The sequence below is a fragment of the Lampetra fluviatilis genome, chromosome 7 (assembly GCF_964198595.1).
Source record: "Lampetra fluviatilis chromosome 7, kcLamFluv1.1, whole genome shotgun sequence".
NCBI lineage: Eukaryota > Metazoa > Chordata > Hyperoartia > Petromyzontiformes > Petromyzontidae > Lampetra > Lampetra fluviatilis.
The window spans coordinates 4,218,213-4,289,827 of record NC_136281.1 but is presented as its reverse complement, the minus strand read 5'-3'; the positions used below and the strand labels follow the sequence as shown (position 1 = coordinate 4,289,827).

General features: G+C 52.7%; 1 protein-coding gene across 4 annotated transcripts; it reads left to right on the top strand.

Moving 5' to 3' along the window:
• Positions 1–35,510: 35,510 nt before the first annotated feature.
• On the top strand, positions 35,511–70,025 carry LOC144933455 (RNA-binding protein Nova-1-like). Of its 4 annotated transcripts, XM_078858214.1 has the most exons (5): positions 35,511–35,769; positions 40,532–40,675; positions 52,959–53,125; positions 65,172–66,215; positions 67,019–70,025. In XM_078858214.1, exons 1-5 carry the CDS (start codon positions 35,550–35,552, stop codon positions 67,022–67,024), a joined length of 1,581 nt encoding a protein of 526 aa, XP_078714340.1. In that variant the 5' UTR covers positions 35,511–35,549; the 3' UTR covers positions 67,025–70,025. The 4 variants fall into 4 exon arrangements, with proteins under 4 accessions (XP_078714340.1, XP_078714339.1, XP_078714341.1 ...); XM_078858213.1 differs by lacking the exon at positions 67,019–70,025 and having other exon boundaries at positions 65,172–66,327; XM_078858215.1 differs by lacking the exons at positions 35,511–35,769; positions 67,019–70,025 and adding an exon at positions 36,378–36,509 and having other exon boundaries at positions 65,172–66,986.
• The last annotated feature ends 1,590 nt before the right edge of the window (positions 70,026–71,615 follow it).

Genomic DNA, 71,615 nt, shown 5'->3' with positions numbered 1-71,615 from the left:
TACGAAGACAAAAAATACAAATTATAACCCATTTAATGCGAGGCTGGGATGTAAATCGTGCGCGAGATGATTACGTATGCATTACACGTCCGTGTGTGTGTGTGCATTTTTTTATTTGACCAGGTAAGGCCCACTGAGCTGTAAAGCTCTTTTTTTCAGAAGCCTTGCCACAAACGATAGCTCAACGAAGTGGCTTATTACATGGACATTTATAGCAGCCAAATACTCTAAACGCTTGATGTTGATTTTAAATTTGGAGGACCCGGAGAAAATCCACACGACCACGGGGAGAACATGCAAACTCCAAATATAAAGGCGTTGTCGTTGGGATCGAACCTCCGACCTCCTGTATACCAGGCAAGGGAGCTCACATCTCGCCCGCATCATCGGTATTATACGTAAATAATGTTTATCTCAATTGACGATTGAATTTGTGCGTAGTTAACGATCCCCCATAGAGCCTTAATAAGACTTTGAAGCAAGTGCTATTAGCGAGCACCTATTAAGGCCATCACGGTGGTGGGTGGCAAACACCACGTCCCGGTCGCTTTTTCCCAGGTAATCATTTGAGGCTGAGTCTACCTAGGGAAGGTCCAGGACTGGTTCACATGTTTGTCGCTGGTGTTGGCCGTGAGCGGGATTCGAACTGGGGGTTCCCCGGGTTTGTATCGCAACGCAATGACTGCTACACCATTGCTGCCCGTATCACGTTCACAGACAAAGACACCCCGTGTAGCCTGAACAGACTTGTTGGGGCAAATGCTGTTAGCGAGCACCTATGAAGGCCGGCACGGCAACACGAGGGGGGTAGGTGGCCATTACCCGGCCCGGCAGCCTTTATCTCCCCAGTGGCGATGTTTCCACACCGCTCCAAGTACTAATTTGAGGCTGAGTCGACCTAGTTGGAGGTCCAGGACCGGCACAGATGATAATAATAATAATCGTCACCAGTGTTGGCCTTGAGCGGGAATCGAACTCGGGTGGGCCAGGTTGGGAGCGCAGCGCGCGTAACCGCTACACCACCGCTCCGCACGACGTTCGCACGACGTTCGCACGACGTTCGCACGACGTTCGCACGACGTTCGCACGACGTTCGCACGACGTTCGCACGACGTTCGCACGACGTTCGCACGACGTTCGCACGACGTTCGCACGACGTTCGCACGACGTTCGCACGACGTTCGCACGCGCGCACTCGCTCCGACATAAATCCCTCGCTCCCAGTCATCCCAATCTGGCACGCACGTGACCCGCATACGTACGATGTAACTCCTTACACGGCTGCGTTATTCGTCGGCTGCGTTGAGCCCGGATGCTGTTGCTTTGCTCTCTCGTACTCGGCCGTTGAGACTCTGCGCCTTGTGCATGTGTAATGTAGTAACTCCACGGGAGACGACTTCACGGGTAACACACTCTTTATTTTATCAAACTTGGTTACAGGTGACTAACACCTACTTTGTATCTCGGGTGACAAACACCCACTTCGCTACTTGGCGACTAACGCCCACTGAGTTACTCGGATGACCAACATCCACTTAGTACTCGGGTGACAAACACCCACTTAGCTACTTGGCGACTAACGCCCACTGAGTTACTCGGATGACCAACATCCACTTAGTACTCGGGTGACAAACACCCACTTAGCTACTTGGCGACTAACGCCCACTGAGCTACTCGGATGACCCACATCCTCTTAGCTACTTGGCGACTAACGCCACTGAGCTACTCGGATGACCAACATCCACTTAGTACTCGGGTGACAAACACCCACTTAGCTACTTGGCGACTAACGCCCACTGAGCTACTCGGATGACCAACATCCACTTAGCTACTCGGCGACTAACGCCACTGAGCTACTCGGCTTCACTAGGTCTTCAGCTCCGTCTTCGGGTCTTCAACTGGGTAACTCTCCCCGAGTGCTCTCGCGCGTCCCCCTTCATACCCCACCTGCGGACGTCGCTGCGAGCACCCACTCATTCGACCAATCACCGGGTGCTGGCTACGATCCTCTTTTCCCACATCTCATCGTGCCTCACCACTCACTCCGCGCCGCCTCGTCATCTGTCACTCCCGGCGCGCGCGTCCACACCACGCCCACAACGCGTGCCCAACCCCGCACCCCGCGCCGCCCCGTGATCCATCACTGTCACAGTCGGCGCACGTCAATACCACCACTACATCACCCCCTACCACATAGCTCGCAGCCGCCCCGGCTGCTACAAAAATTACAAACCCTCCCTGTGTGCCCCGTAACACAACACAACAACAAGAACAACAACTAAGCTAACAACACAACACGACGCGAACACCACCATCCGCAACCCTCAACCAATGCCACCGCGACAACAGAACAACATATACAAACCGGCGAGTGACAATAGCAATGTGTATACAAAAAAAAATAAATGGAAAAATTTTTTTTTTCTTTCGACTCGTGCAGTGTCCCCTTTTCTTCCGAGCGTCCCTACAACGGGACATTATCCCGGCAGAGGGGAACACCGGGCGAGCTCGGTGTAGAGCACAAAAAAAAAAAACCCGTCCTCATGAAAATTGTTGAGACCTAGCCCGAGTCCGCCTTGCCGGTCCGTCGTACGGCACCAGACGCGGTTGAACGTCCGGTGGTGCCGGCGGTTCAGGAAGACATCGGCCAGGCATCGAGGACTCGTGCGTGCCCCGGGGTTCAGGCTCTCGATGGTCAGCAGCCGTCAAGCCCGAGGCACCTGGGGGTGGGTCAGGTGGAGACACGTGAGGATCAGCCTGCGACACCTCCCTCCCCGAGTCGACGGTCACATCACACGCCCGGTCGTCACGGCACAGAACGGGGTCACACGGTGCCGCATAGGGCTTCAGTCGGGAGGGGTGCACATACCAACGGCGTTTCCCCCATTTAATCTGTATACTCTGGGGCCGTGCAACCCGCACAATTTCCACCGGTCCCCTCCAAGGTCTCAACAACTTGGGGGACGTAGCCAACGGTGCATGTGGACAATGCAGCCAGGCCTTATCGCCTGGTTTCCAATCATGCGTATGCACCCTCCGCTCATGCAATTTCTCGTTTGCAATTTGCCGCGACCGCGAATTCAACCTTGCCCCCTCCCGCGCTTCAGTCAATTTGGCGATATTAAATTTGATGTGGTCTGCCAATTTAGATTTTGCACGTGGCTGGGAAATCCCCAGTTGGACGTCCATGGCCGGATCGGCCTCCCGCCCATACATAAGAAAAAATGGGGAAAACCCTGTCGCCGCATGAGGGGCCATTCGATAGGCCGCGAGTACCCCCGGCACCTGTAAGTCCCAATCAACCTGATCGTCGCAGACCTGTTGGCACAACATAGACGTAATCGTTCTGTTCAGACGCTCAACCATCCCGTCAGTCTGCGGGTGGTAGGGGGAAGTACGCACTTTCTTTGTACCCAACAGGTCGCACACCTCGCGCAACAAAACGCTCGAAAAATTCTTCCCTTGATCCGTCAGCAAGCGTTCGGGGGCGCCCTTGTCCAACACATAACCCTGGACAAAGGCGTCCGCCACCGCCGCAGCCGACTGGTTGGCGAGCGGCCATGCCATAGGCCATCGGGTGAAGTATTCCACGCCAACCAGCAGGAACCTATTTCCCCTTGGTGTAACCGGAAAGGGCCCCAAGATGTCCAACGCTACCAATTCGTTTATACGCGAAACCTGAATGGATTGCAGCGGTGGATTAGCCGCCAATGGTGGCGGTTTCCTTTTGGCGCACTCTACGCATCCCTTAAGAATATTCGCCACGTCGTTACCCATCCCCGGCCAATAATAGTCTCGCTGGATTAGGGCGAGCGTTTTGTGAAAACCCAGATGCATGAGCCGTTCATGAGCTGCCAGAACAATCCTACCCCGCATAGCAACAGGCACCACGAGCACGTGACGCCGGGACATGTTGTCCCACCTCATCAACAGGCCCTGTCTGCACACCCAGGAACCGACCCGCGCCTCCCCTTGTTCGGGAGCGCCAACTTTCCGACGCAGCGTAAGTAGGGAGCTGTCGGACATCTGGAGGCGGCCCCACTCAATGAGGGGCAACGACAACAGCGAATCCCTCCCCGTGGGGGCGTCCTCTCCCGGGGTGTCAGTGGCGGCGAGCGCAACTCCCGGGGCGCCGGCGACCGGGGGTTTGCACCGCGCTGATCCCAACAAACATGTGCAGTCCGTGCACGGCGGCAACCGCGACAAGGCGTCCGCGTTTGAGTGCCGCAACCCTTTTCGGTAAATCGTCGTGAATTGGTAGTCTTGAAGGACCTCCAACCATCGGGACAATTGGCCCGATGGCTGCGCCACGCGCATAGCATATTGTAGAGCCGCATGGTCCGTCCGGACCGTAAAATGACGGCCGTAAAGATACGGCCTGAATTGCTGTGTAAAAAACACAATGGCTAACAATTCACGACGAGTTACGCAATAGCGTTGTTCTGCGGGGGAAAGAACCCTACTACCGTAGGCGACCACCCGTTCAACCCCCCCGACCAACTGTGAGAGCACCCCCCCGATACCCGTATTGCTGGCGTCCGTGTCAAGCAAAAACGGTTGTGTGAAATCGGGGTAACACAAGGGGGGAGCCTGCACCAAAGCGTCACGGAGGGAGCAGAACGCATCCTCCTCCTCTGCCCCCCAGTGAAACCTCACACCCTTAGCCGTCAAAGCGTGCAGGGGCTTGGCTATGGTGGCAAATTGCTTGACAAAACGACGGTAATAGGAGGCAAAACCAATGAAACTACGAACCTCCGTGACCGAGGTTGGCGTTGGCCATGAGCTGACGCAATGCGTCTTAGCAGGGTCCGTCGAGATCCCTGAACGACTCACGATATGGCCCAAATACCTGACAGATTCCCGAAGCAGAAAACATTTAGCCGGTTTAAATTTTAGCTTAGCGGAACGCATCCTGAGGAACACCGCTCTCAGTCGCTGGAGGTGCTCCTCGAAAGTCCGACTAAAGACGATAATATCGTCAAGATAAATCAAACAGGTATCCCATTGGAGGCCTGACAAAACCAATTCCATGAGTCTCTGGAACGTGGCGGGGGCGGAATGTAAGCCCATGGGCAAACGGTTGAATTCAAAAAGGCCCCCAGGTGTGCGGAAAGCAGTTTTAGGTTTAGACTCGTTATCGAGTGGCAATTGCCAAAATCCAGAAAGCAGATCGAGTGTGGAAAAAAACTGCGCTCCCGCCAAGGCATCCAGCGACTCATCCATCCTGGGGAGCGGATACGCATCCGCCATCGAGATTTTGTTTAAGCGGCGGAAATCGACACAAAACCGCAAGGACCCGTCCTGTTTCTTTACTAGGACAATAGGAGCACCCCACGGACTAGAAGAGGGCGAAATGATATCGGCCGCCAACATATCATTAACCGCCGATTGCACATGTTCCTTCTCGGCCGGGCTGAGCCGGAAAGGATTCTGACGAATAGGGGCCGCGTCCCCTGTAGCTATGTGGTGGCGCAACAGGTCAGTGCAGCCGATATCGTACTTATGTTTGCTGAACACGTCAGCAAACTCGATGAGCAAACCCCTCAATGCTCCCAATTGCACCCCGGACAAGTTAGCAGAACCCGCACACAGCGAGTCCAACCACTCAGTCCCCTCATCACTTTGAGGATGCGACTCGACAGTAAAATCTGCTTGAGCCACGAGCCGTTCCTCAACGGGCAGCGGCGCGGCGTGAGCCAGCACCGTTCCCTGCGCAATTACGGCCGGCCGCGACCCCGTATTCAGGACCATTACGAACGGCTCACTGTCCCCTCTCACCATGGTTTGAGCAACCGCTAAGTCGAGGCCCTTACTGGCTCTGTTTGACGGCCCCAACAGCACCCCCTGTGCCTCCGCACCCACCTCGAGTGGCTTCCTGAACCGAAGGGGTACTAACATTTGCGATCCCGGGGGTACCCGTACAGTGTGAGTCGCCAGCGCCTGCACCGTCGCACAAACCGTGCGCACTTTGATAGGGCTTGACAAGAAGGCAACCCGCCGACCTGACGGAAGCTCTATGCAGGCCTGATCAATAAGAATTTTGATGGGCATTTTTGACAAAAAGTCCGTACCTAGCAAACAGGGAACGGCCAGCGATGATGATACAAAAATAGGGCCCGCTAATTTAATGTCCCCAATGCAAATAGTCGCCCGAATCTGGCCGATGATCCCCAGGGATCCCCCATTCGCCGCATAAAATGGCACATCTACCGGCAGAAGGGGTCTACTTTGGACGGGAAGGATGTTATAAATAAGGTCCGAGATGATGGTGGCCGACGCACCCGTGTCAACAAGCACCCGGACCTCAACCCCGTCAATGAACCCCGTTACCACGGACGACCCGGCTGACGCAGCCACGATCCTGTGGGCCAATTCGGACCACTCGACTGCTTGCGGGCCGCGTACGGACCCCCCCCGCCGAATTGAACCCCCGGCACCCAGCCGCGAACCCCCCACCGCGAAGCGGCGACCCGAATGTGCCGTGTTTGTGGACCGAACGTGTGAGGTGCCGCGACTTGCCGGGTTTTGTTGGGACGACTTGTGGCCCTGGTCGTCGTCCCGACGTGGTCCTGCGATGCGCGGACGCGGGGCCCGGCACCCGGCTGCGACGTGACCCCGAAGGCCGCAGTTGTAGCAGACGACGGACGTCGTAGGTTTCGGTTGCTCCAGCTTGCGGGGCGAACGTGTGGGCGAACGACCTCCCGTTCTCCACTCCCCCGGACACGGTGCAGCGAAGGCCCGCTCCTGCACCGCAGCTGGCTGAGGTTCGGCGATCGTGGCGGCCAGTGCCGCATTCCCCGGCCATTTGCAGACGACCCCCGGCCTGCGTTTGAGGACCTCGTACGCGTGAATGCTCGTGGCGATCGCCAGGGAGCAGATCTCCATCTCGTCTGCCACGTTGATGGGGACCCCCAACTCGTGGGCCAACACCAGCAGCTGCTCCGTCACCATGGCGTCCTTCCCCTCCTTATCCATGCGGGGAAAAGCCGCGTCCGCCAAGGCGAGCAGTGCCGTGCGGTAGGCTAGCGTCGTTTCCCCAGCCACCTTCCGCCGATCGTAGAACTGGTGGCGGCACGTGGAGGGCGGCCCGAACACCTTCGCCATCAGGTGTAGTGTGGCCTGGAGCGTAGAGCGGGACGACCTTGCAGCAGATGTGAAGGCTGCAAGCGCGTCGTCGTCAAGCATCGCTGGCAACGCACGCAGGGCAGTGGTGTCGGACCACCCCGACATCTCCTGATGAGCGAGGAACCTTCGTTGGAAGGCTCCCCAGTCGCCCCCATCCGCCTTGAACGCCGACAGCGCGGGCAATCTTTGCTGGAGGACCCGATCGTCGTCGACGTCGGAGAGATTTTCCCGCGCTCCGCTGGAGTTGTGTAAAATGTCGGCTCGGTTGTCAGGCGCAAAATGGAGGGCTCCGGCGCGCGCCGATGACGTGGGCTGCGCTGCGCGGAGGTGTCCGGCCACGTGGCGTCCGTCTTTCCCGCCAATCGGTGGCGGCCCCCCAAAAACGGCGGCAACTTCCAGGCTTTTGGCGCGAAGCGCCCTTTGGCGGGAATCCTCCACCGTCGCTTCCTCCACGACCCCCGCAGCCGTTTTTCCGCTCGCCGGAACGGAGATGTCGGCCAAGACAGCGGCGGCGGCGAGTAGCAACTCCGCCAAGCGGGCGTGCGCGTCCTGGAGGCCGGTGTCGGAGGCAAGCGGAGCGTCGGCCATCACCGCGAAGTGCTGCATCGGCGGCAACTCCTCGTCCTCTACTCCCGAGGTCGGTGTCCCCGGTACGCAGTCGTCATCCCGACCTCGCTCGTGGGTACGGGTAGTCTTCCTTGTGTCCATACTTCTTGAAGACAGGTTTACTTCTGACGCCAGTTGTAATGTAGTAACTCCACGGGAGACGACTTCACGGGTAACACACTCTTTATTTTATCAAACTTGGTTACAGGTGACTAACACCTACTTTGTATCTCGGGTGACAAACACCCACTTCGCTACTTGGCGACTAACGCCCACTGAGTTACTCGGATGACCAACATCCACTTAGTACTCGGGTGACAAACACCCACTTAGCTACTTGGCGACTAACGCCCACTGAGTTACTCGGATGACCAACATCCACTTAGTACTCGGGTGACAAACACCCACTTAGCTACTTGGCGACTAACGCCCACTGAGCTACTCGGATGACCCACATCCTCTTAGCTACTTGGCGACTAACGCCACTGAGCTACTCGGATGACCAACATCCACTTAGTACTCGGGTGACAAACACCCACTTAGCTACTTGGCGACTAACGCCCACTGAGCTACTCGGATGACCAACATCCACTTAGCTACTCGGCGACTAACGCCACTGAGCTACTCGGCTTCACTAGGTCTTCAGCTCCGTCTTCGGGTCTTCAACTGGGTAACTCTCCCCGAGTGCTCTCGCGCGTCCCCCTTCATACCCCACCTGCGGACGTCGCTGCGAGCACCCACTCATTCGACCAATCACCGGGTGCTGGCTACGATCCTCTTTTCCCACATCTCATCGTGCCTCACCACTCACTCCGCGCCGCCTCGTCATCTGTCACTCCCGGCGCGCGCGTCCACACCACGCCCACAACGCGTGCCCAACCCCGCACCCCGCGCCGCCCCGTGATCCATCACTGTCACAGTCGGCGCACGTCAATACCACCACTACACATGCATAGCTCTCGTGTACTGAGGCCAGGGTCGGCTGTCGTTTGAAACGCTCTGCTGTGTGTGTTCTGCCATCGGTGGTCTGAAGTGGGCATTGGGATTTTGGCCTCTATCGCAGCGCCGTTGGAATGGTGCCAGGCAGAGTTTCGGTGCGCGTTGTTGTCGTTATGTATTGGCCAGAGTTAAGTTTTCTTGTTGTTTCTGTGGTTCATCTTCAAACAAAAAACAGAAAATAAACCGCGTTTGATATCCGCCTTTGTTTGTGTTTGGAATCACCACCACTATCATCATGTGTGTATGCTGTATACATATCAACATATATAAATAATCTCACATTTGCATATTGCTAACAACGATGAAGAATAACGGAGGTTCTTATTTTGAGGGTGGCATTAAACAACCCTCCTAGCAACATACAAATGTTACAATGGCTACGAATAAATTACACATGCAATATCTCTGCGTTCGAGTGTGCACTGTTAATTAGGGAGACAAAGGCGGCCGGGCGTGGTGCTGGCCACCCACCCCCTCGTCTGCCGTTGCTGCCTTCATTATGTCCTCGCTCAACAGCACTTGCCCCAAACAGCCTGCGAAGGCCATACGGGTGATCTTGTTTATTGTTAACTAACAGCGATCATCATATATCACCGTGAATTGCAAGCTACGGCTCCTGTGCGATATTTCATGCAACGTGTCGTACCCACGGGCTGAGTGAGCATTGCGGTGGGGGGGGGGCAATAACACCCGACCCCTCCCCCCACGCCCCCCCCCCCCGCGTCTCGTTTCCCCCAAGGAGCCCGTTTGTCAGTCTCGACTGTTGAGCGCGCGCGCGTCTCCTGCACGAGGCAGCTGGCACAGCGCTGGAGCGAGCAGCTTGCAATCGGGGAGGTTGCGAGTTCAAATCTTGGTTGGGAGTTGACTCAAACCTTCAAATTTCTCCGGAGGTCGATAAACTCAGTACCACTTTGCGGGGAAGTCAACGGTGGTTGTCCGATGCATGGACTCCCCCCCCGCCACCGCCGCCATACGAATGTGGAATTTCCACCACCGGCGCAGGGTTGTAAACGCGAGTCAACCACCGTCTCAACGCGTATTTGAGCAGGAAATACATTTCGATTTAAAGCTTTCGTGACTGCAGGGATTCATCTTCTTGGTTCTTTTGGTAAAGTCACGTAGAAGGGAAATAATAAAATAATAAAAATAAAACATAATAAAATAATTCTCACGACGTTTCGGCCACAACGCAGGACGGCTGCTTGCGTTGTGGCCGAAACGTCGTGAGAATTATTTTATTATGTTTTATTTTTATTATTTTATTACTTCCCTTCTACGGGACTTTACCGAAAGAACCAAGAACAAGAAAAACATTTTACCTTTCACCACTTTGACATCCCCCCCCACCCTCACCGACCCCCCCCACCCCCCCCGTGGCGCGCCTCGCTCAGCGCCAGCAAATCTACTCCGGGGTGGGCGATGCTCCACATCGTCGCTCGCAGGTGACGTCCGCTGGACGTTGCGCCGATTGTTGATTGCCGGTGCACGCACGGCGGGTGCCATAGGGCAGGATATATATTATATTATTATAATATAAATGTATTATATTATTATTTTATGTTATTTTATAATGTTTTATTTTTATTATTTTATTATTTCCCTTCTACGTGACTTTACCGAAAGAACCAAGAAGATGAAGAAGAAGTCCTTGCTCCGTTCCGCGACTCACGCCACGCGCCCCCAGCTGTGTAGGCGGGCAGCACCCATTGCGCAACAGGGTTCCACGGTGACAATTAACGCAATTGCCGTTGTTGTCTCTTAGATTGCGCGAAACATTTCAGCGGTTCTGCCGGCATCGTCGGACCCCTGAAGGTGAGAGTTGTTACTCAAAATGCCCCAAATGGCATTTACGTTATTCAAAGTTCATAGTTCGATCTTTGGGATCCGAGAGTCAGCGCGCAGCTCGGTCGTGGCTATTTTCACTTTTTGTGGAATTCTCACCAAACTCTACAATGTAAGATTAACAAAGTATATATGTTTAAATAACCCCAACAAGAACAAGGATTTCCAGCTCTTGTGACTGAAACAAAGGCCAAAAAAACGTCCTTTCATCCCCCACCCCGTCGATAATCTTCGTTCTTATTGTGATGGTGTATTGGGAAAAAAGCCTCTCACTTCCCTGACAACAGATCATTTCATCCGGAGCGGTCGGGGCGGTGTTTATCGCCGTCGTGGTTCTTCCGCGATGAATCGTGCTCCTCCTATTCATATTCTTAGGTTTTTTTTCGGTAAAGTCACGTGGAATTTAGATTCTTAGGTTTTTTTTCGGTAAAGTCACGTGGGATTTCTCTCACTTGATACAGCCATCGTGCTGTAACTGTTCCCCCTGAAGACGGAAGCTTGTGTTGCCTCCGAAACGTCGTGATTTTTATTTTATTTTACTTTTATTCATTTTAAATTTTTACCTACGTGACTTTACCGAAAAAAACCTAAGAATATGAATCCTTGCAGTCACGAAAGCTTCAAATCTAGAATTAATACTCTGCTCCTATTCGTCACGATCGGAGTCCGCGACTCTCTGCTCTCCTCTCGTTAACACTTCCGTAGCGGGAAGGGTGCGCTGCCAGGAAGGGCTACGTCTTAACAAACATCTGGTAGTAATAATAATAGTAGGGAAATTCCCCCCCGTCCACTCGCCCCCCCACTAAGTCGTTTGGCAAGCATCAGCTTTCTTTGCTTTTATTACAAATCTGGTTGCTTTACAAAACCGAGAGGGTTCAGAGCAGTTAATATAGGCGAGCGGAGATTGCCTGAAACGTTTACGAAAAAAAAGTCAACATTAATTATATAATTAAGGGGTTTGTTTTCCACTGTTACGTATATATAATTAATTTCCCAGGGCTGTAGCACGGATTTCCAATCCATACCCAGCCCATGGATGAGACGAGAGAGCAAACGCAGTCGCGGTTAGCGCTACGCTTCGCTACGAACCTGGCGTCCCGAGTTCGATTCCCGCTCACGGCCAACACTGGTGACGATTATCTGAACCGGTCCTGGGCCTCCGCTAGGTCGATTCAGCCTCAAGTGAGTACCTAGAGCGGTGTGTAAACATCGCCATTGGGGAGACAAAGGCGGCCGGGGGTGGTCCTGGCCACTCACCACCCCCGTGTGCCGTTCTGGCCTTCATAGGTGCTCGCTTCCAACAGTCTGTTATCCGGGGGATCTTTGTTGATTGTTGTTGTGTGCGCAGTATCGAGACGGATTGTGACATCGTCGGGATTATCTTTGACCATAGATAGACCTGCCCTGGTCAGAAGAATCCAGAGCACGTGTCGTTGAGCAACGGTCTGCGGAAACGGCCCCCCTCCATCCTGCGCCGTGAGGTTGTTCTCCGAGTTTGTAGTAAGCGGTTGGTGTTGGTGACGCTCGCGGTAAACAAAACCCCAACACATGTCCACCGCGTAGAAGAGATTCGCAAGTGGGAGGTGCGGCGGGCGTGTTGTCAAGGATGCAGAGAGCAGCGGGGAGGGGAGGAGAGCGTGAGGGTGCCTTGGAGAGATAAGAGAGAGAGAGAGAGCGCGTTCAATGGACACGTGGAGGCGTGGATGTGGCCGAACCCAGCTGGCAGCTGAAGCCGCTTGTCCCTTGCGTGACATCATGAGTATACCTCGGGGATTTCAAGTGCAGCGCTTCTCAAACACACGGAGACAAAGGCACAGATCCCCCGTGTAGCCTTAACAGACTTTTGGGGCGAGTGCTCTTTGCGAGCACCTATCAAGGCCGGCACGGAACACGAGTTGGTGGGTACCCAGCACCGAGCCCGGCCGCCGTTGTCTCTCCAGTGGTGATTTTTACACATCGCTCTATGTACTCATTTGAGGCTGAGTCGACCTAGGGGTAGCCCAGTACTGGTTCAGATAATCGCCATGGGTGTTGGTCGCGAGCGGGAATCGAACTCGGGTGGCCGAGATTCGTAGCGCAGCGCGCTAACCTCTACACTACCGCTCCCCACACACTCAATCACAAACACGCAATCACACACACACGCGTGCACACGATCACACACACGCACAATCACACACACACGCGCACACACGATCACACACACGCACAATCACACACACACGCACACACACGCACAATCACACACACGCGCGCACACACGATCACACACACACGCACAATCACACACACACGATCACACACACACGATCACACACACACGCACAATCACACACGCACAATCACACACACACGATCACACACACACACGATCACACACACACGATCACACACACACACGCACAATCACACACACACGATCACACACACACGCACAATCACACACACACGATCACACACACACACGCACAATCACACACACACGATCACACACACACGCACAATCACACACACACGCACACTCACACACACGATGACACACACACGCACAATCACACACACACGCATAATCACACACACACGATCACACACACACGTACAATCACACACACGCACAATCACACACACACACGATCACACACACACACGATCACACATACGCGCGCACACACACACACGCACACACACACGCACAATCACACACACGGACACATGCACAATCACACACACGCGCGCACACACAATCCCGTGTTTCTTTTTGTGTCCACCCACGCTTGCGCCCCTTCTCCTCCCCCCCACAAATCTCACGTTGCCCTCTCCCCCAACCACGACACTCCCTCCCCCTTACCGCCCATCCGAGTAGCCCAACCAATAGCAGAATGCCCCACTTGACATGTTTATCATTCATAGCTAACATGCAACAGAGCTTATGGGCACGAGGGCCGGGGGAATCGCAGAGAGAGAGAGAAAGAAAAGTAATGATTGTACAGTACAGATGAGCTCATGTGTGCTGGGTCAGCATCGCTGCATCAGCTGCCAGGCCGGGCCCGGCTGAGCCGGTCCCGCGAGAGGCCTCAAGGGCGAGCCACGGGGTTATCTCCCTCCCCAACAGCATATCTGAAAATTCCCATCGAGCGCAGTGAGCTGTGGCTCGCCTCCGATTAACCAAGTGAGAAATCAAGAGGCCGGGATAGAGTTTCATTTGCAAGCCTGACCTGTCCGAGTCACCAACATGACAAACACAACGAGATGGAATACAACAATGAAGTCATGAGACATCGGAGCGTCATAAAACAATAAAGTTGAAATTAGATTAACCTCACCTGATCAAGATGCGTGCGTGCGTGTGTGTGCTTACAATGCACCACGCTCTGTCACGCTACTGCTGGATGAATGCCTCTCCACGCCGTGTTGATCATGGGGGTTGTTTTGACCCTTACTTCATCACGCTGGTCAGGGGAGGTTGGCTGAGGGGCGTCCATGAATGGCTCAGATGTCACTCGCCACTGATGTGAGCCACGGCACGGGAATTAAACTCAAGTCACCGGGTTCACATATGTGCGTCCTATCCAATGTGCCGCGGCTCCATCTCAATGTCAGCCGATCACTGGACCAAAACCCAACTAACCCGGATTAACAATATCATCTCAGCCTGTTGCCCGTGGTATCGATTCCCAAACCAGATCTAAAATATACTTTCAGCTCGTCGCCGGACCGAAACCGGATTAAAAAAACCCGATATAAAATAAGTCAACCTTTTACTCTCCACGCTTTGATGACAGATCTCCACTTCGGCCGGCATTACAGGTTATTCGTTTCGCGAGCGTCACCGTTACGACAAAAGTGACAGCCAACAATCGTGAGATGTGTGCACACCGCCTCTTACCGCTGACCCCGGATAACCCCCCCCCCGCCACGTGATGTCAAACGCGCACGTATTGCCACTCGCGCCCGCCACATCCTGATTAATAGGTAGGTGTTGCTTCTCGTTTTGCAGCGTGCCCTGATAATGAGTACGTAAACCGCACACGTGTGACGGGAAAGTGCGCGCGCGCGCGCGCGTGTGCGTATATCACGTGCGTTCGCTCGAGTCTCATTGCAAAGCAATTTTTTTGCCGCGGCGTTATTCCGTCAACGAATTTTAGCGAATCGGGCGAAACAAACATAACAGCGAGAAATGCCCGTAAGAAACTGTACACACTGTACGTAACACATTTTTTTTGTTTTTGTTGCTGTTGTTAATTCCCGGGGGGGTGGGGGGGGGTTAACTCCGTGGCCACGTAGCGCGGCCATGGTATAAAACTGTTAATTTTAAACAGATCCGTGCGTACGGGGGGGTGGGGGGGGTGATCCCGGTTATGCCCACGCGTTCCATCGTGTGGAGTTGTGGTTTTTTTTGTTCTCAGCGAAAGCGGTCGGTCCTCAAGAGACCGTGAGCGCACGTTTCCGCCGCGAAAGCCCCTCTCTCGCGAGCCACTTGCGAGCAACGCGGCGACGCACAGGAAATCGCCCCTTTATTTACCTCCCCAAGGCGTATCTTCATCACGCACCGCCGTGCGCTAATGCCCGATATACGTGAGCACTTAATTACCCGGGGCGCTGGCTGTGCGTGTACCGGGAGGTCGCCCGGAATGGTGGCGAAGGCGAGAGGGGGGTGGAGAGGGTCACACTGCCCGCTCTGGGAGTGAACCCCTTGACTTGTGCGACTAGAAATGGCAAACGGTGTTTGTTATCTATGTATGTGCACAAGTGCATGATGTTTCTTTATATTTCATTTTTTCGATGCTTGTAAAACATTTATTTGGTGTGGGGGGGGGGTAATTATTTAGACAGTCGCTTTATTCAGTGTTATTTTGGGGTAATATATTACTCTTGCACCTGCCTTCGGCACTTACACCGACCCCCCCCCCGATCACCCCCCCCCGACACCCCCCCCGCCGACACACCCCTACCCCACTCGCATTTCACGGCCTGGGCCTCCAAACGAGTCCCATTGTCTCGCCAGACTGGTCACCTGACTTTAAACAAAGGGGTTTGATTGATTTCGATTCGCATTTCCCGACGTCACCACGAATGCTAATCGCGTCCAGCTGTCCACCCCAAACGCGCCGTGAGCGGCATCATCTTTTGAGTCAGTTCATCGATGCGGTTGCCCGGATTGAAATTTAAAATGTACAGCAGGCATCGTCAGGGTCGGGATCGAAACCACGACCTCCTGTATATCGGGCGAGGTAGTTAACATCTCCAGGTCACCGTGGTGATGATGATGATGAGAGGGAGAGAGAGAGACATGCAAACTCCAAATGTACAGCAGGCATCGTCAGGGTCGGGATCGAAACCACGACCTCCTGTATACCGGGCGAGGTAGTTAACATAATTCGTCAGTTGGCACCGAGACGACGACGACGATGATGACGACAACGGGCGGTGACGACGGCGATGACCCCGCGCTTGCGTTTGGCGGAGGATGTAAATGCCGCATCGCTCGTTCCCATCGCGCCCCTTTCGATCCGTGGCCCAGCGAGAGACGGCGCACGTGACCCTCCTGCTAATTCTCACTGCGGCGCACAGAAGAGGGCCCACAAGGGAGGGGCAAAAAGTGTGGGGGGGGGGGGTTCGGGGGGGGAGGAATTGGAACACTCGGGGGAATCATTCGAGACTTTAGCCTGCTCCACCCACCCCCCCAGCCCGACACATGAAAGGGTCCCTGTGGGCAGGGGATAGGGGCCAATTTGACTCGGTTTTTTTTATATGAACGCATGATGCTTTACAGGCGGAATATAATCTATAGCGCACGGCAAACGGCTCAGAGGGGAGATACGTTGTTGGTAAATGTAAAATGTTGACGACAAAACATTTGCTGATGTGGAATTCGAGACGGGGGGGGGTCAAACCGGGGGGAAGTCGTCCGCCTCGTGTCCTCTCCCCTCGGCTGCACCGCGCCCTACTCCAAGTGCAAACAAACGACTTGAGCCCGTGGCCCCTCGTTTGCAGCGTCTCCTGCAAGCGTTCAACCGACCCCCTACCTCGTGTCATGTTCACGATAGCTACAGCGGCTCCGTGCGTTCGCCTCTGCGTTATGTCTGCTTCACATCTGCGTCATCATCTCAGCAAACCCCCCCCACCCCGCCCGCCCGCGCCAGCCACAGAGTGATATTAGACCTCACCTCACTTGTAAAATGCCGCTTGCTCCTGTTGCCAGTGGTTCCTCACCTTGACTGCAGCCTTGCACCCCTTTGGTTCTCGATCGTAAACAAATGTATAATGTTTAATTCATACATCGGTTTGATGAAACAAAGTAAGTTGCACTTAACGTGCCCCCCGTGCTTAATTTGCGCTTCGATGATTTACCTTCTAAAAACAATCCGGCCAAGTCTCGCTACCCCCCCCCAGAAAGGGCATCTCGCACCCCCAGTGGGTTGCGTGCACCCCAGGTTAATAAGAAGAAGATCTCCACACTGGGGGTGCGTGCGCACGCGCGCGCGCGACTCAAAGCCGCGTGTCGCCGCGTTGCTCCCACTAGCGACTTTCGCCGAGACTCTGTCGGTGGCGATGGCTTCTGTGTAACTCGCCCAACAAGGCGACATCGCGTCGACGTCACCGCTGGTTTGATTGAGAGATAAGGGATGGTATACTCTTAGGTTTTTGCGGTAATGTCACGTAGGTAAAAACAAAAACAAAAATTAATAAAAGTAAAATAAAAATCACGACGTTTTACCTACGTGACTTTACCGACAAAACCTAAGAGTATGAATCCTTGCAGTCACGAAAGCTTCAAACCTAGAAATAAGGGGATGGCGTCGGCGCGCGGCGGCGCATCTTGGGAGATCGTCAATGGAACTGAGGCGGCTCTCGACGAAGAGGTCGGAGGGGCGAATCAAAGCGCGCGGTGGATTCTGGGTCGGCGATGATGAGTGTTGAGGGATAGACGACTCTTGAAAATGAACCTTTTTGGGAACGGTTCGGCGCTCGGGTTTCGTAATTCCCCTTTCGCCTCCTTTGCTGGGCCCGAAACGTCTTCCTGTCACACGCACTAACGAGGTCGCCTTAGCCTGAGGATGCTGGTTGTTATCCCCGGCAGCAAAAACGTCGTACCATGCCGTATATTTCTGTGAGATGACTTTCCAACACGCCGGTGGTGTTGAGGCAGTGATACATTTGGCTACGTGTCATTTAGCTCGTGGGTTCGATGCCAACCCTGACGCCTGCTGTATATTTAGAGTTCGCGGCTTCTCCACGCGGTGGGCGCGTGGATTTTTTCTCCGGGTCTTCCGGTCTTTCCCTCCGCATTTAGAAACATGCGTTTAGAATGTTTGGCTGCTATACATGTCCAGATAATAAGCCATTTTCGTTGAACTATCATTTGTGGCCAGGTTGCTTAAAAAAAATAGATATACGGGGTGTTTGAAAAAGATGGACCCGATTTGAAATCGCTATATCTCTGCAACCACGAACCGCCCATGAATGAAACTCTTACCACTTGAAAGGGCGGGGCATAGAGAGGGCGGGGCCTAGAGAGGGCGGGGCATAGAGAGGGCGGGGCCTAGAGAGGGCGGGGCATAGAGAGGGCGGGGCCTAGAGAGGGCGGGGCATAGAGAGAGGGCGGGGCATAGAGAGGGCGGGGCATAGAGAGAGGGCGGGGCATAGAGTTTCAAAGGATTACTGCGAGATGCCTCTCCCAGCGCACAAACAGCCCCTAACCTCAGTCATTCGCAAGATGGTGACCCCGCAACACAAGGTGTTTTGCGTTCTGCAGTTCAGCAAGATTGAATCCGTAATTGCGGTGCAGCGTGCGTTTCAACGGCGCTTTGGCATTGATCCGTCAATGTCAAAGAGCATTCGTTGTTGGAACCGACAATTTGAGGAAACAGGGGGCGACCACGCACCTCAGAGGAAAACGTGAGAAGAGAGGCGTTTGGGACGAATTAAACCATCGTCTTGGTGTTGTCCGTACAGCAGGTGGAGGGCACATAGAGCATTTATAAAATGGTTAGTAAAACTTGATAACTCATCTTCTTAGGTTTTTTCGGTAAAGTCACTTTACCGAAAAAACCTAAGAAGATGATTCCTTGCAGTCACGAAAGCTTCAAATCTAGAATTGATAACTCATTAAACCGTTTCTAACTTTTTGTGTAATTGTAACGTGTTGCCATCGTGAAATATACCGCTTTGAAATTGGGTCGATCTTTGTCAAACACCCTGTATAGCCCAGTGGGCCTTAGCTGGTAAAATAAAAAAAATAGGTTAACATAGTAATTGGCTGTATCGAGTGGAGGAGGGGTTACGACACATTTTTTTTTACACGCCCTAATTCGGCGTCGGGACAGCTGAAGAAGTGTGTGCGCGTGTGTTCTGCCGGGTGTGTAGAGGCGGCTCAGCCTCCCAGCGGGAGTGAGAAATGAAGTCACTCGCAGCGTCGCTTGCCAATTACAAAGGACATTCGCTGGGAAACGTAGTTCTATTCCACACAGCGGTAATCAAGTTTACTCTTCATCGCCAAGCGTTCGACAATTTGTATTAAGAGCTTACACGTGCTGCCAATGAATAGGAACTGGGCCCGTGACTCCACGCAGTATTAATCTCCAACTTCCAAAAATGTCCCAGAATTCCATTGGCAGACTTCTCACGTCGGCCCTCGGACGTGACGACACAATCCCCAGTGCTGGCTCTGAATCCGGTCTCCAGATCTACCTCACGATCACCCTCACCCCTGCCTGCCTTCTCCTTCTCATCTCACTCTCCTCCACGCACTCTCCTACCCCTCTATTTTCATCTCACTCTACTACCCTCTCATTTCACTCCCCTTCGCACACTCTCCTACCTCTCTCTTCTCATCTCACTCTACTTCCCTTTCATCTATAGCTCTACTCCCCATTCACGCACTCTCCTACATCTCCCCCTTTCATCTCATTCTACTCCGCTACAGACACTCTCCAACCTCTCTCTTTTCATCTCACTCTACGTGCTCTCCGTTCCAACAACTAAAGTCTCGTGCCAAAGCCCCCCATTCAACCTCTGCTCAATGGCAGGTCGCTCCTTCTGTGCAGCTGCCCCCATTGTCTGTAATTTCCTCGCTCCGGCTGTTCACCCTGCTGACTCCCTTGCTCCGTTAAAATGTCCAAGTCTCAACAATCTTGCTTTTCTAATCTGCCTACCTCCTCTCTAAGGAAACGGGTTCAATCGGCTCCACACTAAACCACCATCTCCCTTCTCCCTCTGGTAGCCTCCGAAATGAAACTCTCCAATATTTGTGAATGTCGCGAAACAAACAAGCACAGAATAAAAAGTTGAACGCACGCATCGGGCAACGTCTACGTCGGTGTCCGGGCGAAGTGAGGAGTCATGTCACGAAGCGCTGTGTGGACACAATGCACCGAGGAGGAGCCCACGAGTGACTGTGACTGGAATGAAGATCATGGTCGTGCGCGGTCGCTCGTAAATGACAGGGACGAGGACGCGAGCTCCTTCCCGCACGGCGTGCCCCGTGCGAGCCCGACCGTGCCGGGAGACAGCCCGACCGGCTGTCTGCGTCCCGCGGGTACCAAGATCTCGCGGGGCCGTTTGGTGGGGAGGGTGGTGGAGGTTGTACCCAGGGTTTAGCTTCTCATCGTGAATATGTTCCATGTTGCTTGTCGACTGGAGTAGATGGAGGTGGCACATGACAACCAGAGCGAGAGGTCTTGCTGGATGCGGTGAGCCAGGAGTGGGGAATGTTTTCTGGGTCACCGACAATACAGACCTGGATGAAATTAAGCCCCTGATTTACAGAGCCCTGGGAAATCGCCTGCTCTGTGTGTGGGTGCAAAGCTCTCGGGTCGAGCTCGCTCGCCGGCGTGTCGTCTTCACGGATTTCTGTCGAGGCACGAGTTTCCTATCACACGCACGATAAATAAAATGTGAAGAATCGATTTTCCAAAAGGGGTTTCTGCCAAATTCGATTTTTTTCTTACGTGTTGCAATATATTCACGAGCAAAATGCCAATGTCGAGGTCTGCTAGAGGGCTTCATGAGAGAGTTCGTGTAGTTTTGATATTTCTCCTCCGTTGAAGGAGCGCAGACGACAGTGGTTTACTATAGGGTCCATAGTTTGAGTTGAATGGCCACAGTGGCACCGTGGCTTGTGTTTAATGTTCAATTTGTGAAGGAGATGTGCGTAGCTACCTGTTGATGTTCCGACGCGGTTTGTTGATCACACGAGTCAGTGTCTTGGGGGAGGAATGTCAAAGTCAGGAGGTGAGATGTTTGGGCCTCTAACGAGGTGATTATTTTAGATGCCCGCGTTGTTTCACTCTGTTCGCCAGCAGTGATTTTCCCGGATCTGGCTGAGATTCTACGATGATGACAGCAGCGCGATCCCAGAAGGGGGGATCGGGAATTGAGTCGGCAGGGAGGTTGCATTGTTGAGGTCTCGGTTGATGGGTAGGTTATTATCGTTGGCGAAAAAACGTGAGAAAACACTTGTGGGTTGTGCGATGTCTCTGCGGATATTTGGTGGCAGAATTAGCCAGGGGATTGGTGTCGGTTTCAGTGTTGTAGGTACGATGCGTATTGCGTTATTTATGTATTTAATTATACTTCTAGCAGTGTTGTGTACAATCTATCGGATCAGGTTGCAGCACAGTGACCCTGCCACTGAGTAGATCGTGGAGAGTTCAGGGACTCAAGAAATGTGCAATGCCCTTATCTTGGTCACCGGTTCTGATGAACTTTTTGGAGATTTGTTCTGTTTCTGGTTGCCAAAGTGGGGTTTGTTTTTCGAACACCTCCTCGGGATGTTGCTTTTTGCAGTAGATGTTAGAATTTTTATGAATTTATGGAAGTTTTCAGGCTTTGGCTGCCGGTTCTTCAATTGGGCTTCGATTTCTTTCTCGTAGCTGGGCCAGTTGGATTTTCCGAAAATTCCAACGTGGCCGTGGTTTTGAGGTTATGGCTGGTACAAGTAGTCCAAAGTGTATGACTGCCGGGTTGTGTTGACTCTTTGGAAAATTGCCTATAATTGTACGTAAAGCAATCAGTAGTAGTTTTTCCATCGGGCTGAGTGTAATGTGCCCAGTTGTTCAGGGTCGTACATAAGGAATGTGTCGAGTTGCTCTCTGGCTTCATCATATCCTGAGTAGCCCCGATGGTGCGTGGTGGCAATTGTAGTCACCCACGTCTACAGCCGGTCGAGTGGCTGCTGCCAGAGGTGGGTGATGGCCCATTCCTCATGTTGGGGCTTTTATACTTTGGTGGCCATCACGTGACCAACCGTGATGATTATTGTCGATGTGCTGTCACTCGTGGTTGTGGACTTGAGATCAGAGTCCTTTTGGCCTTGCCTGATGGATGGGAGAGGAGGCCAACTTCGTGGGGGCAACGGGGGTGTAGCCATTTAGTTTGTAACTCGCCGTCCACGTGATGTCCTCAGCCTGCGTCTTCCATACGGCGACGACGTCCGTGTTGTTTCCCCCTTCGGTTTCCGGCCAGGAAATCACATTTAGGTCTTGGGAGTCCTTAATTGTTTTGGTTGGTTCACTCGAAGACCTCGTCTCATAGGTTTCTGGCCACTTGAATGGCCTTTGTGTGGCGTTTAGCTCAACTGATCCATATCCGCACTCGAATTAACGACGCAACGGGTGGGCCGAGAGAAGGCTACCGTCTCCCACATCAAATGTGTCATTTATTTATTACTTTTTCTCACACATTTAACGAACTGGACGTTCGGCCTCCTTGCAACAAACGTCTTCGCACGAGCCTAAAGCGAGTCACGCTTTAGGCAAAGATGAATGTCATTTTTGTCAAGCGGCCTCATGGAAAATGTCGAACAGAGATTGAGCAGAGGCTACTTCACAGCGCTCGCTCCAGGTGTTTCAGATTAGCGCGACGGGCTGAACAACGCTTTATCAGGGCCCCCTTCTAAACCCCATTCATATTTATGAGTTGGCACTGCTTAGCGACTGCAGCTGGTTCTCTTCAAGGACTGTGGCATTAACGGGTATAGTAAAAATAATAAATAAATAGCCATGTAAAGAACGACAACGCCGATATAAATAATACAGAAATCCTCGTGGAGGATCCACTTCCAGGCGCATTGAAGGGCACATCGAGCTGAGACAGAGCTGGTCAACAATCGGATGTCTTCGCGCGCATCGGATCGTTCGCGGGACATTGGCTGCTAAAATGTAAATGTCGGAGGGCAGATTTGAGTTGTTCTTTTTTTTTTGGCCTCCCGGCGTGATCGATGTTGCTCTAAAAGTTTATTTAAAAGTGCACAACTCGCTCATGTGTGCGCCGAGCACGAACTAGAAAGCTGAGCCGAGTCTTGCCCAGCGTCATCTTCCACTTGCCCATCTCCTAATTTAAACTCGGCGGGGCCTCGTCTGAATTCTTGGCCACGCCGAGATCGTCCCGAGAAAATTTGAATCGTTCATTGTCGTCTATGTGCTGTCCTGTGAAGAAGGAAGATTGCCCAAAATGTTGTCAATTATGTAAGCAGTATGCCAGCGTTGGGCAGTGTTATTGTGACAATGTGTTGAGTTTTTACTTTATCTGTGTCGAACGCAGCAGCATCACCAAATACATTTATGCACAACTCTCTCCAGCAGATACAAGCTCATATATAGATACACAGTATATGTATTTACATGAAACCTATCCAACCATCTACACATCTACACATGTTCACGCGCTCTTGCTATCACAGCATTTGGAATTCATTGGTTTTTTTTCTGTTCAAACTCTTTCGGGACCTCTTAAAGTGCTCTCACCAGGCTATGAATAAAATAAAAAAACAAGACAGAATGAATGAAGGTACGAACGAATGAAAATATGCTGGTTCTGTAACCCCTACCGTGACATTTGTTTTCCATTTTCGGTCATTACTGCACCTCACATTACAAAAGCCCTCCATCACCACTCCGAATTTACGACCGTCACTCAGCGAGACCTCGTTTTAAACGGAGGACGGGAGAAATTTCTCACGTTTTTTGCTCGTACCTGGTTTTGTTTTCACCTTCATTCAAAGCGTGGATTGACGAGTGAAAGTTTTTTTCATGAATATTTTTTCGGCGAGGAACGATCCACGAATGTGTGCGCTACCAGACGGCCAGATCCCATCGCTTGCCGTCAACTTCCTCTGCAGGTAACGGCAGCTATCTGCATGTGGTACAGGCGCTCTGCGTGTGCGGGTGTTTCACGGGCAGTAAGCTGTGACTAAAATACAATTGCGTAGGTTGGGAGGGGGGGAATTGCAGTTGTGCTGCAAATCTGTCCGATGTGTTATTGAGTTGGAGATTATTTTGATTTCTCACACGGATGGTCCCGTTCAGCCAGTTGTCGTCCGGCTATTTCACAAAGGGAGATTCCGTGGTTCTGCGTGAGCACAGCAACACACAAAAGCATCAACATCCTTCGGCAATATTTCACAACTAACAGACGAGGTTACGGGGTTGTATCACGTTGGGTTTGGTCGGCATGATGTCCGACGTCTCGGCAACTGAACTGAATAATTCAGTTCCTGATGAAGAAGCTCCCAGCGCGCACGGGGGGGGGGGAACGTCAGACTTCGTGGCCGAACTACAACAGAGCGGTGCAATCGGAGAACGCGTCGGAGAGCCGACATCCGACTGGAATGCTGCGTTATGCGAACGTGACGATGAACATACGATGGCTCTCTCAAGAGGTCAACTCGGCGTGAGCTGGCGCGACCTCTTATCGCCCTCGCAAAGCGACCATGCCCTGGCATTGCGCCAAATTCGCGATGAAGCACAGCTGGCAGCAGGAGTTTCCGCGTTGCCTATCGTTCCATTGGAGTTTCCTCCCCATTCACAACGCAGAGCCAGAGTCGGTGCCCTTTGTGATACGAGAAGCGTTTCTGTGTTCTGTATTGAGATCACATTTCAACATTGACAGCTAGTCTTGTAGCAAAAATACGATTTTTTTTCTCTCTTCGAACGGAACAAAAAACACTATGTGTTACAAACCCTTGATAACATTGTCTTTGGTGTTCCTGGGAGCTGAAAGTTTTGGGGCTTTAAGCAAACACGCTTCTCACGAAGCCGCATCGACTGCATACTTCTACACGCTAGCTTGCTGAGCACAAACCATTCTGAAAGATGTGCGGGGTTTTCTTGTTGCGGTTCGTAAAGAAATGATTTCATAACCATTATCCACATCCGCTTTTCGGATCGTCCCTCGTACCCCCCCCCCACCCAGTTACCTTTCACCCCCAGACGCCAGCGCCAGCCCCCAACCCCGAGCCCTGACCCGACCGTAGCCACCCCCACCCCCCCCCATTTTCACCCCCCACCCACCCACCCACCCCCTGCACACATGGCTGGATGTTCGCCAGATGAGTGAGCTCTGAGCTGCCAGCTGGGACGGACCAACAATGCCAGCATTCGCTCGACCGAGAGGCGGTCTGTGCTTTTTGTTTTGTTCACGGCGCCGTCCCTCGAGAGAAAGAGAGAGAGAGGGAATATTTGAAAATAAAAGATGTAGCTGGAACGTGGCATGGCGGGGGGAGGGGGGTGTTGGTGGGTGATGTGGGGTGATGTGGGGTGGGGGGGCGCTTTGTTGGACTTTCAAACGTGAGGAGACGCTCTCGGGGCCTGCGCGGCGCGTAGCGGGGACTCGAGCTCGGCGTCATCCGAGCGGTGTGATACGTCCCAATAAACAACACGAGTGCGGCATAACCGAAGTCTACGCCTGTGCGCCGCTCGAGGGCTCCCTGCGGTCACGGGCTCTCCGCATCTATCTGCGCGTTTTGCAGAAGGCTGAGGCCACCCGTGATTGTTGCTTTTGCCGTGATCTCAGTGCCAGCAGCGCAGCACATTCGCTTCAGGGGAAACCATCCGCTGCTCAACCAACGCGGCGGCCGCGTCCTGCACAATGGGCCATCGGCTTTTGTGCGTGAATTGATTGTTCGTGACACTGCGGCAGATGCCGCGCTATTGTTCCTCATCCGCTATACCGAGTGATCTTTTGCTGCAACGTGGACGGCTGTAAGTTCATGATATTGAGAGGGTTCCTCTTTGTTTTCAGGCTGCTCGTTTGCTACATATCTGCTGGGTCGTTATTGATTGTTTAAGGTTGTTGCCACTGATCCCAATGATGTGCACGTGGCCACTCCTGCTGCGCGCGTGCGCTTTGAGACACTGCTGCATGCATATGCCCAATAATAAATCATGAAGTGACGATTGATGATTATGATGACGATGCTACGGGCAGGAGAGATACTGCGTGTTTGTTCACGGTGAGATGCATCTGCGAAAACTTCAAAGGGTAAATATTCTTCGATAAAAATGAGACATCCTCCTCGATTAATGCTACGGGTGTAATGACCACAGTAATACCATGCTCCGTCTGCTACACAGTGGACGTTAAAGGCCCCCTAACGTCATTCGCAAGAGGAGGCCGTTGTGTGCTGGCGTCAAGGGTCAAATTTAGGCAAATTTTTTAACCACCTAAAAATTACTCAATTGGGATCATCCATTGCATGCATCGCCTCATACTGGGAAATTAATGTATCAGGTTACTCTTGCAAATGAGACTATCCTCGTGTATGTATGTTCAACTTCTTTCGCACCGTACGTAGCCAACCGTGCTAATTGGAGGTGCGGGGAAGGACAACAAACTTAACGCAAAAAGTAGTTCTAAAGAAATTAGTTTTCATTCTTTTCTTGAGTTCTCAACTCATTAAACAAAATAACCAGAACTCCGCTTTTCCACTCCTTCACAGATCCCAGAAACTGCGCCTGTCCTGTGGGTGCTGGTGAGCACGTGATATTCAACCGCAGAGTTCACGCAATTTGTTAATTAGTCACATTTTTTCATCACAAATTATTACCTGCCAAGCAATTAGCACCGGCAATGTGCGTATTCACGCCTGCTAGTAATCACAATAATACTTTACATTAGTAAGTTGCATTTCATCCGTAGATCCCAATGCGCATCTCCAAGCCGACACGTTTAATTCGCTTCGTGGTTTTGCTAAATAGATTCATCTTAATTTTACGTTTCTTTCCCACCGGGGTTTTTGATGGTAATATTTGTGTGCAGTTATTAACTAAACTATTTTATTTACCAGGTAAAGCACACTGAGCTATTTTCTCTTTTTCCAAGGCGACCTGGCCACACCATGATAGCTCATCGAAGTGGCTTATTTTAGAATTTACAGTGCTGTCCAAGCCAAACCTGAAAACACATTTTCTTTTCTAAGTGTGGAGGATTAGCACGGCTTGGTCATGTACGGTGCGACAGAATAAAAAAATCCACGCGACCACAACGGGGAGAGAGAGAGAGAGAAAACAGGCGAACTCCAAATGTAGAGACGTCGTCAGGGTCCGGGATCAAACCCTCGACCTCCAGTGCTGTAAAGAACATCATCAGCACGCAGTGGCATCCAACAAAGGTGCCCAATTTGACGGACGTCTGTGTCCCGTCTCGGCTGAAGTGAGGCTGGCAGTGGCTGCCATTAAAATGAGTCCCGAAGGCTGGTGAAATCGTAAGCTGCTGGCGCAAGCTGCTATTTTATTCCCCCTACCCACCCACCCCCGTAATTGTATTCCAGTTGTGCTATCGGGGTCATGTCAGGAGATGAAGAAGTGTTTCCTTATTGAACTGTATGTATGTATGTAGTCTGTGTGTTCATAAAAAAGTGGGGAGCGGCAGTGTAGTGGTGAGCGCACTGCGCCATGAACCCAGCGACCTGAGTTCGATTCCCCAGTCACGATCGATAACAGTGGCGAATATTTTAACCGGTTTTTGGGCCTCTCCTAGGTCTACTCAACCTTAAATTAGTACCTGGTGTGGTGTGCAAACATCGCCACTATGTGGAGATAAAGGTGGCCGGTCATAGTATTAGCAACCCACCTCCTTTGTGTGATGTACAAGCAGCCTTCATAGGTGCTCGCTGACAGCACTTCTCCCAACAGCCTTTTAAAGGCCATACGGGGGATATATTTGTCTTTGTGGTCATAACAAGGTGATAGGCCTTTGAGATTGTAGGCTTATGTTTCCAGAGAGTCCTAGGATGCAAAAAAATGTAAAAGAGCAGCAACACAAATACATAAATAGCTTCGCAATATACCAGGTCAAATACCACAAAGAAACCATTTAATTTGACGTGTGAAGGATTAAAACATACGAAATCAATGAGTCCAATTGATCATTAAATCACGATGGAGAAGGAATCAAGTTATTCCAGAGCAAGCTCGTTACTCCTTGTTAGAGAACGGCTCGTGGAAGGTGACATGGCAGACCTACTTCTGAGATTTCCTCTTCAAGTGACCTGTATTCCACATTAGGTGCACTGCACTTTGCTATGGCGACGTTGGTCGCATAGTACTCACATTGAAATGTTATTTATTTTTATTGTCTGAGCTGGAATATGGACACATTAAGTAAAACTATGGCATGTTTGTGCAGTCATTGGTGACCGGTCTGAGAACCATCAACTCGCTGCACTTGAGAACCCGAGTTTGTATTCTTTGATTCATTCGGTAAAATCACATAGGTGAAAATAAAAATAATATATTATAAAATAAAATAATAAAATCTTTCAAATAAAATAAAAATAACTATAAAGAAATGTCTTGCTGTGGCTGTCCTACCCGTAGACAGAGGCTTGTGTTGCTTCCGAAACGTCGTGATCTAATTTAGTTATAGTAATAGGTTTTTACCCTTTCAACTGGTACAAAAACTGACACCTTTATGCAAGGCATCAGGTCTCATAGTGTAAATGCTTGACCCCGAGCTCTCAATACTCTGATAGTGCGCTGTCTTTGAGTTGTACGCCTTTTGGCGTCATCTGGTCCAACACCAATGGAGACTAGGCTCTAAGAAAAGCTGTCTCGGGTGTGGACCAATCAACTTCAAGGACAGTGCATATCATTATCATCATCAGAGTTGTTTCTTTTTGTTTGCATTTTGACTGCTTGTGTTGTGGTTATTGCAAACATGATGCCTTGTATAAAGGTGTCAGTTTTCGTACCAGTTGAAAGGTAAAAACCTATTACTATATTTTGCCACTGGTAAAGGAGGTCTCAGTGCTAATTTAGTTATTTCCATATAGATTTTATTAGTATTATTTTATTATTTATTATTTATTATTTTCACTTGCGTGACTTTACCGAAAGAACCAAAGAGTATGGATCGTTGCAGTCACGGAAACTTCAAATCTAGAATTAACCCCAGTTTAACAACGGGTGGATGATACCCAGATTTGAAACCAGGATCTCGCCAGCGCTGGCTCAGTGCTGTGACCTCTGACCCCCTGAACCGCTCAGCCACCTCGTTGCCGTCGGACAATTGAAAGTGCTATCCCGTGCGTTACCAGCGAGACTCTGATGTGTCGTGATGTTTGTCTGGTTGTCTTCATTGCTTATACTTAACATGTTGGAGGACACGATTTCAATTAATGCTCCAATTAACCACGTGCAGGGATTCTAATGCACCGCTTTATAAATAACCATGCATTTGTGAGAAACAAAAGTTAATGAATAAAAATACAGAACAGGGTTTCCTGGAGTAGTAACTAATTGGCATGTTTCGTTTACGTTACAAACTTTACTAATTAGCTGGTGGTGGGCTAACGACACATTTCTATTTACGCGATCTAACCCAAACAACCTTTAATGTGGATAATATTGGTTGAGAAAGCCTACGTGTTAAAATGAAACACTATAAAACCCTATTTAAAATGTTGTCGTCACCTCGCTAGAGTTACACATGCACATCACCTGCAAATGCTCTCGAATGATATAGTCAGAGTGGCATTATTTTTTTTGTTCACTGTGAGAATTAGATAAAGGAAAATATAAATGTTCACATTCTGGGTGAATGTATTTGGGTAATTGGTATTGCCTGCCACTCAGCGTTCTGGCACCTGCACAGTTGTTGAACGTTCAAGGTCCCCTCCCCCCAGCTGCTCTTTTTGAAAGAGTAAGGACAGCTGCTGCTGCTGCTGCGAGTAGCTGCGGCGGTGCCGCGTTTGGCGCGCTGCCCTACAAAACAGGGGCCCCTACTTCGATTGCCACTCACGGCCAACACCGGTGACGATTCTTTCAACTGGTCCTGGGCCTCCCCCAGGTCAAAACAGGATGTGCGCTTTGTTTGACCTCGCTTTCCCAACGCTACACCGTGCTGACGCTGGCGGCACGAACAAGCACCACGTGCAGCCGTTGATCGATCCACTGCTGAATGAGGGCCTCCGCGCGCCATGCGGGTCGTGGGGTGGGTTATCTGACCACGTTGGGTCAGTGCGGATTGCCGAAAGCTCGAAGCATGAACGCGGGGGTGGCCATAGAAGTACAGGAGAACGATTGATTTCGCAGCACTGCCCGTTGCTGCCCACCACACAGCCCTCGTACAACGAGGAGACACAAAAATGAAACGAAAACATATTGGACGTCAGGCGCAGTAGGAGCAGGGTGTGCGGAGCGACGTGGCGAGGACGCTGCGTGGGTGGGTTACACGGATAAGCGCACGCAAGGACACACGTTGTTGTAATTAATAAAACCTGTATTTTAATTACACGTTCACAATTACACCTGTATTAGCAAGCAGGTGTGACTACCACACCCCTCCCCTCCCCTGCTTGCACCCCCGCCGAGACAAGGAGGCCTGTAAAATATTGAATGAGAGGAAGGAGGTTCGGAGGCGAGGGAGGCGTGGGAGGTGAGAGCGCAAGGATGGTGGGGGGGCTGTGGATAGTTGAACGCGGAGAGGCGGCCACAGGAGGAAAACAGATAACCTGTGCTGGGCAAGGGGATGGGGAGCGGGTTGTGGGATCACAATAGTATGGAGGGGAAGACCGAGAGAGAGGGAGCGAGAGCGTAAGGCTCCCTTGGTTGTATGTGTTGCGATGGATGGGACACGGGAGAGTCACGTGGAAAGGAGAGATTGAGAGATCGGCGCTCCTGTGAGTCTCTCTGGTCACAGCGCAATGAGTGGCGTCGCGAGCAAATGCCGTGGCGGCGTAGACCCCGGTGATGGCTCGGTGCATTTGTATTCAAGGTGCGGCTCCGTCTCATCGCAGCCCCCTTGCCGTCGGCAATAGCAGCAGCAGCACATTGAAACGCACTGCTTTCAAAGCCAGCGACACTGAACACGTTTGCTTGCTTAGAGCAAGTGCTTGCCGCTCGATCGTGTTGGTCTGGTGGATAGGGCCCGGTGCGCCGATGGACACTGGAAAATGTTTTATTTTTTCCTCTCTAAATGCTTTGCGTGTGGATGTGTGTGTCAGCCACACACGAGCAGCCGGTTTCGGTACAATAAACATCGCCACTCGGGAGACAAAGGCGGCCGGGCCTGGTGCTGGCCACCCACCCCCCTCCCTCGTGTGCCGCGCCGTCTTTCAAAGCATTCGCCCCAACAAAGTCTGCGAAGGCTGCACGGTCCGAGCCTTCTTCGTCTGTTGGAGGCCGAGAAAGGGAGCGCAGTTCTGCCTCCGCGTGCTTGTGTCCACGGGGCACTGCAAAATCGCCCATCGCCCATCATCGCACCCATCATCCGTGGAATCCCACGGCTTCTGATCCCTTGCACAAGGCTCCGACGCAGCGGACGCAGCCGCTGTGTCACGGGGATGCAATCGGTGGCGCTAAATACAACAAAAAAACGAGGGGGGGGGGGAGGAGGCGGTGGTGGCGGCGATGTCTCCACGTAACCTCCCGGCATCGGGTTTCATCGCTAAATGCCCCTCGGGAGCCCGGGGATTGGAAGGAAGGGGGGTTGTCCCTTCTTCATTTTTGCGCGCAGCTCTCCGCTATTGTTTGCGGTGCTTGCCCGTTGCCATGGACATCGCTTAAAGACGGGGCCCAAACTCGCGTCGAGCCGTCGTCATGCGCTTACACGCGTGCACAGCGGCACTGTATGTGAGCATGATCGCAGGGTCGCTCTTTGTCGGCATTTGTGCGTCAAATAGCGCACTGTTGGGGCAAGTGCTGTTAGCGAGCACCTAATGAGGGTCGGGGTACGGCCGCCTTTGTCTCCCCAGTGGCGATATTTTGACACACTGCGCCAGGTTACTCATTTGAGGCTGAGTCGACCTCGGGGAGGCCCAGGACCGGTTCAGATAATCGTCAGCGGTGTTGGCCGTGAGCGGGAATCGAACTCGGGTGGCCGGGGTCGTAGCGCTAACCGCTACACCACCGCTCAATGATCACACAAAGACAAAGATTCCTAGTGTAGCCTTAACAGACTGTTGGGGCAAGTGCTGTTAGCGAGCACCTTTGAAGGCCGGCACGGCACACGAGGGGGAGGGTTGCCAACACCACGCCCGGTCACTTTTGTCTCCCTAGTGGCGATGTTTAGACATCTCACCAGGGACTCATTCGAGGCTGAGTCGACCTAGGGGAGGCCCAGGACCGGTTCAGATAATCGTCACTGGGTGTTGGCCATGAGCGGGAATCGAACCCGGATCGCCAGGTTCGTAGCGCGCTAACCGCTACACTACCGCTCCCCACACACAGAGACAGACACACAGAGACACACACACAGAGACACAGACACAAGTGTTCACTCTTTGTTTGCTATGCCACCCTCGCTCACAATCGGAACATTTATGTGTACTGGAGGAATCCGATCGAACTATGAAGTTCACTTTCTTTGCCCGAAGGCACGCCAAACTGGCCGCCCGATGTTGTGGATGTTTGGGCCTATGCTTAACGTGTAATTAATGGTACTGGAGGGTCAAAACATGTTTTTCTTATTCCTGCGTCTTATCTCGCATTGCTCCCATCATAGTCTCGATTTTCGAAGTTCTTATGGTAACGTTGTTCGGTAAAAAAAAAAGAAATGTGCCTTCAAAAGAGCTGTTTGTTCCTGGCCGTGTTGGGGGACTTTTAGCCTCGTGTTTAGACAAAGATCCGTCATCGGCCTTGATCAGTCCACTGCTGAATGATACCGAGCGGACTATTGTGAACGACCACCGGCACGCGAAGCTGATTGCATCGCTCTGCAACAGACACTTTACAACAATTAAGAAATATGAGATTGTTTTTGTTGTTATACTTTAAGTGGCTATTTAACACCCCACTTTAAATTTCATCAAAGACGTGATTTATAAACACAGCATATGGAAAGCATACTATGAAACGTAACTATACTAGGACACCAATGAATTAGCGGCAAACACGGACACGGCTGTAAAGCTGTACTCTTAATCTGATAACGCAAACCAGTCTGCTAATGCACTCAACAGTGAAAAAGAGTTACTACTACCGCTACACAAATGCTCAGATCAGACTCGGTGCCTGTGTTATTGTAAGGCATGCTTATGTGACTGCACATGTACGCCCGTGCGATTGTATGTGTGTGTGTGTTTTTGTTTTGTGGCCTCAAGGTGCGCTCTGGTGCTTTGTTATTGTTGGTGGGAAGCGGTAGCGTTGTAAAATTTCGATTTAAAGCTTCTTTCGTGACTGCAAGGATTCATCTTCTTGGTTCTTTCGGTAAAGTCACGTAGAATTGAAATAATAAAATAATAAAAGTGAAACATAACAAAATAAATAAACATAATAAAATAATATTATAATATAATATGCTTTATTTGTATTATTTTATTATTTCAATTCTACGTGACTTACCGAAAGAACCAAGAAGAGGTAGCGTTGTAGTTACGAACCCGGCGGACCTGAGTTCGACATCCCCCCCCGAGGTCAACATAGCCTTGAATTAATTACTTTGGTGCGGTGGGTAAATATCGGCATTGGGAAGACAAAGGCGGTCGCACGTGGTGCTGGCCACTCACCCCCCTCGTGTGCGATGCCCGGCCTTAATAGGTGCTCGCTAACTGCACTTGCTTCAACAAGAATCTGTTACAAAAGCCATAGCGGGGATCTTTGGATTGGTTTTGGTGCGTCTGTGTATGTGTGCGTGGTTGTTGAGTGTATTGGTTGAATGTGTGTGAGTGTATTGAGTGTGTGTGAGTGGATGTGTGTGAGTGGAGGAGGCTCGTGAAGGACGCTCGCTACTCGAGCAACAACGGAGGGCAGAGGAGCGACGCTCACAACAACGAGCAAAGCGCAGGGCGGAAAAAACTCAGCAAGTTGGCACAGTAGGGGGTAGAGCTGGTGGTGCATCTACCAGCAGTCATCTCAGTCAGCCAACCCATGGCACCTGCTGGGTCTGTCCCGAGACCTCCTGTCAGCACTTCACGTGGCAGCCTTAAAGTGCACCTGGCCTGGCACAGGCACCGTGGGGACGTCACCGTCACTTAGTGGCGAATGGCGGATATTGATATTGGTTCGTGTTGAGTGTTTGTGTGTGCGGTGCGTGTGTGTGTAGTGGTTAGCGCACTGCGCTATGAACCCGGAGACTCGAGTTCGATTCCCGCTCACAACACCAGTGACGATTATCTGAACCGATCCTGTGTCTCCCCTAGGTCGATTCGGCCTCAAATGAGTACCTGGTGCGGTGTGTAAACATCGCCACTGGGGAGACAAAGGCGGTCTAGCGTGGTGCTGGCCACCTACCCCCTCGTGTACCGTTCCGGCCTGCATAGGTGCTCGCTAAGAGCACTTGCCCCAACAATATGGTAAGGCTATACGGGGATCTTTGTCTTCATCTTTGTACACGTGGGTGTGCGCGCATGTGTTGCTGAAAACGTGAGTGGATGAGTAGGATACTTGTGCTTGTGTGTGAGTGTGTGAGTATGTGTGAATGGTTTGTGTGGTTGTCGATGTGCCTGTATCTACGTATGTGTTTCGTGTTGTATGTGGTGCGCGTATACGTCGGCTGTGGATGGGTATATGTGGAGAACGGTGGCGGAGTGGTTAGCGCGCTGCGCTACCAACTCGGCCAACCTGAGTTGGATTCCCGGCCACGGCTAACATCAGAGTGGCGAGTGATTCTCTGAACCGCCGCTGGGCCGTACCCTAAGTCGACTCAGCCTTAAACGAGTACGCTGTGGCGAAATACAGACAGGAGGTCAAATCAGTCCATCATTCATCACGGGTCGATAAAATCTGTACCACATTGTTGGGAAGCCGACTGTGGTTTTAACCGTGCAGAGAGTTGTCTCGTGTGTGTATATGCGTACAGGCCTAACTTGTATGTGTGTGTGTGCGTGCACATGTATGTGACCGTTGTGTGTACACGCGTGTGCCCTTTGTGTGTATGTCGAGTGTGCGTGGGGGGGGGAGGGGCGCGCCGTTCCCAGTGCAGCAACCGAGGAGCGAGAGAGAGTCGGGGGGGGGGGGGGTGAGAGAGAGTCATGGGGGGGGGGGGTGTAAGAGAGTAGGGGGGGGTAAGCGAGTAGGGGGGGTGTAAGCGAGTATGGGGGGGTAAGAGAGTAGGGGGGGTAAGAGAGTAGGGGGGGGTAAGAGAGTAGGGGGGGGGGTAAGAGAGTAGGGGGGGTAAGAGAGTAGGGGGGGGGTAAGCGAGTAGGGGGGGGTAAGAGAGTAGGGGGGGTAAGAGAGTAGGGGGGGGGGTAAGAGAGTAGGGGGGGGTAAGAGAGTAGGGGGGGGTAAGAGAGTAGGGGGGGGTAAGAGAGTAGGGGGGGTAAGAGAGTAGGGGGGGTAAGAGAGTAGGGGGGGGTAAGAGAGTAGGGGGGGGTAAGAGAGTAGGGGGGGGGTAAGCGAGTAGGGGGGGGTAAGAGAGTAGGGGGGGTAAGAGAGTAGGGGGGGGTAAGCGAGTAGGGGGGGGGTATAAGAGAGTAGGAGGGGGGGGGTAAGAACAAGCCAGGGAGGGCAAGCCCAGCGATTGTGAGCGAGCAGAACTCGGGGAGAGCGTCGCCAGCAAACAACGGGGAGAGATCGAGCAAAGCGGCACAGCCCCGCACAGAGACGCCCGCTGAAGAGGCCGGGCGACGGAGCCACACGCAGGGAAAGGGATAGAGAGAAAGGGGAGGGGAGCGACGCGAGAGAGAGGGAGGGGGAGGGAGGGAGCAGCGAGACAGAGAAAAAGGGGGGTTAGAGAGGGAGCGAGAGGGAGGGAGACGCGCGCAGGGAAGGAGGAGGAGGAGGGAAAGGAGGGGAGGGGAGCGAGGGAGAGTCGGCAGAATGAGAAGTAGCGAGCACGGCGCGGAGACACTCTCACAGCCAAGCAGCGCGGCAATGGCTTCAGTGCACAGCCCGCAGCACCAGCAGCAGCAGCACCAGCAGCAGAACGGCATGCACGCGGCTGCCGCGCAACTTGAGTACGAGCCCTCGGATTCGCGCAAGCGGCCCCTGGAAGCGCCCATGGAGGCGGGCAGCACCAAGCGTTCGAACACCAGCGGCGGTGAGTGCGCGCCGTGCCCCCCCCCCCCTGAACGGGGATACGCAACTCCGTCCACACGGCGTCTGTCCCCAGCCCCCCCCCCACTTCTTGGAGCCACAGGCAGGGCTATACGGGGGGGGGGGGTGGGGGGTGATTTTGACGTCCGTGTCTAAGGTTGCGCGTGTTGTTGCTGCTGCTGCTATTGCGCGTGCATGGGCGATGACTCGCGTGTAGGCAGGTAGGGGAGGTGGGGGTGCCTTGGGGAGGGACGATGGCAGGTGACAGGTTGCAGTGGCCGTGAAGGCGATAGGCGGAGATTGGTGGGTGAACGACGGGCTTTGGTCGGAGGTTGATAGGTTGAGGTGTGTTGGTTGCGTGTGGCGTGGGGAACTTGGTGGTGGTGGTGATGTAGCGGCGTGATGAGTCCACTTTGCCGGCTGTCGCAGCTACGGGAAGGGCCCACGAGCTTGTGTGGCGGGGGCCCAGGCGGGCGAGCTACGTAGGGAGTGGGAATTTGGACAGCCCCCCCCCCGATCTCATTCATTGCGCCAACCGTGTGTCCGTGTGTGTCCAGGGGGGGGGGCTGCGTGTTCGTTGTAAGTTGTTGAGTCGTGGGAGGTGACGAGGGTCGAGCGAGAGGGTATAGGGGTGGCGGCGAGTCGCGTGGTGGATGATGGAAGTGGATTCGATGGTGCCGGCGGGCGATGGAGGTCCACAAGAGAGGCGGGTTGGGTGTCGTAGAGGTGGAGATGCCTACACCGGTTTGTTAACCCCCCCTCGCTTTGAGAACCGTTTCACGTCGAGCCTCGGGAGGGACGGGGGGGTGGAGGGCAGTCAATGGTCCCTCCTCGTGTGGTGGTGTGTGTCTTTGTGTGTGACTGTGTGTGACTGTCTGTGTCTGTGTGTCTGTGTGTGTGTGTGACTGTGTGTGACTGTGTGTGTGTCTGTGTGTGTGTGACTGTGTGTGTCTGTGTGTGTGTGACTGTGTGTGACTGTGTGTCTGTGTGTGTGTGCCTGACTGTGTGTGTGTGACTGTGTGTGTCTGTGTGTGCCTGTGTGTGTGACTGTGTGTGTGTCTGTGTGTCTGTGTGTGTGTGACTGTGTGTGTCTGTGTGTGTGTGACTGTGTGTGACTGTGTGTCTGTGTGTGTGTGCCTGACTGTGTGTGTGTGACTGTGTGTGTCTGTGTGTGCCTGTGTGTGTGTGACTGTGTGTTTCTGTGTGTGTCTGTGTGTGTCTGTGTGTGTGTGTGTGTGTCTGTGTGTGTCTGTGGGCACCTTCTCTGCCCATGCCACCGCGTGTGCATTGTGCCACCGACCGCTCGTGCTACCGATGCCTTTGGGCGCCTTCGCGCGACGTTCCGAATCGCAACCGAAGCGCCGCATCCCAGAGGGATGTTCCCTGGGAGACTCTTTAGCGCTCATATTTCTCGCACCTCGTCGTCGGTGGGTTTTTTTTCTGGTCGCCGCGCGCGATGTGATGATCATTGCGGGGGGCTGCGAGGCACTGCGATTTTTCGCCTGTCATGGGACCGAGGTGTGACGCGCGGCTTTGTGTGACGGTGCTGGCTGTGATGGATGTGATGGTGCTCTTTGTGATGGTGCTGGTTGTGATGGATGTGATGGTGATGCTGCTGGCTGTGAAGGTGATGGCTGTGATGGTGATCTTTGTGTGGTGGTGCTAGCTGTGATGGCTGTGATGGTGCTGGCTGTGATGGTGCTGGCTGTGATGGTTGATCTTTGTGTGGTGGTGATGGCTGTGATGGTTGATCTTTGTGTGGTGGTGATGGCTGTGATGGTTGATCTTTGTGTGGTGGTGATGGCTGTGATGGTTGATCTTTGTGTGGTGGTGATGGCTGTGATGGTTGATCTTTGTGTGGTGGTGATGGCTGTGATGGTTGATCTTTGTGTGGTGGTGATGGCTGTGATGGTTGATCTTTGTGTGATGGTGATGGCTGTGATGGTGATCTTTGTGTGGTGGTGATGGCTGTGATGGTTGATCTTTGTGTGATGGTGATGGCTGTGATGGTGATCTTTGTGTGGTGGTGCTAGCTGTGATGTCTGTGATGGTGCTGGCTGTGATGGTTGATCTTTGTGTGATGGTGCTGGCTGTGATGGTGATGGTTGTGATGGCTGTGATGGTTGATCTTTGTGTGATGGTGATGGCTGTGATGGTTGATCTTTGTGTGATGGTGATGGCTGTGATGGTGATCTTTGTGTGGTGGTGCTAGCTGTGATGGTGATGGTTGTGATGGCTGTGATGCTGATCTTTGTGTGATGGTGATGGCTGTGATGGTGATCCTCTTTGTGTGATGGTGCTGGCTATGATGGTAATGGCTGTGATGGTGCTCTGTGTGTGATGGTGCTCTGTGTGTGATGGTGCTCTTTGTGTGATGGTGCTGGCTGTGATGGTGCTAGCTGTGATGGTAATGGCTGTGATGGTGCTCTGTGTGTGATGGTGCTCTGTGTGTGATGGTGCTCTTTGTGTGATGGTGCTGGCTGTGATGGTGCTGGCTGTGATGGTGATGGCTGTGATGGTGATGGCTGTTATGGGGATCTCTGTGTGATGGTGCTCTTTGTGTGATGGCTGTGATGGTTGATCTTTGTGTGGTGGTGTTGGCTGTGATGGTGATGGCTGTGATGGTGATCTCTGTGTGATGGTGCTAGCTATGGTGATCCTCTTTGTGTGATGGTGCTGGCTGTGATGGTGCTGGCTATGATGGTAATGGCCGTGATGGTGCTCGTTGTGTGATGGCGATGACTGTGGTGATCCTCTTCGTGTGATGGTGCTAGCTGTGGTGATCCTCTTTGTGCGATGCTGCTGGGTTTTTTTGTGATGTGCCTTTCTGTGTGATGATGCGATGGTTGCACCCAAGCTTTCCTTTAAAATGATGGTGCTGGCTATGATGGTAATGGCCGTGATGGTGCTCGTTGTGTGATGGCGATGACTGTGGTGATCCTCTTCGTGTGATGGTGCTAGCTGTGGTGATCCTCTTTGTGCGATGCTGCTGGGTTTTTTTGTGATGTGCCTTTCTGTGTGATGATGCGATGGTTGCACCCAAGCTTTCCTTTAAAAAATAAAAACAAGGCTTTTACTCTCAATGGGTTCGATGGTGCCCAGCGTGTGAGATAACGCCGCTCTTGACGATGTTTTACGTGCGATGGTGTTCGATTTGCGATGGTACCCCACGCATGACTGTTACCTGGTGTGCGATGGGAATACGCCTTGCATGAAAGTGCTCTGCGTGTGATGGTGCCCCTGTGTGTGTGTGTTGGACGCGATGGCGCTGTTGGGGGCGCGCGCGCGCTCGCGATGTCGTGGCTGATGATGCCGATGATGCCGGCGGCGGCGGCGGCGGTGGTGATGGCGATGCGGCTGCCCACGGTATGCAGGGCACGTCCCGCGCACGTGCGGAAAGCGGCGAGCGGCAGCGCTGCGAGATAAATTGGGGGGGGGGGGGGGCGACTCGACTGCGCTCATCCCCTGGCTGGCCAGGCGGTCCGCGCAGTCGCTCCGTGTGACCGTGGACGATCGGGAAGGGGGTTCGCTGGCACCTGCGTGGCCCGCATTTTTTTATTCGCTCGCTCGCTCGCTCGCCATCCATCCAGTCCACCTTAATCCGTCCACCGATTCGTGAATCTGTACAATTATTCCGACGTCAATTCAGTCGCGTTCCCATCGGTCACCCTCCATCCATCGATCCGTGCATTCGCTCCGCACGTTCGATCATCGTTCGATCATCGTTCTAGCCGTCCATCCGTCGATCCCCTCCTCTCCTTCAATCCATACACCCATTCCTCCTCCATCCGTCCCCTCGTCCGTGGCATTCAATCATCCACTCATCCGTCCACTCTTCCGCCTTCTGCCGAGCGAGGTGTCGCGTCGCGCCGCAGTGCCTGCAGGCAGGCATCTCTCCGCTCGTGCGAGAGACTCTCCCGGGTGCTCGCGTTCCCTCGTCTCTCTGCGCTAGGGGCAAGCCGCGTCGTGCGAGGAGTTTGCGTTGCCGTCGCGGGGCGGTGAAGCGTCTACGAGACGATAGCGATACACGGCTCCACATGGGGCGCGTTCCGGTGTCCGCTCTCGGCGCGCGCGCACCCCGCGAGTGACACCCGCGCGCGTCGGCTCGGCGCTTTAAGGTGCACGCGTTTCTCTCCGCGTCTGAAGAGGCGGTTTCTTTCATTATTAATCATCTTGCCGATGTCCAAACAGCCGCAATAGTTCGCGCTCGCCCTCGATTACGTTTAACGCGGGAGCTCTGCCGGGTTCCACCGCCACCGAGAGAGGACCGCAGATACAGCAGCGAGACACGGAGACAGGGTAGAGGTGACGGATGCCCGAAGGAACGGAGCTGTCTGTAGCAGCTTAGAGCGAGCGTTTGGCATCGCCGTGACACTCGCCACGACACTCGCCACGCTGCAACAAGAAGAGAATATTCAGCGCAGCGGAAGCTGAGCAATGCCATGTTCCAGCATGGATCAAAGTGAGAGCGTGGGTTGTGTGTGGCGGGCGTTCTTATTGTGTCCCCGTGTTGCAGTGTCACATTTGTATTATTATTCAACTGCTGTTGTAGGAGACGTCATTATTATACTGCTTTGGTAGAAATCACCAACAAAGCAGTGTCTGAACAATCTATCTGCCGCTCTCCCCCTCTGACTTGCGTGCCGTCCGTCTCTGCGAAGGGCACCGATGCCAAGTGGTAGCATCGGAAGTTTGCCCGCCTCGTGACAGCGGGCGCTCATTGCTCCACCTTGCCCCCCACCCCACCCACCCCCGTGCCCGCACAGATGATGGCCAGTACTACCTGAAGGTGCTCATCCCCAGCTACGCCGCCGGCTCCATTATTGGCAAGGGCGGCCAGACGATCGTGCAGCTGCAGAAGGAGACCGGAGCCACCATCAAGCTTTCCAAGTCCAAGGACTTCTACCCAGGTGAGGCCCAGGTAGAGTGCTGGTTGGGGGCCCCCGTTGCCACGCCAGCGCCACGCGCCGTGAATGAATCCCCACTGGTAGGGCCGCGTCTTCTCGCAATAATCGTCATGTTGCTCAAAATAATTAATTTTGCGCTGTCACAACAGCCAAGCAAACGTGTAATGATATGTAATTTTCCAAATTGCTGTTTGTGCTGATGCGCTCGCATGCGCCAACAGCGGTGGCGACGAGCTGCTGCTTGCTCTCTCCACCCCGCGCGCTTCTGCGGCGAATGCACCCGGCCCGTCTGCTGACAGCGGGCCTGTAGGGCTTGTGTCCCTTTCATGTGCCTCGCCGCCACCATGGGTGCTGTTCATGTCTCACGGCTTGGTTTAATCTGGATTAGGCTCCCGCGAAGGGAACGCTGCTCGCCTTTGGCTTGCCATCACACGCGGGTTCATGTGACTCGAATTCGGCGAGTCTTTTTAGTTTTGTTCTTATCCACGACGCTTGAGTAGCGGGCTAGCTCTGCTCACCGATGCTCCCGTCTTGTCGGCCGAGCGGGTGTGAGAGTGCAGGAGGGGCCTGTTCCCCAAGCACTGTGGTCACAATGCTATGGTGTTGATGTTATCACGCTGGAGGATGAGACCAAAGAGGGTGAATGAGCAAGCGAGTGGTGTGTTTTGGTCCGGGTGGCTGGGCTGGGCAGGGGAGGTGCGATAGAGGAGTTTCCATCATTTGGGGCTGTGAGGCAAGATTGGAGGTGATTTCAGGGAGTTTAGAGGGGGCATTAATTCTAGATTTGAATCTTTCGTGACTGCAAGGATTCATATTCTTATGTTTTTTCGGTAAAGTCACGTAGGTAATTTTTTTTAATTTAAATTAATAAAAATAATATAAAATAAAATAAAAATCATTACTTGATGAGAGAATCTCTCATTTACTTGATACAGCAAGCGTGCTGTGACGGTTCCACCTGAAGACGGATGCTTGTGTGGCCTCCGAAACGTCGTGATTTTTATTTTATTTTACTTTTATTAATTTTATTTTTTAAAGGGGGCATTTGGCGGATGCAGGGTGGTCTCTTGATCTGCGTCGACGATGTACAATCACACGCGTGTACATGAGCCCCGGCTCTCAGGGCTCTGCCTCTGCACGTTTTGCTTACTGACCACAGTTTTATCAGCCCTGGAGGGGCAGTGAAATGTGGAACACATGTTCAGAGTCATTTTGTGTTTTCACTTGACTTTCACAAAAAAAAAACGCAATCCCGCTCTCGTTGCGCTCAAGTACGAATCCCGCGCTAAAGAGCCCCACTATCGTGTTCTTCCTGAAGCGCCGTTGCTCCCGGTCGTGGTAGGAAACACTTCCCCTGCCAATTACTGGTGGAATAGACTGGACTGGTGCGGTAATTAGGTTACATGAAACGCGTAATCTGCACCCACGAATGATGCCAAAATAATGACCCCAATTGACCGAAAGTGACTGGCCTTGCTCGTGGGATCCTGAGGGCCTGCCTCTAGTCGGGCTCTTAACCCCCTCCCCCCCCCCCCCCGGGCCCTCACGTCGACCGGCTCATCCGGGGTGTCAGCTCCACGTTTTGGAGGCCAATGGGGCAATGTGTGCGTCGGCACCGAGCTGAGGGGGTCGCTTGGCTCGCCGACCGAGACCCCACGTTGTCCCGCGAGGTTTCGCCGTGCCTCTGTGTTCCACACGCCGCTCCATATTTGATATATGCATCAAGATCTGGCCCTTTTGCGGTCAGCCTGCTTCTGATGGATTATTGTTGTTAATCGTCATGTCGCGTGTCTTCATTTTTCTGTGTCCTTAGCGACGTGCCTTTTATCACAGTGTGCCGCTTGGATTAACCTCCGTTCATTGTTAGGGCTATGCATTTTTATTTAATCTATAACGTCATCGTTACCTCTAAGGGCCCTTTCAGGCCTACGAAGGCTTTGTAAAAATAGTAGTTGTAATTATAATAATGATGCGTGAATATTTGCCCAGTCATGTTAATTTTGTTGGAGTTTTGCGTTAAAAGGTATTTTATTAAAATGGATGATGATACTCAATCCGACTGCTATCAGTGCACGGATGACTATAAGTGGCACTTTGAGGTGCCATTGTTTCACATAGCTGCACGTTGCAATCGTTAGATTTGGACGGGGAATGAAAGCTCAATTGGGACAAATGTCGCTTCGATATTGAGTTGTCGGTTGGTGTTGGAATCATTGTGTTTGATGTAACTCGGCTCTCTGTTGGCCTCTCTTGTTTATCTGCTCTTCGCATTTTTATTCCAAGCAATTTTCGTGAACATGGCCCGGCAAGCCAGTCTTAAGTTTCAACTCCCTTCTCTTCCAATCAGTTAGATTGCTCCGTCTCCTCAATGTCCTTTCAAAGAGAGGGCTTTTCCTGCTGAACCTGCGGAACATTAGCACAGTGTTTATATGAACTAACAAAGTACATGCACGGCCCCCTTGTGAATCCACTGCTGGATGAGGGTCTCCGTATGCCGTGCACGTCGTGGGGGCTATTTAACCATACTTCACCACGCGGGTCAGCAGGGGTTGGTGTGGGCGGGAAACAGAGGTGGGGGAAGCACAGAACACCAACATATCTTGCACTTTGCTCGACTGCCCACCACTTAGTCCCACAGCCTTTATCACCTGCTATGCATGGTGGCCACTCATCTAATCACCACTATCCAGGCTTAACCTCCGGCTTAGCTGCTGAGATGTGATGATAACAGGTGCATCCCAGGATATTTGGTCATAGGCTGATAAATAACAAAGCCCTGCTATATCAAAGTTAGAGTGCTGCCCCATTCAAAGCGAGCATAGGGCGACACGCATCTCTGGGTTTAAAGTCCCTATTTATATGGAAGGGGCCAGAGTCTACCCATAGGACATTTTGTTGACTTCCCGCAGATTTTTTTTCCCCCACCCACAGTGGTTCCCTATATAGAAATGTGGAATGTTCACGAGCACCACCCCATGCCCGTGGTGAGCGTAGAGGCACGTGGGCTTGACGTACACGTTCCCCATAGAACACGTCCTTGAAAGGGAGCTTGGAAAAAAAAGATCCCAATCCTGATTGCGGCCCAGCTGGAGGAGACGAGGCTTCTCCTGGACAGAGATGGCGCACGCGGGAATAGTGACTTATTGGCGCAGTCAATTCAAACTTAGCAACTGTCCAAAAATGTTCGCGTATTGCTTAATTCGGTTACATCACATATTCAGCAAAATCGCCCCCCCCTCCCCTCCCCCTTACTGGCAGACTGTAATCGTCTGTGAAACATAACACCTCCATGTTAGCCTTGTGCTCTCGGGATGGCAGGACGACCAATCGTCCCGAATTATTATTCAGCGATGTTTCCGGGGAGCGAGTAACAGCGGACGGGTCGGGTCAGTGTACGTTCCATTCCGCAAAGTTGTCCACCGCACACGCACAGTGGAGTGTCGTTCAGCCTGCGTTTGCGTGCAGAGGTATCCACGCCGCTGCCTGGCAATCTGGCGAACGCCTTGCGTGGGACGGATTTGAGTTTCCACCCGTTCGCGCCGAGGTCGCTGGCCTAAGGAAATGTGCTTATCACCAGTGGGGGTCGAAGAGCCTCCAGGGTTGCTTCCTCGCTTTGTTCGACAGAGGCCGTGCGCATTGTTTCATTTCCACTTCCCCCCCATCCCCTCACCTCCCGCACGGCTCGCTCTGCCTTCCGGCCGGCACACGCGTGTTCGGCCTAAATAAGAAAGGCTTTGGGAGCACGCAGAAGGGGAGCCAGCCCCGCGTGTGCCGCCGTGCGTCTAACGTGACGCACGGCGGAGCCGCCCGCCGCTGCTCTGGTTCCATCGTGCGCCACAGATGGTCTTGGAAGTTTCACGAGCCAGGAATGCAGATTGGGCCAATATTATTATCTCGTATAAAGGGAGGCCTTGTTTGTAAATTGTATCTTTTGATTTAATAAAAAAAATGACACATCGTATTCGAAATGTTGTGTGTACATGTATCGCCATGCTGTCAATCCGCTGCTGGATGAGGACCAACCCATGCCGCGCGGTGTCGTGCGGTGGACATTGTATTGCCGACTTAAATTGAAACGCTTTAATTGAAATATTTTTAGACTCGAGCTGTCAACCATTCGGCTTGTTTTGATTTTGGACTCCTAACTAACCGCCCATGAAACACGAGCGCGCACGTCAGTGTTCAGTGGCAGTCTGCGCAGGTTATTATTATTTTTTTTTAAACGTCAAAAAGTTGTGCACTGTTTTGACAGCTCTCCCATGCCCGTCCGTGCGTCCTTGCGTGCGAACGAGCTCACGTTTTCGCCCGCACAGGTGCAAAAGCCAGCCCCAGCCCTGGCACGCTCCTCATCGCCTTGCTGCAGAATTGTTTTTGCCGCCAAGTTCCTGCTTGCATGCAGGCCACATGTAAATGCGGTATCATATCGAGTCTGCGCAGATGCAAAGTGACGCGTGCAGCTTGATAGATGCTGGCGGCGCGGCACTGCTCTCGCTGGCTGCAAGGCGCCGCGACGTTGCTTCCCATTACTCCGCGGTCACAGGAAGCGCCGCCGTGATTATCTTGACACGTGACTGCCGTGCGGGCGGCGCAACGATCGAGAGGGGAGCGGGCAGCCGCGACACCGCTTGAAATTGGGTGCGCGCACGAGTTGGATCCGAGGGAGGATAACAAAATCCCAAACATTACACCCTTACTGTAATCATCGTGGCAGAGATTTAGACGAGCGCTCAAGCAAGAGGCAGCAATGCAAGGATCGACCTAATTAGGGCTTTAGGAGTCTCGGTGTGAGGGCGTGGGAGCTCCCCCGGACTCGAGGCAATTGCCTCGTTTGGAAAGTGATGGCCGTGAAGTCCAATTTAGGGGCAAGGGAGCAGAGCTGTGGGTGGCTCGGGTGTTTTTTTGTGCGGAGCCTCCAGCCACGGAGAGAACGGGGTCCTTACTGTGCCGTGTTCGTGTTTTGCACGCGTGCGGTGTACGCAGCGAAGTATTCGGCTCAAGACGTAAGAAATGTAAAAGGATAAACACTATATAAAAATAAATATATACACAAAATATATTTCATTGTAAACAGTCGTGAGCGAAATTGCACGTTGGCAAGCGCATGGCTGCGCATTGGAGGGGGAAGCCCTGAGCCGCAGGGAAGCCCTGACGCTGCAGGTTTTGCTGACGGCTGAGACCACCTCAGTGCACAGGCCTCGCGCTCGCTCGCCCACTCCAATCACGACCCACAATGAGGTCCTAAAGCTGCTCGATCCCTCCCCCTGTCTCCCTCCGTCTCCCTCCCCCTGTCTCCCTCCCTCCGTCTCTCCCCCTCCGTCTCCCTCCCTCTGTCTCCCTCCCTCCGTTTCCCTCCCTCCGTCTCCCTCTGTCCCCCTCCCTCCGTCTCCCACCCCCTCTCCCCCTCCCTCCGTCTCCCTCCCTCCGTCTCCCACCCCCTCTCCCCCTCCCTCTGTCCCCCTCCCTCTGTCCCCCTCCCTCCGTCTCCCTCCCTCCGTCTCCCACCCCCTGTCTCCCTTCCTCCGTCTCTCTCCCTCCGTCTCCCTCCCTCTGTCTCCCTCCCTCCGTCTCCCTTCTTCCATCTCCCTCCCTCTGTCTCCCTCCATCTGTCTGTCTCTCTCTGTCTGCCTCTCTCTGTCTCTCGTGCGCATGGTAGATGCCGGCAGATAGCTGCTTCTCCTCCTCCTACTACTCCCCATTGCTCTCGTCTTGGTAGAGCCCCCCCCCCCGACTCACCAGGGGGGTAGTCTCACAGACTCTCGTGTGCCCCCCCCCCCATTTAGTCATGAGCGGTGGCACAGCCATAGCTTAAAAAAATGGGGGGGGGGGGGGAGAAATTACTTTGTGAAGCAAAATGGATTGCATGTCAGTTAAATAATTGCATGTAAATGAGGTTTTCATTGTGAAATATTGAATGCATCTAAAATGAAACGCAGAGCATGGCAGGGGGGGGGGGTGTAGCGGCGAGCGCTGCGCTGCCCATCGCGTGTGATCCGCGATGACTCCCGCCGCCCCACGCTGCTCGTTGTTTCTCTAGGGAGGCGAGGGGGGGGCGGCACCGCTGCTGCTCGCCCTGATTTGTGTGCCGGACTTGAGTGTGAAACCTCCCCCAGCTTGGCCCAGAGAGCGATGATGATGATGATCGAGAGAAACGTCTGGGCATCTCACAATTCGCCCGTCCAATGACTCGATACGCTGTCACGTGTCCAGGTCGTGGTTCGATCCAACAGTTCGTTCGGGGGTACCCAATGATCCTCTGAAGTGTAACCCTGAGTAGGGAAAAGACTGATACGGATTCTGCAGGATATAGGTGAAAGGCCAAAGTCGACAGTAGACTTTGGACAGGAAAGAGGAGAATGGTCCCCAACGACAATAGGAATGAGACAGGGAGATCTACTACCACCAGGCAACTTCGTCACATGCTTGCAAAGAGTGATGGATACCATTCAGGACAATGTCACATCAATATCTGTCCAAGGGCAAAGATAAAATAAGATGTGCGGATGACATAGGTCTGATGGAAAAACATCTGCGTAGTACTGCCGTAGAGGATGCAGGACCGAGAATTGACGTGCAAAAGACGAAATGGTGGTGTTTGGAAGGGAGGACATTGAGAAAGTAACGATAGAAAGCATCAAGATTGCGAATGTAAAGGTATTTGGATACTTGGGAAGTCTACTGACATGGGACAAGAACTGCACGAAAGACGTAAGAGCGAGGATCGTGAAGGCAAAAGTACAGCTCTGTATGCCTGCGAGACTTGGACATTAAAAAAGACTGACAGAGATAAGATATTGGCACTCGAAATATATTGCTACAGAAGCTGGACCCAAAGAGTGACCACCGTAGACGTAAGAAAAAGGTTGCACAAAGAGGAATACAATCTGATGATGTGGGCAGTGATCAGAAGGAAAGTGGCCACACGTGTAGTCGGATGGACAACAACAGGACACATTAAAGGTGTGTTGTTGTTCGGAAAAATGGAAGGAAACGCAAAGAGAGGAAGACTTGACAGAGAATGGCTTGACAACGACAGAAGAGATTGGTGCCAGAGAGATGTGCCACTACTTGAAATATTGGCACAAGACAGAGGATATTGGAAACAATGAAATGTGCAGTTGACACCTACGGGGCAATCTGCACCATGGATCGTGATGATGATGATGATAACAGTCACATTTTATACTCTTTGGGTCTTTCGGTAAAGGCGAGTAGATATTACAACGACAGAAGAGATTGGTGCCAGAATTATGTGGCAATATATTTTTATTATGTTTCTATCTCCGTGACTTTACCGAAAGACCCTAAGAGTCAATCTTGACTCGAAGCTTTCGTGACTGCAGGAATCCATACTCTTTGGTTCTTTCGGTAAAGTCACGTGGGTAGAAAAAATATGTATCTTTTTCACCTGAAGACGGTCGCTTGTTGTTGCGATCGAAACGTCGTGATCTATTATTTTTTTCTACCTACGTGACTTTACCGAAAGACCCAGAGAGTATGAATTCCTGCAGTCGCGAAACCTTTAAGTCAAGATTTACTCGCATTTTACATACAGGTGTGTAGCTATCCGGGATTTAACTCTTCAGGAAATGAGCCAAATTGATCAAATGTGCGGCCAAAATCTGGCGATTAAAAATAAAAGACGAAGCGTGAACTGGTTAAACCTTTTTGGCCACGGTGATGACTTCACGCGCCATGCGTAACGCGTCAGCCAGGACAGACGGACAACGGAACGCGCGTCAGAATCCACGTGTCCGCATCGTCTTGCAGCCGCTGGGTCTGCTCCGTTAGCCGAACCCGAGCCGTCAAATATAAATTTGCTCGCCAAACCGTTCGATCTTCGGTGTAGAATCGATCGAGATCGACGCTTTGTGACGCGCCGATAAATCCCTTCGCGTGAGGAAAATGAAAGCCCTGCCTGGGCCCTCTGCGCCAGGTGACATCATTCTTGTGTCTATTCAGCCAAGCCAGGGCAGAAGCGCAGACGAGTGCTTACTGCGTCTAATTCTAGGACCATACGTGCCGTTCATTTGCACTGCCATGAATGCCTCGGCTTGCATTCGGTGCGAGTGCCCAAGTAATTTCAAGCACATCGCGAAGAAAGCGGCTCCATTCGGTGCGTCAGATTTTGAAATTGATTGCAGTTGACATATTTTAAGGCTATTGAAGCATCTTCCTCCATGTGCGTGGGAGGTGAGCTGCATGGGAATTGCAGTCGGAGACGATCGCCGTGTGTGTGTGGACGAGTGGGGTGGGTGGGGGGGGGACTTTTCTGTGTGGCCCAAGTTTGCCGCATCTCAGCATCAGGGCTGATTGTCACACACAAAGACGAAGGTCCCCTGGAGAACATTTCGCAGATGATTGGGGCAAGTGCTGTAAACGAGTTGCCCTGATGCAATCCCGGCACAACACACGAGGTGGTGGTGGTGTGGCCAGCACCATGCCTGGCTGTATCCATCTCCCCAGTGCTGATGTTTACACACAGCATCAGGTACTTATTTAAGGCTGAATCGACCTAGGCGAGGCCCAGGACCAGTTCAAATATTAGCCGCTGTTGTTGGCCATGAGCTGGAATGGAACTGGAGTCTGCTGGCTTCACGGCATAGTGCGTCAACCACGACGCCACTGCTCCCAATCGTCACACTCTCGCGCGTACACATACATACACACACGCTTTTCTTCCTGTGGGACATCGCTTGGACCCTCTCGTTTTGTTTCTTAATCCTTTGAAAAGCCACTCCGCAGGGCCTGTTTGGTTGTTAGCCTGATTTTCGGAGACACTGTGAGGCACAAGTCTGTTTCGGCACGAAGAGATAAACCCTCAAAATCCATTAGTGTCGTTGATCACCGTAATTGTAACGTTGTCCACACGGTTATTCCAGCGAATGCATTGAGTGTTTGGGCAGATGCTTCCAGCTGGTACGTGCGGCTATACTTAACCGCTAACAGTTAATTAATATTGTGCTTGTTTACATTGCGAACTTACATTTAACCGAGTCCCTCTCACATATATATTTTTCACGGTCCCAATTGGAGGCTCATTAAGTTTGTGCTTAACGAAGCCAGCGTCTCCCTGAATAGAACCTTGGGTTTTCTTCCATTTTGTTTTAGGGTTCGTTGGCAAACGTTCCATTTTCCCACAAACAGCCAAGTCTCGTTTCCCACCCCCTTGTCGCACTCTCGATTGTTTTCTTGGGTTCAGCCGTTTAAAATCGTGATTGGAAATGGGTTTATTATATAATAACTTTCTAAATGAACTGCCATCGTCGCGTATTAAAATGGATTTCGAAAAATGTATTCGTGAAGAAAAGTTAAGATATTCGGCTTTTTTTTGAAAGGTAATTATTACCTCATGTTAATGTTTTTCATTTTAAACAAATTAATCTGGCAGTTTACAATGTGTTTTACTTTCATTATTTTTTGTGCTCGATGCATTTTTTTTTCTCTCCCAAGGTTGACCCAATTACATTTTCTGCAGGAAGGGGTTTCCCACCCCCTCTTCAAGCCATCTCCATCGGCAATCAACATAACGAGAACTATAATAATAATGTAGGTCTGTAAGGCCAACGTTGGCGAGTTTGGTCCAGGGTTAGCATCGCCGCCATCTCCGCAGCCGCCAATCACGGCTCCACAGTAAACTATCCGGTGGGGTCTCTGCAATTCCGCCAGTCGGGGAAGAACAGAGCGGTCGTTGGTCACAGCCTTGTGAAATCAGCGGTCCTATTCTGCTCGTAATCCCAAGCCGCCGGCCGCTCTGTTTAAGACCCTTTCGTCTCGTTGCTGCGATGAAGAGAGAGAGAGTTGACTGAGGGGGAAAGAGCCGTGCATCTGTCGACGCCGGTTTTGGTTTACATAACAAATGGCGCGCAGCGCATTTCCCAGATTTCGTCGTTCTAATTGGTTGTTGTTTCTCAAGGCGCTGTGTCTGCGAGCTTCCGTTGTTTCCGTCTCGGCCGGCGAGGTACAGTGCTCGCGTGTGATCGATTTCACCCGTGGTCTCCGTGTCCTTGGGGCGGTAAATGGCGACGGTCGTCGGGGGAGATGGTGACCCTCGGCCGTGCGCGCGCGCAGAAACGAAACCGAGGGCTCTCGGCAGACGGTTCCAGATGAAGCGAAACGTTTCCAGGATAATTCAAACCGCGTAAACGTGGCTGTATGAGATATGCAGAGGCGTTTGAGAGAATTTTTCCTTTTCTCGGGAAATTCCGACCCGGGAACTTAATTGTGTTTTGCTGCGTTGCCAGTCGGCTCATAAATCATTCGACGATTTGAAATGAGAACGGGGAAAACAATATCAGCTTGTTTGCTCGAGGAAACTCATTTCGGACTCGGTGCTCGGCGATTTTGGAGCGTTCCTCCACGAAAAGGAGGTCACATGTGTGTCTCCGCGCGAGCTTTATTGTCGAGGTGTGTTTCCCAGTCTCGGGTCCCATGGACAAGGGCTGCTGCTCACGAGCCAGATGGATGCAGCGCGTGCGCCACCACCGCACCCCCCCGCCACCGCTCCCAACCCCGCTCGCCCCCTCCCGCATGCGCGCGCACTCACGCGCGTACTCTCTCACGGCGCGCATATGGACGCCCGGAGCGTGAACGTGCACGTGCGCGTGGGGGTGTGGGGTCACGCACGCACGCACGCACAATGGCACGGGCGTCCGTTGAAGCGCGGCACGGACTTCCTGCTGACCTGCCTGAGGAGTTGTGTAATTTGAGCCAAATTCAGGCATTTACAGGCAATTAGGGTGCAATTAGTGGCCGCCCCCAGACTTTACTGCACCCCCCACCCCCCCCCCGGCACCAACAGCGGTGGCTGTGTGCTCCTCGTGTAATGGTCAGTCTTGGCAGCGCCTGCGAAAGCGGCGTGGCGATGCGGGCCCGGCGTGGCGGCTCAAGGTCACGGCGATCGCCGTCCCCCCCGCGCTGATGGCGGTAGGTCGCACAAGCCCCCAGGTGGACTGGATCGGGACGCGAAAAAAGCGCCCCGCTCTGTCACTCTGTCGTCACGTCTCTCCCTCTCTCTCGCTTTTGTTTGATTTCGCAGCAATTTCAGGCGGTTACGATTAATAGTCCAGCAATTGCAAGAGTCGTTTGTTGGATTGTACTTTATTCTATCGGCGTGCTCTTGTTAAAGACCCATCGCTCTTCCTGGTTATGTAATTTAATTGCGGGCAGGCCATTTTGTTCATTGTGTTATTGCATCTGCAGCCAATTATGCGGCGTTCCTGTATTTTCCTCTCAGGACGTGCCGAGTCGGCTGTGCCTTTCTCCTGTAGGCAGCGTCCCTTGCCGCGTGGCTCAACGGCGTCGGGCTCACGCGAACGGGGTTGCATCGGCGGAGTAAAATCCCCAGGGCTCCCAGTGGAACTGTTAGGCCTTGTGGGCCGTGCAAGGCGAAGAGGGAAAGCAAATGTTTACATCGCGTACGCCTCTTATGGGTCATTAATCTCGTGCTGATTTATAGCTTAGTCCGGCAGATTGGTAACAGTTAACGCAGCCACCAGGATTAGAGCAGCATCCGCTGGGGGAAGGCGATGAAGCTTCCATTAGCTCACGTCGTTCAATCACGTTGACTCAACACAAACGAGCAGCAGCGGTGGTGGAGAGATGTCATCTCCCTCACCTGGTATGCAGGAAGTCGTGGGTTCGATCTGGAGCGTGACGCCTGTATATTTGGAGTTTGCATGTTCTCTCTCCTCGTGGTTGCGTGGTGGACTTTTCTCCGGGTCCTCCAGTTTTTCCATCCACGTTTAGAAGCAGCTCTCGTTCAGAGTATTTGGCTGCTGCAAATTTCCACACCACAAGCCACTTCGTTGAGCTATCATTTGTGGCCAGGTCGCCTCTGAAAAAGAGTAATACAGCTCAGTGGGCCTTACCTGCTAAAACAAAACTAGTTTAGTTGGAGAGCCGGCGACGGTCGAGCGATTCGCTCAATTGTGAGCCCCACCCCGGCAAAGGCCCTCCTCACTCGTCACCTTCGTACGAGGAAATGGCTCCGGCGGAAGTGTTTACATCACAACGACACACCGCAGATGTTTCCCCTTTGTAAACCTGGCCACTTTGAGGATGTTGTGAACCAGTTTGATGTGGCCACTCCAGAAATAATAAACATGCCGAATTCCTGTTAATTGTTTCTCTTTTTTTGGGGGGGGGGGGGCAGAGGGCGGGGGGGGGGGGCGACGAGCAAGAGCAGCAAAAAATTATTGTCGGGAAAAAGTGTGCCCCCCCCCCCGCGTTCAGCCGACAGCGATCTGTAACGCGGCATTGCCCACCGCCCGCCTCTCTCGCCCCGCAGGCACGACGGAGAGGGTCGCGCTGATCCAGGGCACGGCCGAGTCGCTCAACGGCGTCCACAACTTCATCGCCGAGAAGATCCGCGAGATGCCCGCCGCCGCCAGCAAGCCGGAGCCCGTCACCCTGCTGCAGCCGCAGACGGCCGTGAGCCCCGACCGCATGAAGCAGGTGCCTCTTGCCGCACGCCGATCACCGGGGAGGGGGGGGGGGGTTTGTTTCACTCGCGGTTCGATTGCTGTTTGTGGCGGATGGGGTGGGAGGCCAGCGGGCTATCGTGGCGAGCGGGTCCCCTTCACGATGATTCAGTCGCTCTCCGTGGCCTCTGTCAAGCGGTCCACGGTCATGAACGCTTTAGTCGTCCGCGCGCTGCCGTGATGTGATTGTTCTACCGTGCGTCTCGCCTTCGGCTCATTGGTCCGGTCACTGTGGTCCTGTTGACTGAACTGGTAGCAATGTTGTTTGTGTGCATATGGGCACGTAGCGTGTGTGTGGTTACTTGGTGTGTGTGTGTGGGTATGTGGTGTGTATGTGTGTAGTGTGTGTGATTTGTGGGTCTTTGGGCATGTTTGTGCGTAATGTGGGGAGCGATAGCCGAGCAGTTAGAGCACTGTGCTACAAACCCATCGACCCAAGTTCGATTCCCGCTCACAGCTTACCCCAGTGATGATTTATCTGAACTGGTCCCGGGCCTCCCCGAGGTCGACTCAGCCTCAAATGAGTACCTGATGCGATGTGTACGAGGCCACCCACCCCCTCGTGTGCCATGCCAGCCTTCATAGGTGCTCGCTAACAGCACTTGCCCCTAACGTCTGTTAAGGCTACACGGGATCTTTGCCATGTACCCCATGTGCGTGGGTACATGGCGTGTGTGTGAGTGTGCGTTTGAACGTGTGCTTTGCTGCTAAGGCTGCAAGCCATGGGATTGAATCCTGCTTGCGTCAGGCGAGCGATCACGTTTTAAACACACCGGCGCTATTGCAGGGCTTGCTCAAAACGAAGTCGGATGAATGACTTTGTCTCAGACGGGCACGCGGGCTAGCTGACATTCTTTCTCATTACAGAAAAATAATGACGTAAGACACTTTCTTCATGCTCTGCTTCTCCATGTTGGATATCCAGCAGGAAGGCAGCTTTTTGCAGATGTGGGCTGCGGCAAGGGTTAATGTTCCGTTCAATGCCATTCCACAGGTGACTTGGGTGCCCTGTTACGAGCTCTTTTTAAAGGGAAATGACAGACTCACGATCGCACCTGTCATTTGCAAGCAACTTTGTGTACGCGGCCTCCGTCGCTAATCGTTGCAGGCGTGCGTCTCTGCGGTACAAACGCAAACTCTGCAAGGGAGGGTTGCCGTTACATCGCACCCCCCTCCTTGTGTTGTTAAATGAAAGCGGCCCTCTCGTGGGCTCGACGGCAGGAGCCTCTCCTGCGGCGTGGCCGACCGCAGGTTCAAATGCCAGACTCCTTTTTCTGCTTAAGCCCGCGAATCCATGCTGCCAGGTCTCTCGGAAAACCGGTACGGGCGATCCATCTGGACAACGCGAACGCTTTGCCGCAAGAAGCCGCCCGCTGTTTAGTTGCACCTATTAATTAAAATCGCTTCCCGCTGACTCGCGGCTTCTCAATGCCTCCCTCGCCGTCCCACGTTCCGCAGACAGTGCCCGCCTCCGAGAGTGTTGACTGTCCCGTTCGCAATTGGTCCGGCGATCATCGTGCGGAGCGAGCTCCCTGGCATGGTGTGACTACAGCTGCAGCTAGCACCACCCTAAACTCCCCCCCCCATCCCCCCGACCCCCAGCCTCTCACCCAGCCCCTTCCCCACAGCTATGCATCACTCGTTATCTTTGAACTCACGGCATCCTTCCATGCCCACCGCTCGCTCGCACTGAACAAAGAAGTTGCAGCGAAAGCGCGGGCACGCTTTAGTCTCCTCCCCGTCAGCTTTGTGGGGAGCCCGTTTGTTATGGGGGTTCAACTTTTCATCTTGGACACATTTGAACGAGGCCCCCTTTAATTGAAGCCGACAGTTCTTCGCTGCGAACGGCCACACGCATCGCCCTTTGTTGGGGGGAATTTGACATGAGCTGTAAACGCAGCGCTCCGTGTTTTTTTTTTAAACAAGCGCGGTGAGAATAAATAAACAGCCACGCCGACATTTCTCAAAAGTAAATCAATTTACGGACGTGCATCTTCGAAGGCGGTAATTTCCAAGGTTAATTATCGCCCTTTGTTCTGCACGTTTTGCCTTTTTCTGCGGCACGATGAGAGCCCATATGGAGATGAGGCGCTCGTCGCACACCCAGCTCCGCTCGCTCCACTCCGCTCTTTGCTTCCAGCCGATCCTGCGTCGGTCGTAGGCTATGCGATTTTTTTTTGTTAGTGAGCATGTGCCTGGAATCTTAATGCATGTCGCAGGTTGATCAGAATTCTGAGCGGCGTGTTCGCGCGCGCGCAGCCGCGGTTGGTCCGTGATCTATGGCCAAGAACCTTCAAGGAGAAACTGACAGTACATTTAAATGATTAAATCGCTTTGGAGTTTTAACGCCCGCCGATGATTTACGGTGGTACCCTCGGCGTAAAATGGCACGATGCGTCTACGCACGGGAGTCAACAGTCGCCCGGCATCTGGTATTTCTTTTGCAAACGTAACCTTTCATCAACGTCACACCTGCCGAAATGCCCGCCGTCATCTCTTCCTGCGACGGGCGGAATGGCGTCGCCGCCACTCGCGCTTTCATTTCCCCGCGGCTGTTAGCGCCGCGCACCGCGGAGGCTGCAGAGGTGGACGAGGAATGTAATTAAAAGCTGCAGGCTGCTGCGTGTCGACGCCCAGACCTGAGATTTGTTTCTGGGACTGCCGAGGGTGATGTCACTCGTGAAATTAAATGCGTGATTACGGTTCTCAGCACAGCGATCACGTTGGACGGTGTTTAACGCTAACGAGCAAATGTTCATTATTGTGGGGGGGGGGGGGGGTTCCTTGTGTGCGTAATATGCTCATTGTTGATTTTTTTCTTCAAAATTTCCAAAAATTATTGTTCCTTTATAAAAAATAAAATGGCGTCGCGGCATATGTCACCGCCGCATTGAGACGAAGGCTGAGATCCTGCAGGGAAATGGTGAAATTTGTCCAAATTCGCATTTGGTGAATCGTCGTCATCATCATCATCACCTACGATCAATCCACTGGGTGTAAGGCCCTTTCCAATCCTCTGCTAATGACTTTTTTTAAATCATACAAATGTCACGACGGTGTTCTCCTTAACGACAATATGACCTATATATGTTTAAACCTGTGTCCAGCGCTGGCCACTTTGCATTATTAATGCATTTATTTGCGAGCTTTTGAAAAATTAATCTCGGCGGTGGGATGTGGGAGCGTTTATTGTAGCACGCGAGGCCACGGATCCAGCACCTTTAGGCTCTTGAGTCCGAGCCCAGGGGCCCAGGGACCCAGAGGCCAAGGCGAGGCGTGAACATTACCTTTCCCACCCTGAGCAATCTGCTAAGGCAAAAATTATTTAATGGCATCAACTCATTGGCCAGAAAGTTTGGGAGAGACGGTGGCTCACGGTTTTGAGTTTGTCTGTCTGTGCTGGTGGTGGTGGCGCATGAGGAGTGGACATTAGTGCGCGATTTTTTATTTTATCGAAAGGTATTGACGCGTAGGCGGCATAATGCTGTGCAGAGCCCAGAGGTCGCAAACGGGTTTTGATTCCTTACCCGTACCCGGCCGCACCAGGGTCGCAAATGGGTACCCGTACCCGGCCGGGTACGGGTACCCGTTCCCTACCCGTACCCTACCCGAAATGAGTGACAAACGGTTACTCACCAGTGACTCACGGCCTACCCGTACCCGTACCCGGCCGCACCAGGGTCGCAAACGGCTACCCGTACCCGGCCGGGTACGGGTAGCCGGGTATCGGGTAGGGTACGGGTATCGGGTACCCGGTTGCGACCTCTGGCAGGGCCCCCGAGCGATGAAGGGAGTGATGGCGCCGCGGTCGACGCCGATCCTGACAATCGCCGTTGGCCTCGGGGCGTTTGGCAGTGTTGAATACCACAAAAGCAAATACGGCAACAACAACATTGCCCAATGAAAAATGTGAAAAAGACAAACGGCAATTCTGCCTCCGAGACTTTTGGCCATTTGCCTATCTTTGGTGTATTACATGTTTAATGCTAAATGTGTTGCTGTTCCACTGTGGAACTAGCGACTGTGAGGTGGGGCTCCATGACGGGAAGGCTTCGCTGACGCTAATTCAAACCACCTTGTCCCCTACTTGGCTCTCCACGAATCACGCACATGGATAATTATCAGGGGGTCATTTCTGCATTATGAGCTGATGGGAGGTTTGCTGTATCCACGTATGCTGTAACTGGGCTTCTGCTCTGTGTATCCACGCAGTCAGTGAGGTCTCTGTGCTACGGGAATCATAGCCACAGTGCTCGCCCGTGTTTTATGAGATTTTGGTGACCGCCGTTTCCCCAGGATGACCGTGCTCCACGGGGGGAAGAGGGCTGCGAGTAAACGGAGCCAACTCTAGACGGCGCTCCAGTGAGGATTGCCACCTCCTGGGGTACAAAACAAAAACAGGAAGTTATAGGACGAATCATATCTCGTAAGAGCAAAAGAGGGGAGAGCTACAGAGGAATTGTCCCGAGTGGTGGATTGTTGCAAAACTTGACAAAAGCCAGGACTTGTGTTGTCCTGGAAAGACTTGCAGACATCTCGGTAGAGCTACGTTCTAAAGAGAGGATTTCATGGGAAAACCGGGATGTATACTCTTAGTTCTTTCGGTAAAGTCACGTAGGTAAAAAATTAAATTAAAATTAATAAAAATAAAACAATAAAATCACGACGTTTCGGAGGCAACACAAGTCTCCGTCATCAGGTGGGACCGTCACAGCCAGATTTGCTGCATCACGAAAGCTTCAAATCTAGAATTAAAACCGGGATGGGTGGCGACCTCAGCTGCTGTTCCGTACGGTGCGGCCTTGCCTCTGTTCTACTAGCCCCGGTCGCCCCTATGTGATGGCAAAAGAATAATAATTATTTAAATCTCCCTTTTCTCACAGGCTCGCCGCATTTATAGCCACTCTGTTTTTTGCCATTTTTGTTTGCTGTTGCTCTTGCCAGCGTGCTCCCAATGTGCTCCAAGGTAAAACCAATAAGCGTTTAAACTATGAAGAAATTTGGTGATCCTCCCAAGTTGGCCTGTTGAGAGGGCTTTTGTAAATCAACGTGTCAGGGGGGGGCAGGGGGAGAGCTGATGGAGACTGCTCTGGGACCATTGCTTGCTGCTCACAGTGCCTGTTGGGTTACCGGCAAGCCCTCCGCCACCCAGATAGAATGTGCGTCTCTTGGATTCTCGTGTTTTTTTTGCGGATTAAGTTTTTTTTTTACCCCATTTGCCAATATTGGCGAGCTCGCCGTATCCGGAGTGCGGGAGGCTTTGCTGTCGGCCCCGCCAACGGTGCCGTGCTCGCTGGCGTGCGACTCCATCCTCGGGGGGCCTCGGTGCCACGTCTGTCAAATAAATGCCCGTCAAAGCCGCGGCGGATGTGACGTGTACGCCACCGGCTAGTTTCTGTTTGTTTTACTTTCGTCCTTAAGCAGAGTAAAAAACAAACGCAGTGGTCCGACTGGACACCCTACATCGTGGAGGATGTTACTCAGCGCCGGCGCTGCCTACACGCCCTTCTCGATGATTTGTGCCACCTGCCCCATAGTATGCACACACAGCATCTACACACGAGTGTGTAATCCATACACAAAGACAAAGATCCCCTGTATAGCCTTAAGAGACTGTAGGGGCTAGTGCTGTTAGCGAGCACCTATGAAGGCCGCCAAGGCACACGGGGGGTTGGGTCGCCATCACCACGCCCGGCCGCCTTTGTCTCCCTAGTGGCGATGTTTACAAACTGCACCAGGTACTCATTTGAGGCTGAGTCGACCTAGGGGGAGGCCCAGGACCGGTTAAAATAATCGTCACTGGTGGTGGTCGTGAGCGGGAATTGAACCCAGGTCGCCAGCTTCGTAGTGCAGTGCGCTAACCGCTACACCACCGCACCGTGCTCGATCTCATCCGATCTCGGACATGAAGCGGCGTTCAGCCTGGATAGTGCTCTGCTTACGTGATCATCGGCTGAGGGTTATGCGGCAAAATCTAGTCTCGCCACTGATCTTCTACGCTCCGAGGAACATTACCCCCCCTTCCCGCCTTCACCGACCCACACTAACCAGCATCGTGAAATAAAGGATTTATTTGACTAGAGCAGTGGTTCTTGACCTTTACTGCAGCCTTTGCACCCCGTTGGTTTTCAAAGGTAACGAAAAAATATGTTAATAAATACATCAGGTTTGATGAAACAAGGTAGTTGTACTTACGTGCCCGTGCTTAATTTGTGTTTCGATGATTTACCTTCTAAAAAAAATCTGCCCAGGTCAGGAAGAACCACTGGAATAGAGCTTTCAGAGCGTGGGGAGGCCCCTCATCCACTGGTGGAATTTACTACGCACGCATATGCGCGCTCTGTGTATATGTGTCAATCAGAGAGTGTGTGTACATGCTGTGCTATATAGCAACGTGAGCATGTGCAGAGCGTGTGCTGCATATACGCGTCTGCCTCAAGCTTGGCGCAGGTGACACCAGTGACATCTCGAGCATTAGTGGCGAGTGACGGGCCCCGTATGCATGCTATGTGCCCTATGCCCGGTTGTGTGTGTGTGTGTGTTTTACGGTGGTTATGTGGGGGGAGCGGTTGCGTAGTGGTTAGCGCACTGCGCTTTGGACGCGGCGACCCGAATTCGATTCTTGCTTGCGATCAATAACAGTGGCGTATATGTGAACCAGTGCTGGGCCTGGGGCACTGTGAAAACAACATCAGCAAGTGGGGAGACAAAGGTGGCTGGGCGTGGCGTTAGCCACCCACCACCTTGTTTGCCGTGCCAGCCCTCATAGGTGTTCGCTAACAGCCCTTGCCGAACAGTGTTAAAGCTACAAGGGTATATTTGTCTTTTGTTTTTGTATGGTACAGCAGCAGCAGTGATAATTGATGTCTCAACCTGGCTTGCATATCCCTTGGATGAGCTCAGTCATGAATGAGCCCCCCGGTGTGATGTATTAACTCCAGCAATAGGGAGACAAAGGTGGCCGGGTGCTCGTGAAGTTAAACGATCGACCACGCAACGTGCCGCGCCGGCCTTAATTGGTACCCAGTAGCATCATTTCCCCATGGTGTAATTCGCTTAATTTGGAAACTTAGTGTGTGTGGTTTATAGGGTCACAGAGGTGTGAAGAAGTTAGAGCATAAACGGGCATTACAGATCTTCTCAGTGTGGTAATGGAGGCGAGGCTTTGATGGTTTGGGCATGTGTTGAGAAGAGGCAAAGAAGATGTAATTAGACGGGCTATGGAGATTAGAGACCCATCAACTCGCGGAGACACTCATAGACTCGCGCAGAGACCGATAGGCTCGCATAGAGACCCACATACTGCCAAAAAGAACTATAGACTCATACAGAGATCCAAACTCACACAGCGAACTGTAGACTCGTACAGACACCGATAACTCACATAGTGACTCATCGAGTCAAATAGAGACCGATCCACTCACAAAGAGTTCCACGGAATCACATGGAGGCCTCTGGACGAGAAGGGCTATGGAGATGCCACCGGCGCAGAGCAGCAGGAGTCGAGGGAGATTGAGGGCAAGATTGGAGGACGTGGTGGAGCGAGATACACGGAGGATGAGAGAAGAGGCGGAAGACAGAGGAATTTGGAGAACGGACGACGGCGTCGACAGGGCAGCGCGTTCTTTCATTTGCGGGCCGAGGCTTCTTCTTCCCGGGTTTATTAAGTTGCGTCGTCGGCATAAGCGCCGTGCTTACAAGCGGCTGCACTTGACTCGATAAATGAACAAATGCCATCACCGTACGACTTCAACGTCGGCGCTGCCAAGAAATGAAGTGGAACCCAAAATGTTCCGGTGTCGTAGGTCGTTGCGTGGTCGCGTAGAGTTTCACGAGCAGGTTAATGTGGTTCCGGCAGGTATGCGTGTGGGTACTTCCCGAGTTGATAATTAATCCTGTGACCGAATCGCCCAAAGAAGCCAAGTTAAGTAGGATTTTGAGCCTGGCTCGTGCTTATATGGGTCACCACCAGGGCTTGCCAGACGTTGTAGACACGAGGATGAGAGAGATGGCAGTAAAAGAATGGATTCTTAACTCCATCTGTGTAGATATGTGAGTATTGCACCATTGCACGTGTAACGCGTGGGTTTCCTCCAAGTTCTCCAATTTCCTCCCATTAGCCAAACAACTCATTGAGAGAATTGTCCAAGCATCCCAAGGGAGGTCACTCCAGCGTCATGAGACGCATCATATCTGTTAAAAATCACTATCCATTACATCTCATACCAATCTTTCATTAATGCTCTGTATATGCCCCGACTCATACCTCTCCTGTATTGCTCTTCTGAATACATCTCTAAATATTTCTGTCTATATATTTGATGTTTGTTGCCGGTGACCACAGGAGAGAGATGGTCAAGGGCATTACTGCGAAGGTAGTTAACAGCCGTGGACGTTTTGTAAATGTGTATCCGTGCCGTGCTCGGGCGGCTTGCTGCTCTTGCACGGTCACAATCCATGGTCACAATCCACGCACACACCCGCAGCTGCTCAAGCCCAAGTGGAAGCGTCTGCGCTCAGTGCGGGCGTGTGGGCGTGTGGGTGGGACGTGTCCCACTGCCCAGGGAAGGGCAGTGTTAAGTGCCTTATGTGGGCAGTGTTTTTGCTAGCGGCTCCGTAATGGTCTGCGGCCCAGACACAGCACTTCCAATCACGTCAACGCCAAAACAAAGCACTGTATTGTGTTTATTGCAAATAGTCTGGGCTTATTGCATTTTGGGAAGTGTGATGCATGACGGCGGACGAACGCACGGCGTTCAGTCTGTAGGCCGCATGAGTAGTCCGTGGCAAGGTAAGGTAAAAGGTAAAAACAACAAGCCTAACTTTACCATACCTTTTACCTTACCCCAATACAATCACTCTACCCTTACCTTTTACCCTTTAGCAATGTTAGGTAAAAGGTAAAAGTTTAAAAGCAACGAGCCTACCTTTACCCTACCTTCTACTCTTACCCCATACAAATTACCCGATTACAGGGTAATTAATGGGGTACTACACATGAAAAAGGTTTATAACAGATCAATGCAAGGTAGAGTGGTTTATTCGTATAGAATACTCTCGAATCGGGCGTTGAGGCTGTCGACGACACCGTCCTCCATAACTTCTTCGTCCCAGTCGTCTTGGTCGATGACGATCTCATCAACAACCTGATCGAGTTCGTCATTGCCGTCGTCCTCGGACAAACGACGGACAATAAGATCCTGCGCCGCTCCGGCCCGGTTAGACGGGACCTTCAGGCAGCCGGCCATGATCCACGAGTGCAAGCACATGGACTTGATGAAGAGCATCGACTACAGCGACTGGCGAACGCATGTTAACTCCCGCCCGGCTCCGCTATTCGCGCAATCGCAGGGAGTTGATGTCACCGGCGCTCCCAAGTAGTCGCAGGCCATCTTGTAGTGGGTGGGGAGCAGATATTTACCGGGAGACCACCACTGCATTACGTCAATGAAGGCGCTGGCGGTCATGATGCCCATGCTCAGAAAAATATCGACTTCATTGACGTCGTGGATGGAGCTGCCGACGTTACTGAGTAGGGTGCTGAACAGCGACCCCTCCTCCATATGGGCAGCGACTGCCGTCGGCGGGATCGCGAGCACGTCCGAGTAGCGATGCTGCAGGACAGCAGATTGTGGCCTTCAATGTAGCCAGCTCGTCTTGGTCTGTTGTTTTTGGCAGCTGTGGATTCAAGCAGGATGCCACAATGGCGGGTTCCTGAACCAGGAAGTCGTGGTACCGCACCAGCTCGGCCTTCATCCCCGTCACAGTCAAAGACTCATCGATCGCTCTAAGAGTGGCTTCACTTTGATCGCAATGACAGATCAGGTGCTCCATTGTCACCGGCATGACCTAGCGTGGCATTCACAGGAATGCTGTCACGATGATTGCCCACTGCATTTCAGAGAAAGCACCGACACGGATCACATCCTGGGAGCGCCATGATAATGTCCAATGGGACACGCTTTTTGATGGCGTCGTCGCCCACGTCAAACGTCGAATTCCACCTGGTCGGCGAGTCCTGGTGCGTCGGCTCCTTGCTGGCGAGCTTGACGTTCTCGGCCTCGCGGCGGTACGACTGACATACGACCTTGCTGCGCCTGATATTGATGAGCGCCTTTGAGAACTTAGACGACGCCGATCTGGACTGAATGATCTGCACAACGAATATCGTGGCAAGCCCGCAACTGCTCATATCTGACGTCCACGTTGACCAGCGCGAACAACGTCTTGACAGCACTGATCGCATCGGAGCCATTGTCGCTGGTGACAGCGTTTAGCTTGGTCGAAACATTGCGCCCGAGGCTTTGGAGGTGCTCAAAGAGAGCGGCGCCAATGCGCTTGCCGACACCCCTTCCAGACTGCACATCGAGTATCGTCAGCAGCATGGATTTCGACGCATCAGATTTGGTGTCGATCCAGTGCACCGTGACCACCCGTCGATGGTGAGCGAGATGGCGACGTCCAGGTTGGAGAAGAACGCCCAAACGATGGGCAGCATGATGGCGTGAAACTCAACAATCCTGCGAATGATGGTGCGGGTCGATAGGCCCTCGTATCCCTGCGTCAATGTGTGGACCAAGGTCTTGAACTTGTCGCTGCCGGCGGCTCGCAAAGAGATTACACCTTGGATAACAAAATCAACCACCGCATTCTCAAACTTTAGCAGGAGGTGATCCAGGATTGCTGGCCGGCTCAGCGTTTGCCGCATTAGGTGGCTCGCCAACGCCGACGTCCCGACCTCGCTGTCTGAGGCGAGCACGTTGTGCTTCTTGAGGTGGGCTTTCCACCTCAACACGTTCATGTGGGAGGAAAACCACTTTCCTTGCTGCACACGGGGATCACCCTCCATCCAATCGTGCGTTTGCTCCCACGGGAACGCATGCCGCTGCCTCTTACGATTGCTGTTCGCACCGACCCCCGAAATGCCGTTTCTGGCATCCTCGACCTCATCCTCTACCTCAAGAATCTGGTCCGTCTCCATCTGGTCCAACATCAATGATTCCAATTTCAAATGGAGGCTACGGACTGCACCACAGACCTATTAGCGAGCGGTAAACAGGGTATTTACCGGGTAATACTTCGCGATACCTTTACCCTACCCTTTACCTTACCCCTTGGCATCGTTGACACCTTTACCCTTTACCTTCTACAATATTTACAACAAGACTGCCCTGGCTTCTTAAGTTTAAAGTAATGCAGAAAGTGAAATTGCTTGTGTTCTCCTAAGGAAGCTTCGAGAGGACCCATTTTATGCAGCTGTTCATTCTGGTGCAGGCCACAAACGCTCGACCGTTGATTGAAGTGCGGCACAATGCGCCGTGCATCCTGTTTCTAAAACCCTCTGTTGGAGACTCCAACGCCGCTGCTAATGCCGACGGTCGGTGCTGCCCCCACGTTGTTGGCGAAGGGCCGCGCGGGATTTTTTTTGACGAACTGCAGCGCGCGAACCCCCCTCCCCCACCCCCCTCGCGAAAGACCGGCACAAGGGGTCAGAGGTGTCAGCGGGATGGTCACGGCTGCCGGAGACTTCTGACGCAATGGAAGAAAATCCGGCGCGTCGGCCCGAAGGCGTTCACGAGGCTCCGTATGGTCCTGTACTTTTTTTTTAATGTGTGCGAGAAGAATATAATGTCGCCACCGTAACTCGATGCTGATTTCTTTTGGATGAACTGAGCCCGCTGAGGGAACAGCAGACAAAGCAGCCCCAACACGCATTGAGAGATGGAATGCCTTTGTTTTGAGTGAACTGGGGGGGGGGGGGTGAGGCAGTGGTGGGGGGTGAGGGTTTGAGCGGAATGGGTAAGAGTGGGCGGTCAGAGCCTCTTGTTTGTTATACGGCAGATTTAAAGACGGTGGAGTCGCAGATGAATTGTGAGCGGGCACAATGCCTTTTATGATGACACCTGTCACAGGATAATTCCACTCTGGCAAAAAAAATCGTTCGGAGGAGATTTGATCGCTGTGGGCGACGGTAACCCTTCTCTCATCGGCCTTTGCATTTGTGTGCAATTGTTTTGCAGGCGAAAATCATCGTGCCGAACACCACCGCCGGGCTGATCATCGGCAAGGGTGGCGCTACCGTCAAGTCCATGATGGAGCAGTCGGGCGCCTGGGTGCAGCTCTCGCAGAAGCCGGAGGGCGGCAGCCTGCAGGAGCGCGTGGTGACGGTGAGCGGCGAGCCCGAGCAGTCACGCCACGCCGTGCAGCTCATCGTCCAGAAGATCCAGGAGGACCCGCAGAGCGGCAGCTGCCTCAACATCAGCTATGCCGGCATCACGGGGCCCGTGGCCAACGCCAACCCCACCGGCTCCCCGTACGCCAGCCCTGCGCCAGGCATCTCCCCAGGGGACGTGATGCCCACCGCGGGACTACTGGGCCACGCCGGCCTTGCCAACGTGGCCGCCTTCCCGACCGTGCTGTCGGGCTTCGGCGGAACCGACCTGGTGGCCATCTCGTCGGCGCTCAGCACCCTGGCGGGCTACGGCTACAGCCTGCCGGGGCCCGGGCTGGCACTGGGCCTGGCGCCGGCCGCGCCGACGCCCATGTTCGGCTCCAGCCCGTCGGCGATGGCGGCGGCGAACATCCTCGCGAGCTACGCCAACGAGGCGGGCGGCATGCCCAGCTCGGGGGGCGCCGCCGCCGCCGCGGCCGCGTGCGCCGCGGCGGCCGCGGCCGGCGGGGCCCCCGGCGCGTTCTCGCTGGGCGGCCTGGGAGCGGCGGGCATCGCCGCCAACGGCGGGTACATGGGCTCGGCGGCCACGCCGCTCATGGCCGGCGCTCTGCTCGGCGGGGAAAAGCACGACGGCGGCAAGGACGCGCTGGAGATCGCGGTGCCCGAGAACCTGGTGGGCGCCATCCTCGGCAAGGGGGGAAAGACGCTGGTGGAGTACCAGGAGATGACGGGCGCCCGCATCCAGATCTCCAAGAAGGGCGAGTTCGTGCCGGGGACGCGCAACCGCAAGGTGACGATAACGGGGCCCCCGGCCTCGACGCAGGCCGCACAGTACCTCATCACGCAGCGCATCGTCTACGAGCAGGGCCTGCGCGCCACCAACCCGCAGAAGGTCGGGTAGCGTCGCACTCCGGCTTTGGCCGTCCCATCTTTCTCCCACACCCCCCCCACGCATCCAACCCCCATTTCTCAAACAACACCTACCGGTCCCCCTCTCCCCCCCCCGTGCATCCCCCCCTGTTATCCCCTCCTGCCTGCCAAACTCAAGATGTCACACGATTCTTTTCTAAAATGGTTCCTAACTGGTCTCTGGTGTGCGCTGCAACCTATTCTGAACAAAAAAAATGTTTAGCACAATTCAGTTTGATGCAGGGCAATGGCCGAGGCAGCGTTCCCGTCCGTCGCACAAAACAACTACGGCGGATGCGCAATCGTACGTTGCGCGTAGACGCTTTTCGTGAGGAGAACGGAGGGCAAAGCACACGACGAATTGGATTCCTCGGTGGCACATTGAACAGCTCGACCTGTTCCTGTTCGCAAAAAAAAAAGTTTGGAACCTGATGTCCAGGAGTCGGCCACCTGAGCACAGATCGCTAAATGCAATTTTATGCTCAAGCGCCTAGCGTAGCGGGATACGTCACCCCAGGCGCGCGACTCGAACCCAGTTTTGGAGTCTTTTAGGAAGTGCCGTCAGGGGCGAGGCCGGTGGGCCACCGCAGGAAGGCAGAAGCCTCCTCCGTTGAACGTGCCACACCCGACAACTAATTTAATTTTCGTCACTGACTATTGTATGTAGAAAAATGAAGGCACCCTTATTAATAAGCTGCGTCTTTTAATATATGACCTTTGTGTGTGCGGTTTTTGTTTAGCTCGATGTTATTGTTTATATACTTATGTGTGTGTGTGCGTATACAGTTTTAAGTGGCTACAAGCGCTCTTGACAAGTCTTATCAGCTTTAAGTGAGGCGTGCGAGGGAGGGCGAGCGTGGGGCCCAGGTGTTAATGCTGCTGGAAAGAAAGAAAGAAAAAAAAACTCCACGCGGCAACTTTCCGTTTCCCGATCATCGGCGGCCGATTAAACAGCGAGAATACAGCAAGAGGAGGGTGGCAATAATTACTCAGCGGTTTGCCAAGACTATGGCTGTTTACTCCATGTCGGTTTCAAGTGCAGCTGCATTGGACAACGTATGCATGCGACTTACATAGTAATTACAGAAAACAAAATATATATGTATAGTAATAACGATTACAATTTACAAACGTTTTAGGCATATTTTTAGAATGACCAAATGCGTTGTAGATAGATGATGTCGTTTTGTTTTCACTCGGATGTTCGTTTTTTTGCCGTTCGTCTTTGTTTTGAATGTACGTGGTTTTAAAAGAAAACAAATGTTTATTTGGATTTGTGCTGGGTATTTTTTGTTGTTGTTGTTGTTGTGGCCAGGTTTCAACGTCACGTCGATTCCTTTTGCGCTGTGGAGTCCCGCCGGTTTCCCCGCCCCCCCCCCCCCGTCACATTTGACCCCGTAGCCGTGTTTAAAACGTGTGCAAGTGCCAACTGTACTGAAAATATATCTAGAGACAGTATTTTGATGTACAGTAAACTAGTTTTCATAGCTGTTCAACAACAACCCGTTTGAATTGTAGGATAGATTTTTGGTATGCGGAATACGTATTATGCTAATATGTGCGATTGGTGTTTAAACAAAAAAAAAGTGGAATTTGTGTAATTGCATGGACATGGAATGCAAATGTGAGGGGTTTTTAATGTACGCCATAGGTGCACTATATGTGACATACAGCGAGCATATGTGAGTTGCCAAACTGCTTTTAAACGTGGAGAAATACTCTCACTCGCAGAGCGCGGGCCAGTCGCTCCGAGCCGCGCTCTCGAGCAAAATGCCTGTGCCCCGTACCCGCAGCAAGGGACGCGTGCCGCGTGCCATGCGAACGACGCCCCCCACCCAATCGCTCCGGTCGCCGCGACGATCCGAAGGTCCCCTCGCTTAAGTGCGCCCCCCGCCTCCCCCTCCCCCCACCCCAACCCCCCCCCCCCCCCCAGTGTTAATATGCAACTATGGGTCACTCGGAAATGTTCACGCCGTTTTCATTAGCGCCGTCGTTTAATTAATCGTTTCTCACATCCCGCCCGAGCACGGGGTCCCGCAGGGGGCTGGCCTTGGCTCGCGTGCTGCTGAGGTTGCAACGTTCCGAGCGAACGTTCTCCCGGCACCTGTGAAGCCGCGCGTCGGCTTGCCCTGCTTTGCGTGTCGTTCCAGTTCACTCTGCGGGGGGTGGTGTGGCAGGAACAGCGCAGCCTCCTCGCCCAGGGCTCCATCGCCCGTTCGTCTCAACGGGCGTCGTAGCGGTGTTGATGCTTTCATTACGTAACGTGCGCAGCGTTGTATAGTTTCCCACGTCGTAGCATAAGCGGTCTGCCGAAAGGGATAGCGGCGAGGGTACAACGTGGGGCAAGAAAAAGTTCTGAGGCGACCCACAGTTGCATATTCACTCATGGGCCGCGGCGTGCAGTCAATCGCTCAGCGGGCCCGCTTTTAATTGCTCTCACGATTTGTCTTAACGCTGTGACTTTTTTCCAGGATCTTGTTGTGTCGTCGGCTTAAGCTCTATGTTCCCGTTAAGCCCAACTTCTCCGTAGTTGTCGTATTAATCTTAAAAAAAAAAATACAATTTATCTGCCGTGACATTTTCCCAGACCACGCTTAACCGAGCTCGTTTGCAGAGAGTGCCGTTAGCCAGCGGCGCTCGACGCAGCTTTGCCAAACGCATTTAACGTGCGGAATTTAACATCGGCGGTGTGTGCATGTTCGCCTGCTTAGAAGTATTTCTGAGAGAAAAAAAGTATTGTTTGTAACTTTTAAGTGGAGTATGTGAAATAATATTTAACTGGGTCTGTACGACGTGCACTTTCTCTCCATGTTCTATTGCTTTTCAATGTTTTGCTCATCATTATACTACTTACAAAGCAACGTTACTGAAATGCAGAGTTGTATAAAACTAAAAAATAACTTTACTTGAATTTCTCATTCCACAGCTGAAATGACCCCCCCCCCTCCTCCTCGCCACCCTGTCATTGCCCCTTGCCCTTTACCTTTCCGTGCCCCCCCCCCCCTCCCTGCCCCCTCCTTCAAAACAGGAAGATGAGTTTACATTCTTCATAGTTAGAAACAAATGAAGCTCCCACGTGGCCAGGTTGTCCTAGTCTCCATTTCTTTGAAACAAATTGTGGCGAACGATTTGTTGATACCATTTTTCATGTAACTCCTGACATCTGTGAGGCGACGTTTCTCATTTAGCCTTTAAATTATTTAACCACTCTTAATCAAGTCGGGACAGTGATTGAGGGGTTTGTACCATGCTAGTGTTTTTTTTGTGTGTGAAACTGTTGGAGTTGAATGCTGTAGAGGATATTTCTATTATACTCATTATCATTTATAAATATGTGCTTTTGTCCATCGCATCACTCTGTGTCTCCTGTCTCATTTTTATCTCTGCCTGTCGCAAGCCTCACGGTCCATCCACTCGGGTCCTAACTGAACACCTTCAACATCCCACAGCGAAACAGTTGCTCCGTCAGTCCATCGTCTCGCGCCGCCTGCCGCGCCACCACCCCCCTCCCCCCCCAAACTCCTCTCCCCCCCCTGCCGCTCGACCGCAAATTGCTCACCCCCTTTCACCCAAGGCTCGATTTGCGCGAGTTTTTTTTTTTGGACGAAAAACGAGCGGTACACAAAAACAAAAAAAACTAAAACACGAAGAGGGGACGGCGAAGTAAGATTTTTACAAACCCATCGCCGACCGAGACTTCGGGTCGCCGATGTCGGCCGGTGGCCACAGCAACGGCGAGGCGGTAATTCGACACAGATGGGGCAACTTTGATTCCATGAGAGAAATAAAATAACATGTAAATAAAAACACGCATGGTAGTTGATTCCACAAATATATTTTTGTTTTGGGTTACCACTGACTTGGAGCGGGCAGCCAAGTGCCTCCTCCCCCCTCCCCCACTCCGCCCCCCAACTACCCCCCCCTCCCGCGTGTCACGGTGACCTTGTTCCCACCACCATCGTCAAGGTGTAACCTCATTCTCAGGGTTGTGCCCTTCCATGCTGTGCTTTTTTGACCGGTCCAGCTGGGTGACCATCAGCATGCGTCGTTTTTTGAGGGCTGCGAGGGGTGTCCTCCACCGCACCGCGGGGACCCCCCCCCCCTCCTCCCCCCACTCCTCCAACCTTCACACTCCGCGACCCCCCACCCCCTCACCTTTTTGCACCCCTGCATCCCCCTTTTTATACTAACGCAACATGGTTCCTGCACAACCTCTCCATCCATGAGGTGCCCGCCCCTCCCTCCCTTGGTCAGGCATCTCCTCCCGCATGGTGATGATGATGGTGGTGGTGGTGATGGTGGTGGGAGTGACGGTGGTGGTAAATGGTGGGAGAGAAAGCAGCAGCAGCAGAAGCAGGCAGTGTAGCCAAGGGTAGCGTGCGCCGTCAAGCTGCTGCTGTTGTCGCCGCCGTTGCTGCTGCTGCTGCTGGTGGTGGCGGCACCCAGATGGCGTGGCGGTGGTGGGGTCCTTCCCGTGAGGGGGTATTCCTCAACGCCCAACACACGCGCCACGCTTGACCGTGGCGGCACGCGAACCGCGCAGCGTGTCCGGTCCCCGCTGTGCCGTGCTCGTGGCCTGCCTGCGTGCGCGCGTTGAGCCGCGCGTGCGCAACCTTGGCCCGCGGCGCGTCTCACGGCGCGTCCCGCCGAGCTCGGAGCGTTCCGCGTGGGGGGCAGGGGGGGGGGTGGCTTCGCGTGGCCGTCCGCTCGGTGGAGTGAGCGACGCAGCGAGGAACGTTTCGTTAAATTTGATTCGCCTAATTTATACAGCGCGTCACGTCGCATTGCACATTATTTATGGTTCGGTCGTGCAAACGTCATTTTCATGGCAGTCAGCCGATAGGTTAGTTCGTGTTTGATTTTAAGTGCAATATTCTGTTTTGTTTTTTAAGTTCGATTGAAAAGGGATTACCTCATTCGCATATTTTCCGTGTTTGCACTCCTATCATTTGCAATTTTTAAAAGTCGTTTCGGGGGAATAGCGCCGACCCGCATGGTTAGGCAATCAGTATTTACGCTGTTCGCAGGACTTTTTATTTATCTTGTAAACTCGAGGCAGCTGTACAGAGTGTCCGTGGAGGAAGAGCCGGTGTATATATTTGTTACTCCAAAGACTTTATTTTTGTACTTGAATAAAATATAAAGAACTCACCCATGGCACATGTGCAGTCTAATTTATAATTTGTCCTTTAAGGTGGAAGCGCTCCCAGGATCGCTCCTGTTCACGCTTAAAACCGCCGCCTCCTTCTCTCTCTCACGTCCCCACGATGGCGGCGAGCCCGTTGCACCAAGTTCAAGCCTGACAGCGCTGGGAGGCAAATTCTTCTCTCTCCGATAACCCACGGCTTGCCGTTTGCTTTGACCCGGCGTCTGACCTGCCGTA

Coding starts and splice junctions, on each gene's coding strand:
- LOC144933455 (XM_078858213.1), top strand. CDS start 35,550: ATGAGAAGTAGCGAGCACGGCGCGGAGACACTCTCACAGCCAAGCAGC. Junction 40,676..52,958: donor GTCCAAGGACTTCTACCCAG/GTGAGGCCCAGG, acceptor CTCGCCCCGCAG/GCACGACGGAGAGGGTCGCG. Junction 53,126..65,171: donor GCCCCGACCGCATGAAGCAG/GTGCCTCTTGCC, acceptor ATTGTTTTGCAG/GCGAAAATCATCGTGCCGAA.